At 34.2% G+C, this 72,089-nt stretch overlaps 2 protein-coding genes and 2 long non-coding RNA genes across 6 annotated transcripts; 1 reads left to right on the plus strand and 3 right to left on the minus strand.

Annotated features, from left to right (window-relative positions):
- Positions 1–17,270: 17,270 nt before the first annotated feature.
- Positions 17,271–23,079, minus strand: LOC109120340 (uncharacterized). The gene is made up of 3 exons (XR_002027800.3): positions 22,899–23,079; positions 18,427–18,604; positions 17,271–17,717 (listed from the first exon to the last, which is right to left on the minus strand). It is a non-coding gene; the product is annotated as an uncharacterized lncRNA (long non-coding RNA).
- Positions 23,080–24,844: 1,765 nt separating this feature from the next.
- Positions 24,845–25,974, minus strand: LOC104647416 (uncharacterized). Its single transcript, XR_741562.4, has 2 exons — positions 25,841–25,974; positions 24,845–25,755 (listed from the first exon to the last, which is right to left on the minus strand). It is a non-coding gene; the product is annotated as an uncharacterized lncRNA (long non-coding RNA).
- A 762-nt stretch (positions 25,975–26,736) lies between these two features.
- Positions 26,737–57,005, plus strand: LOC101255297 (delta(3,5)-Delta(2,4)-dienoyl-CoA isomerase, peroxisomal). 3 transcript variants are annotated; one of them, XM_069298027.1, is made up of 3 exons: positions 26,783–27,481; positions 55,950–56,019; positions 56,737–57,005. In XM_069298027.1, exons 1-2 carry the CDS (start codon positions 26,845–26,847, stop codon positions 56,000–56,002), a joined length of 690 nt encoding a protein of 229 aa, XP_069154128.1. In that variant the 5' UTR covers positions 26,783–26,844; the 3' UTR covers positions 56,003–56,019; positions 56,737–57,005. The 3 variants fall into 3 exon arrangements, with proteins under 3 accessions (XP_004239303.2, XP_069154128.1, XP_069154129.1); XM_004239255.5 differs by lacking the exons at positions 55,950–56,019; positions 56,737–57,005 and adding an exon at positions 37,508–38,047 and having other exon boundaries at positions 26,737–27,481; XM_069298028.1 differs by lacking the exons at positions 55,950–56,019; positions 56,737–57,005 and adding an exon at positions 28,839–29,068.
- On the minus strand, positions 46,462–52,049 carry LOC138348417 (cold shock protein 2-like). The gene is made up of 2 exons (XM_069297616.1): positions 51,487–52,049; positions 46,462–46,657 (listed from the first exon to the last, which is right to left on the minus strand). Exons 1-2 carry the CDS (start codon positions 51,944–51,946, stop codon positions 46,626–46,628), a joined length of 492 nt encoding a protein of 163 aa, XP_069153717.1. The 5' UTR covers positions 51,947–52,049; the 3' UTR covers positions 46,462–46,625.
- Positions 57,006–72,089: the final 15,084 nt, after the last annotated feature.

Genomic DNA, 72,089 nt, shown 5'->3' on the forward strand with positions numbered 1-72,089 from the left:
CTCAGTCATGAATGATGGTAGACCAGTACGGACCTTCAGTTGCCTTACAATCTATAAGTCAACCCCGTCGGTGATTTCAGAAGTATTTAAATGAGTGGTCTTTTGGCCATTTCCTATTTCGTTAGACCCCTAAGATACGTCGTTTAGATCCTAAATCATGAGGCTTTGTTCAGTTTAAGCCTAGAAACATAAATAGACTGTACCTTAGTCAAAATCAATACATAGAAAATTAAAAGCAAAAGAGGAGAAAAAGGTCAAGAACCCTAATTCAAGAACCCAGCAAGGTTCCATCAGTTCTAGCCCCTAAACTAAGGATTTCTCTGTGGAATTCATCACTAGAAAGTGTGATTTCACTAGTGGGTTCCTTTCGCCCATTTGGTCCCTACAATTCTATCAGTTTCTTGATTCTCTTATTGTGAATACCTAGGGTTTCTAGAATTACAGTAGATCATCATGAATTACTTATGTTTATGTTCCAGATCAGATTATAATGTTATTACTCAGTTTATCACATGAATTTAAGAACTCTAGCTTTGTATTTCTTTAGTTCTTGAATTACATAGGCTAGATCAAATATATCAGTTATTCAGCTATGCATGGCTCTGTCATTAATGTATATTTACCAAATTAATTGTTGCATTCTCAGTTTGTATGTTCAGTTTTTAGCTATCCGATATTACTGAAAATTAATCATAATGTGTTAACCAATTAATTCATTGGGAGTAGCATAATACCGAGTTGGACTAGGATCCAGTGTACCCAAATAGTCCCAAAACTACTAGTCATATAGGTTGTAATTCCCCTTTGTGGACATAACTTTTGTGATCACGCCAGCATGCCTCTATACCTTGACAGGGTATATTTGATCCTTTCAATGGGGCGTATACATCGATTTCAACATTTAGCTCATGTAATTTAATGTCAGTTATTAGTTGCTCCCATGGTTTAGTCACACTCTATTGCATTGACCATATTTATAGTTCAGTCAATATTCAGTATCAGCATGTTCAAAATTTGGTCATTGAATCAAGTTAGCTCAACATTCAGTATATCATGTTCAGAATATTATGCTTGTTTTTGTGTTTCTTCAGTTTTGTATTATTTCAGAATTATTCTATCATCCATGCTCACTACCTTTCAAATACTGACGCATACATGAGTTACATCTTCTCGTGAGGTAGGTCCAGGTTCTCATCATCCAAATCACGCTTAGATCGATTCTCGATCTCCAGTTTATCAATGACAATGGTGAGTCCTTATTCTCCGAGGACAATAGTCATGTGGTTCTTCTCAGTATTTTTAGTCCTTTCGTTTCGGTTTTTCTAGATCTAGTTGGGGCATGTCCCAACGTTTCTAGTCAGTTAGGAGCTATGTTCATTACATAGTTAGATTCAACTTAGTACTAACTTTATACCTTCTTTGTATAAACTCATCAGTATTTCATTTATCTCAATTATAGTATATGGGTATTCCCAATCCTTTCATTTTATTTATAAATTAGCTTCCGCAATAATTTATTATCTTTAGTATGTTCATGATCATGCCAGCAGGGTTAGCTTGGGATCACTTGTGGTAATAGGTCCCGTCTCCGTGTCTTGCGGGTAGCTCGGGGCTTAACAGCCAAGGTCGATGACCCCTCCGCCACCCCAGGATCATGTTGGGGAAGAGGTTGAGTTTGAGGTTGGGGTAAAATCCCACTGAAAGCTGTATATAAAAGAATTCAGTTATGAAGTTAAATTGTGTTCTAGTTCATTGTAATTAGATGGTAACAATAGTTGATAAATTTCAAATATCAAAATAACACTGTTTACTAATAAATTTCAAAAAATTAAACCTAGACAAGAGTTTAGCAAGCAAGTGGAATAACAATCTAGCAGCGGCGGAAGTGGGTATTGCTTTCAAAAGTTGAGTCAATGTGATTGCTCAATGACCTTATTGTAGGGGGAGGCGCAAAACAACACAAGTAGGATACAAAACCTACAAGGATCGACTTCAAGACAATCAACCAATTATACTTCACCCAATTTATCAAAAGAAATTTACCACTAAATTAACCAAGCTCAAATCAGCAACATATCAAAAAAAAATCACAAGCAAATATGAATAATAAATATGCAAGTGACACACGAGATTTATACGTGGAAAACCCCTTCGGTGTGAAGGATAAAAACCACGGGACTTGAAGGAGTCCACCCTTCTTCTTCTCTTATTATGAAAATTGAGGGTAAAGACACCCAAATCAGTCTACAAGGATGTCACAGCCCACCAACAACAACATACATAAGAGCCAACACAAAAGAGAAGAGAAATTGGGAAATATCACCCAAAAAATGCAGGTTACACCAGCTGCAATAACAGACGATCGAGAGCTCCGATTGACGATCTGAACCATCAAGATGTAGTGCTATATGTTGTGAACCAGCTGTGAAAATTTCAGAACGATCCAACGGTCGGATCTCTGGAAAACTGAAATTTTGTCAAGGCTGTCCAGAAAATCTGCACTCAAACCCTCTCTCAAAAATCTGCTTCTCTCTCTCTATCACACACCCTCTCAATTTCTTCTTTTCTTCACGTCAAAAACCCCCAGAAGAAAACAGCAGCTCCCAAAGACTTCTAGAAGAAGTCAACAAAGCCCAAAACATATGGGCCACACATCAATAAGTGATTGGGCTTTCACTTAAAAAAAATATAACAAATGGGCTGGACCCTTAACAATCTCCCCCTCCAGCCCAGTTCGAGGAGACCAAACATAAAAGGTCATCAAGAAGACATACCTGCAAGCTTGGAACAAAATTCAAGCTTGCTTCCAGGGACCACCTTTGTCAACATATCAGCACCATTCTTGTTGGTGTGAATCTTCTTCAACTTCATTAGTCGCTCTTCAATGACAACACGCAACCAATGATATCTCACATCAATATGCTTTGTGCGAGCATGGTACATGCTGTTTTTGCTCAAGTCCATAGCACTTTGACTATCACAAAATACAACATACTCACTTTACTTCAAACCTAACTCTTGAAGGAAACGCTTTAACCAAAGCATTTCTTTGCTTGCTTCCACTGCTGCTATATATTCTGCCTCGGTTGTAGACAACGCTACACACTTCTGTAGCTTGGATTGCCATGAAATGGCTCCCCCTGCAAATTTGAACAAGTAACCCGAGGTAGACTTCCGGTTATCAAGATCTCCAGCCATGTCAGCATCCATAAATCCCTCAAGAATAGGCTCACCAGCTCCAAAACACAAACTCAGATTTGATGTGCCTCGCAAATATCTTAAGATCCACTTTACAGCTTCCCAATGAACCTTGCTCGGATTTGCCAAGTATCTGCTAACCAATCCAACAACATGTGCTATATCCGGTCTTGTACACACCATGGCATACATCAATGAACCAACAACAGAGGAGTAAGGAATATGAGACATACTTTCCTTTTCTTTCTCGGTTGTAGGACAACAACGCTTGCTCAACTTGAAATGGGCTGCAAGTGGTGTATTAACTGGCTTGGCATTCTTCATATTGAACCTTTCAAGCACCCGTTCAATATACTTTTCTTGTGACAACCAAAGCTTACCAGCTTTTCTATCACGAGCAATTTCCATACCAAGAATTTGCTTCGCAGGACCCAAATCTTTCATATCAAAGGACTTTGACAAATCCTCTTTCAACCTGCAAATCATCTCAACATCTTGTCCCACAATCAACATATCATCAACATACAAGCAAAGGATAATGAAGTTACCTTCAGAGAATTTTCTAAAATACACACAAGGATCTGCAGTAGTTCGCTTGTACTCATTACTACTCATGAAGGAATCAAACTTGTGATACCTTTGCCTTGGTGCTTGCTTGAGTCCATAAAGACTCTTTTTCAACTTGCAAACAAAATTCTCTTTTCCCTTAACTTCAAATCCTTCCGGCTGCTCCATGTAAATCTCCTCATGCAAATCACCATGTAAGAAAGCAGTTTTAACATCAAGTTGTTCAAGTTCAAGATTCAAACAGGCAGCTAGTCCCAAAATCATACGAATGGAAGTCATCTTCACCACCGGTGCAAAAATCTCATCGAAGTCGATGCCCTTTTTCTGATGGCATCCCTTCACCACTAATCTTGCCTTCCGCTTCACTAGCTTGTTGCCATCTTTCTTGTTCTTAAACAACCACCTGTTCTTCAAGACTTTCTTCCCTTTTGGAGGCTTCACCAAGTCATACGTTTCATTCTTCTTCAAAGAATCCATCTCCTCTTGCATAGCCTTGAGCCAATGGTCTTTGTCTGAATGTGACAAGACCTCTTGAAGGCTTTCAGGCTCCCCCTCATCAGTGATTAGGATGTATTCTGAACTTGGATAAAGTCTTGAAGGTTGACGAACTCTGGTCGATTTTCTAAGTGTTGGCTCTTCTACCTGTGGGCTGGATTTCTCCCCCTGATTAGAAGACTCTCCATGTTGAACATCTACAGCTTCATCATCAGGTTATGGTACAACAACATCAGGTTGTACCTCTTCAATATGGTCATGTTCATGAGCAATTTCATGACCATCCTCTGGAGCATCACCTGTTAATTGATCATCTGAAGCAGAAACATGAGGCATGGGAATATCAATAACATCATGAGAGAAATTAGAATAATAAGTCTTATTAGCACCCAAGAGATGAAAACCCATCTCGTGCTCATAAAAGACAACATCTCTACTTCTCACAACTTTTTGCTTTGCTGGATCATAAAGTCTGTAACCAAACTCTTCATCACCATATCCAACAAACACACAAGGAGAAGTCTTGAAATCAAGCTTCAATCTATGTTCCTTCGGCACATGCATAAAAGCCTTGCATCCAAACACCCTCAAGTGAGAATAAGAGGGGTCTTTCCAAACCAAACTCTCTCGGGAATCTCAAACTCCAAAGGAACTGATGGTGCTCTATTTATCAAATACACAGCAGTTCCAACTGTTTCACCCCAAAATGACTTAGAAAGATTGGACATTCTAAGCATGCATCTCACTTTCTCAATAATGGTTCTGTTCATCCTCTCGGCAACGCCATTGTGTTGTGGGGTACCCGGTTCTGTTCTCTCATGTCGAATGCCATATTTTGAGCAATATGCTTTAAACTCATTTGAAGTGTATTCACTTCCATTATCAGTTCGAAGACGCTTCAATTTGCAATCTGTCTCCCTTTCAACCATTGCATGAAACTTCTGGAAGATACCGAACACCTCACTTTTGTGCTTCATCATATAAACCCAAGTTCTCCGAGTAGCATCATCAATAAAAGTAACAAAGTATTTGTTACCACCAAGTGATTCCACCTCTATGGGACCACACACATCAGAGTAAACCAACTCTAACTTCACTTTCTTTCTTGTAGATGTCCTCGGAAAAGAAACTCTGTGTTGCTTTCCTGCTAAACAATGATCACAAGGGTCAAGCGAAATAGTAACATCAGCAGGAATAAGAGATTTACCGGCCAACAGCTTTATACCCTTCTCACTAACATGCCCCAATCTTCGGTGCCATAAGTTAGGAGAAGTTTTCTCCTCAATAGCATTCAAATCACCACTACACACTTTCAAATGTGTCTTATACAAGGTACAACAAAGCTTGCCACGAGCAACAGTCAAGGAACCCTTAGACAATTTCCATTTACCCTCACCAAAAGTGTGCTTGTAACCCTCTTTATCAAGTACATTAGCAGACAATAAATTGAAGCGTAGATCTGGAATGTGGCGAACATCTCTCAACGTCAAATAGCACCCAACATTGGTTTGGACTCGAATATCTCCAATACCAACAATACTTGCTGAGCTCTGGTTCCCCATCTTCACACTACCAAAATCTCCAGCTCGGTAGTCAATAAAGTACTCCTTATTAGGAACACAATGATAGGAAGCTCCTGTATCAATAAGCCATTCAGTGTCAGAACTATCAACATGACAACACTCTCCAATAGCACATATCAAAAAAACATGATCATCAGAACTAGAAGTTGTAGCAGCTGTATTCTTGTCATCACCCTCTTTATGATGGTCATTTTTCTTATTTCGCTGGTCTCTTTTAAACTTGTAGCAAAACTTTTGAATGTGGCATGGCTTGCTACAATAGTGGCATATCATAGGTTCTCTCCTATCCTTGGACTTTGACCTATACTTTGACTTGCCACGCCCTTTGGGACCTCTACTCTTGCTTCTTCCTCTATTCTCTACCACAAGTGCCTGCGAAATATCAACACCCATCTCCTTTCTTCTAAGCTCTTCATTGAACATGCTCTCTTTGATGACATCCAATGAAATCGTACCATCTGGAGCTGAGTTGCTGATGGACACAACCAAAGTTTCCCAACTGTCTGGCAAAGAACTCAAGAGGAATAAAGCCTGCAACTCATCATCAAGGACAATTTTCATAACAGTCAACTTGTTAATAATATCTTGAAAGTCGCTAAGATGCTCAGAAACAGACTTCCCTGGCTTCAACTTGAGATTAACAAGCCTCTTAATCAACGAGGCCTTGTTATGAGCGTTCTTCCTCTCATAAAGACCCTCCAATTTTCTCCATAGTTCAAGCGGCTTAGTCTCCTGGGATACATGATTGAATATGCTAATATCAACCATTGTCTGATTGTCCCCAAGGTCTTTCTCTTCAGCTTTTCCCATTCTTTATCTGTCATCTTCTCTGGCTTAGTGGGCTGGACATCTTTCTTTGTTTTATCCACATCAATTGGGTCAAACAAATCCTTGCAATATAGCAAATCTTCCATCATCGGACACCAAATGGAATAATTGGTTGATGTCAGTTTAACCATAGAGTTATTTCCATGCTCCATGTCTATGGTTTAACACTCCGCTCTGATACCAGATGTAGGGGGAGGCGCAAAACAACACAAGTAGGATACAACACCTACAAGGATCGACTTCAAGACAATCAACCAATTATACTTCACCCAATTTACCAAAAGAAATTCACCACTAAATTAACCAAGCTCAAATCAGCAACATATCAAAAAAAATCACAAGCAAATATGAATAATAAATATGCAAGTGACACACGAGATTTATACGTGGAAAACCCCTTCGGTGTGAAGGATAAAAACCACGGGACTTGTAGGAGTCCACCCTTCTTCTTCTCTTATTATGCAAATTGAGGGTAAAGACACCCAAATCAGTCTACAAGGATGTCACAGCCCACCAACAACAACATACATAAGAGCCAACACAAAAGAGAAGAGAAATTGGGAAATATCACCCAAAAAACGCAGGTTACACCAGCTGCAATAACAGACAATCAAGAGCTCCGATTGATGATCTGAACCATCAAGATGTAGTGCTATATGTTGTGAACCAGCTGTTAAAATTTCAGAACGATCCAACGGTCGGATCTCTGGAAAACTGAAATTTTGTCAAGGTTGTCCAGAAAATCTGCACTCAAACCCTCTCTCAAAAATCTGCTTCTCTCTCTCTATCACACACCCTCTCAATTTCTTCTTTTCTTCACGTCAAAAACCCCCAGAAGAAAACAGCAGCTCCCAAAGACTTCTAGAAGAAGTCAACAAAGCCCAAAACATATGGGCCACACATCAATAAGTGATTGGGCTTTCACTTAAAAAAAATATAACAAATGGGCTGGACTCTTAACACTTATTACCCATAGATAGATAGGCTGGGTCAATCTCCAACACGCATTGTATTTCTCAATCACAGTATGCTTATCCCGAAAATTCCTCTCGGACATTTCTATATATAGTCTACTAAACAACCCAATACCTTGAATTAAATCTTCTCTCTTAAGACTAACATTTAGAGATGAAACTCCAAATTCCTTTCTCAAGCAAATAACGAACTCTAAACTAATATGCTAGCATTAAATCAATTAGCCACTTTACGTACTCTTTCTCAAGAAATATATGAAGATCTAAAGTAGAATTAAGTATGCAACCTCAATTCAAAATTAACTCATGGTAATCAATTTGAATACATGGAAATCAAAGTAAAACAAAATAGTTACTACTCCACTAATCAAAATCAAACTCAATTTCCACACCCCTAGAATATGAGTTTTATCCAATCGTGTGAAAAGTAAAAGAAAAGACACTGTAAACATTCTTGACCATCAGCTTGTTGATTTAGAACTTCAATTTAATATACCCACTTCCGAATTCCCCCAAAACAAGGGTTACACACTTTGTTTTTTCACTCTAGAAAATAGAGAGTTCTATTACATTCTAAAAGTAAGTCTCATATCCAAATATCCAAATTGTATGATCAATTATGTATCTCTCTCTTTCACCTAGTTATATTTTCCTTTAAAAATAGGTAAAACTTAATCAAATGAACAAGTTGGCAATGTTAGTCAAACTCGTCAACTCATTCGTTGAGTCACCGACTTTCTCTTATTTTCGTGTGTCCTTGGATTTAGGCTTCAGGTGATTAACCGTAAAGAACGAGCTTGATGGAGTTGCACATTCACATTCGATGAGTCGTTGATATCACCTAATCTCGCCTTCTTGGCCTCCAATTTAAACAAATTGTTACGTCACTTTCGGTGATTATTTTTCATTCCACTGATTTAGTTTAGAGAATATCCATTTACCCATCATATCGTCGACCTGCCTTGATCATTTTAGTCGAACACCCTGTCATTTTTAGCGAGGTCTGGTACACTCAGTGAGTCACTAAGTGTCTTTTGACGAACATCAATATTATAGTATTGCTATTTTTCTATGTGTTGGCCTCTTTTAGTATGATTTCATACTTGCCTTGTCCTTGAGACTTCATAGCTACAAAAAATAATAAATCAATAGATATGGACATAAAAAGTCATTGACGACATTAATTGTTGAGCTAAAAAGGCCTCAAATAAGTTAAAAACCTCATACTAATAAACTATCAATATCATAAATTATATGTCATTATGAATAAAACAATATCAATATTGCAATAATTGTACTTGGATCCAAAATTGGGTAAAAACGGCATATCAGATCCCACTCCAGGAATCACAAAATTGACTCAACTAATAGCTTCTAACTTGCTCAAAGAAATTGTTTTTCCCCCAAAATTTGCACAATCCAAGCTTTAAAATGCAATAAAATAGATCTAACATAAATTAGCTTACAAGAACCAAAACGAGAAATAATCAAAGATAATAACAAGGACTTAATATAAAAGCGAGAATGCAGACCCGTACAATATCCCAGCTATTCCATCCCAATGTAAAGAAATCCTCAAAAAAATTCTCAAGAAGGTTTCTCAATTCTCATAAATGAAAAAATGAAATAACAATTATGGGTGGCTAAAAACTCAATGCAACTATGGGTTTGAGTGTTGATTTAATTTAGTGGATATTGTGTTTTGCTTTGTTTTATTGCTAATCATCCATAGATTTAGGCTAATTAACACAAGGTTAAAATATGGATTAAGTTTATAAACTTAATTCTATTTTCGATGTCTGATTGATGCTCAAAAGAGATTGATTGGAGTGGGTTTGATACTTGCAATTTAGGTTTGATGTCTATAGTTTGCTTGAAAGAGGAATAATGGTTCATAACTATTTGTCATAAATATTCTCAAAAGAGAGATATCATAAGGTAATGAGTTGTTTAGTTATGCACGTAGATGTGACTGAAAGGAGATTTTATGATCTAATATTATGAGATCGAAAGAATATTAATATCATTGAAGATTACCTAGCCTATCCGGTCCATTAATGTTTAGCACTAGTGAGCAACACAATTACCCTATGTGACATTAATGTTAAATCCCCACACCCTTAGATTACTTATTAATTACTTGAATTTCCGAAGCATTAGTTTAATTGTTGCATTTGGTACTACAAACTCTTTTAGTAAATTTTGTTGAACCATCCACCCAATTGTCCAAAACTTTTACAATGTATATTTTTGATTTCTTAGTTGAATTCTTATCATTATACCATTCCATGTGGTATTCGATCCCGACTCTTTGTTGGGTATTTTATTGACAACGATTGCTTACTCTTTAAAATTATTTTTAAAGTAGTTTGAGTGTTATCACTATGCGCTATTAGCAAATGGTTCACCATGATCGGCTTAAGTCTAAGTTTTGGAATTAGGTGTCAGTTGCACCACTTGAGTTTGGGGCGTTATGGTACATAATCAAGACCACACACAGAGAAATACTTTGTATAATAGTCTGATGTTTCTTTAAGGAATGAATTTTCCTTTTTTGATACTTAATTAGTATATGAAATGTACCATGTGAATATCATTGAAGAAAATGAAAGCAATTAACGAGATTGTGATAATTTTATTAGTATGAGAGGCATACCATATGATTATCATCAATGAAAATGAAGCAATTAAAAAACTAAGGGAAATGGAAGAAATTTGTGATAATCAGTATATGAGATGTATCATGTGAATATGATTGTAGAAAAGAAAGCAATAAATGAGATATGAAAAAAAGAAGAAAAGTGTGATACTCTATAAGTACACGAGACATGCCACATGAATATCATTGAATGAAACAATTAACGAGCTAAGGGAAAAAGAAGAGAATTCACTTTATACATAACTAGTTTCTGCCCCACAGTATTCGCTGAGACACGATCAAATACCCCAATTGAAATGTCTTGTGAAGAAGCTACAAGTATCGAAAATATGCAGTCCAATTTGTCGATTGACATCCCCAAAGAGAACTGTCAAAGGGAAGAGATTCCTGCGGATGAAATCATAACTGATGAAGAGAAGGAAAAATCTAATGGGGAAGAAGAACACGATGAAGGTTAACTACTAGTGGTTAGTGTAAGACAAATTGGTTTCTCAATGAAATTATATAACTCTTACAAGGATTGTCCAACCATAGTTGTGAACGAGTTAAGCAAAACATCAACTTCATGTTCCTAATAGTATTATTGATCAATTTCTTCTAATACAATTTCAACATGATCTTGGTGCAACTACCTTCGTCGTCTCTGTTTGTGAAATCACATCAAATCTTTGTATATGGGATCTCGGAATTAGTTCTGAGTTCTTGATTTTGACAAGTTCTAAGAAAACGTAGAGGCGCATGCATTATTTGAAGAAATTAATAAAAAGAGAAGTTGTTTGTATCAAATTAGTGCAACTTACTTTGTTACTTGTTTACTGCATTGTTTATTGCCTTTACCAGGTCAAAACAATTATCCGAGTGAGGTTGTTCACGTTAGGAAGTGGGCTGAGAGTTGGAAACTTTGGGTGTAAGTTTAGGAGTTTGTTTAGTGGAACAAAAACACTATAAGTAAGGAGTTATATTAGAAGTAGGAGTCAGTTAATATAGAGAATACACACGCTATGTTTTCTCTTGTAGTTCAGCAAATATATTTTCTATTCAAGAATAGCTTTCAGCTATTTTCTTCTCGCTCCTTCTTTATTGTTCCTGCCTTCACTCTTTTGTTATATGGCGTCAAGAGCTAGGTTAAAGGAGTAATTTTTTTGTTTACAGTCTTATTGTCTATCAATTTACTCTGCTGGAGAAGTTTGAAAGTGTGAATGAAAATTTTTGTTGTTTATAGCAATGGAAGCCTCAAACAGAGGAAATACTCAATATGGAATAGAAAACTGATAGGAACTAACTACAAGTATTGGAGAATGCCAAATCCCAAAGGAAATTGAAGATTAAGTGCGGAAAAGCTCTCTTTACTTTGAGGACTTCTATAAACAAGGAGTTTACTGATCATGTTCGTGATGTTTGCTCTCCAAAAGAAGTTTGGGACACGCTCAAAAGATTGTTTACCAAGAAAAATACAGCGAGGCTGCAACTTTTGGATAATGAGTTGGCAATGTTACAATAGGGAGGTATGTCAGTCTTAGATTACTTTTTGCAAGTTAAAAGTATATGTGCTGAAATTTCAGAGATTGATCCAGAAGAGAAGATTAGCGAGTCACGCCTACAACGCTATCTTATTCATGGATTCAAAAAGGTATACGACTTTTTGTCACTTCCATTCAAGGATGGCCGCAACAACCATCTGTTGAGGAATCGGAGAACATGCTTTCTAATCAAGAAGCCTTAGCTTAACAAATGGCTAAGAACGTTAAATCTGATAATGTTCTATTTTCTAAAAGAAAGTCGTACAATAAGAATACATCAACTTGGAACAAAAATAAAGAGAAAGAAACAAGAATGGAAAAAGGTGGAAATCCACACAACACCAAAAAGTGCTACAGATGTGGAAAAATTGGGCACATCAAGAAAAATTGTCGAGTAAAACTTTCCAAAACCAATGTCATGTGCACCAACGAAGGAGATGAGCAAATGAAATGGGAGAAATCTTTTAGCATCGAAGTTGTTGAACAAAAGTTAGAACAAGATTTTGTCAATTATGCCAACAAATAATAAGAGGGAAGAGTGGATCGTTGATTCAGGGTGCTATCATCATGTAACTTGAGATGATTCTCTATTCTCGGAGATGTGAGATAATCATGTAGTTTGATTCATTATCACAGCTGATAACTCGACATATCCAGTAGCAAAAGAAGGTGTTGTGAAGATTGAGGTTGTTGGTGACAAATCCAAAAGTATCAAATTGCAGGATGTTTATCAAGTTCTGAGTTTGATGAAAAATCAAGTCTCAGTTCCTCAAATTATTGATTATGGAAAATATGTATTATTTGGTCCTAGTGATGTGAAGGTGCTTGAAAATGTAAAATAAGTATTTGTTGATGTTATTTTTAGTGGCGAAAAAGAAATGTTCTTTGTTTGTTATGCTAGCAGGTGAAGCCTGTGTGAAAGAAAACAAGTCAAACTTATAAAGTCACAAATTGGCATGCTCGGTTAGGTCATGTAGGCTATCAGATGTTGCAGCAGATCTCTTCTAAACAATTGGTAGACGGCATGCCAACTTTAAATAATGTAGGTGAAGACGTGATTTGTGAAGGTTGCCAATATGGAAAATCTCATCGTCTTCCTTTCAAAAGGTCATCAAATCAGAGAACCATGATGTTTGAATTGGTTCATACAGTTTCGATGGGACCAAAAAGAACACCAAGTTATAGCGGGCATTGATATATATGTTATGGTGTAGGTGGATGATCACTCAAGGTTCACTTGGGTGAAATTTTTGAAAGAAAAGAGTGAAGCGTTATCCAAGTTTATGGAGTTCAAAGATGTTGTTGCAAATGAGTTCGAGAAGGAGATAAAATGTCTACATAGTGATAATGGCAGAGAATATATGTCAGATGACTTCTTATAGTACTATCATGATAATGGAATTGTTCGTCAAATGACTTGTGCAGATACACCTCACCAGAATGGAATAGCGGAAAGAAAGCTTGTCTATCTTTCTTCAGTTTAACTTTCATGGTTGCATGACAATAATCTTCCTCGAGAGACGTTGTCTGTCGCTTTTAGAAAAGCATCGAGCTAAAAAGCGACGGACACATACACAATATTGTATATTGTGTTTTTGTGGACGCTATTACGACATGTATGACAGAAATTTTCATGGATAGATCCATATATATATATATATATATATATGGGTAAAGAAATGACAATGTGACATACATGGGATATAGTGTGAGATATACATACTAAGTCGTCTCCCACCTCGTGTTTTTAATATGAAATTTAGCTTAAACCTTCCTAAAATGTCTCCATATTAAAAACCTTTATGATTAATGTTATTAAAATTCGCCGTGCTGTTTCCAACAACATTTTCACCAATAAACCGACCAACTCTTATTTTGGTAGCTAATAATCTTTAAATACTAATTGTAATCACTTGTGCATCAAGTTTGTTTTTCTTAGGCCTTGGACTGTACTTAATCACTTTATTTTTTGCCACCATATATATTAACTCTCATTTCTAATTAACTAGTGTACTTGTCTGCGCTTCACAGTTATGAAAAAAATAAAATAAAGTTACATGCTAACATCAATAATTACTTTTTTTAAAAAAAGAAATTGTATTAATCATATAATTTCATAGAAGAGAATCTATGAAAAATATTTAGGTTTAATATGAAATTATTAAAAAATCAATATATGTGAACTTCTGGAAGTTAAATATTAAAATTAATTTCATAGAGAAAAAGAGAAGGTAATATTAGAATTACTGGAACGTAAACTTGAGATGTGATCGTTTTTTTTTCATTTGGGATCTTTTTTAGTATATTTATCTATATTTATGTAAACTTGAAATCTAATCGTTTTTTCTACTTCTTTGTAATCTTTATAATTATATTCTTAGAATAAGGTTACGGCAATATGTAAACTCAGATTGCCGTTAATAGTTTTATCCATGATTACATTATTAGCCAACATTATTCTTAATTATTATTCACAATTACTATTACTTGTCGTCGTCGTCATCCAATCATCACATATTTTAATTATTTTTATCGTACAATATTAGATTAATTTAATGTTTGATTAATAAATTTTTAATAATTAAATTGTATATAATTAAGTTTACATATTTAAATGATGAAAAATAAAAATCTTAATTGGTTAGTTTCCATGTCTTAATATATTGTTATTATATTTAGGTTCAGTTATCCAATTATTTCTGGAACAACTTAATTATATTGAAAAAACAAAAGAATGTAAGAAAAATATATTTAAAAATACACATACAAAAGAACAAAAGAGAGAACTAACCGCACAAAAAAAATTCAAAAAAATAACACATAGAAATTCCTATTTCTTTTAATTTTGTTTTGCTTAAACACAAAAATATTATAAAGTATATTTTACGTTTAAATAAATACTATTACATTCAATATAATAAATTCCTAAAATCAAAGAGTCACAATAATTGAGAGGATTAAGAATGTGTCTTTGGTCGTGTTTGTAACATAATAAGAGTAATATTTGTATATTATTACACTAATAAAGAACATTAATTATAGATAATGAAAAGATAATCAAATTAGAGTTATTAAAACAAATATTTTATTAGAAATACATATAAAGCAAGGAAACCAACTGTTTTTTTAAAATTATAAATTAATCGCAATTTTAAAATAACTTAAGTATTCTTGAAAAACAACAAAATTGAAAATATAAAGACTACAACTTGACATATTAATAAATAACTTGAAACCTCCGAGAAAAAAAACAAAATAATAAATTTAAAGACTGCAATTTTATACATGGACAAATAATTTTTTTTTAATAAAGCCAATTATATTTTAAAAATTATAAATTAATTTTAAATTCTCATGTTCTATCAGATTTGTTGATAAAAATTGCTCCACTAGACTATGGAAGTATATATATGTAGTTCTTGAAGTAGCATATTGACATCGATCCATTGATTGACTCATTTCATGCTTCTATGTTTTAAAATACTATAGCCCACAAATAAAATAAACTAATACCATCAACAAAAATGTGAGATGAATTTACATAAACAAAGAATTTTTTTGAAAAATGTTACCAATATAATATAATCAAAATTATCTAAAAATTACATAGAAGTCTTAAAAAGAATAAATTTAATAATTTTATTTTTAAAAAAAATCTGGATTATATCTTCACAAACACAAATAAATAATATTAAATGTATGATTTCAACAAAGAAAGAACCGTAATTATATTAGATATATCAAATTATTTCACCTTGTATTAAATTATGCAATAATGTCTAATTATTTTCATTTTAGATATAACTCCTATAATATGCAAAATATGATCAAATAAGTTAAAAGATATCTAGCAAAACAAGAAAAAGATAAAAAAAAATAAGGAGAAAATTGGATTAATCTAAAATGAATCTCCATTTTTATGTTATAAAGAGAATCGTAAAGATAACAAACCAAAATAATTAGTCAGAAGAACAAAAATAGGCTTGACATATTAGTCTTACTAGCTAATTAAAAGTAATATATGAAATAATAATTGAAAAAGATAATGAACCTCAAAGCTTAATAATATTGTAACATCTGCCACTAATTCTTTAATCGAAGATGGCTACAAAATAACACACAATTTTAGTGTGATTTTCTACTATCAATATAACCTTCTGCATTTAATAATTAGAGGTTATCTTAAGCAAAAATAAAATAAAATTAGAGGTCATGAATGTAAAAAGACTTTACAGATTATGTATATGAAAGGTTAGGGAGTTATGAATATTATCAATACTAATTTAAGAACATAATTTATATAATTAAGAGGTATAAGTTAAGAAGATGATTTTTTAAGAAAAAGAATAATTGAATAAACAGAAAAAATGTCAGAAAATAAAAAAAAATATGAATGGAGGTTATAGAGATGTGTCACATTACCTATGTTCTTTTATATATATATATATATATATATATATATATATATATATATATATATATATATATATATATATATATATATATATAAAAGTTCTCAAACTACCCATATGGGTTAAACTAATTATCCATAGCCTTTGAAATGAGTTTTAATTCAACAAATTAGACAACGAGCTAAATTCTAAAAGTTCCTTTGGTAAGAAAGATAAAAAATAATTAATTTTAAATTAATATTATGATAAATTTAACTCATGTTTGATTTTAATAATATTATAGAATAATTTATTTCAAAATTATAGTTTATTATAATCTCAAACAGAATGGGATAATCAATCTCAAAAAAATTAATTCTGGAAATAAATTAATATTATATATATTATATTAGATCTTGTTTGGTTATAATTTATTTCCAGAATTAATTTTTTTGAGATTGATTATCCCATTCTGTTTGAGATTATAATAAACTATAATTTTGAAATAAATTATTCTATAATATTATTAAAATCAAACATGAGTTAAATTTATCATAATATTAATTTAAAATTAATTATTTTTTATCTTTCTTACCAAAGGAACTTTTAGAATTTAGCTCGTTGTCTAATTTGTTGAATTAAAACTCATTTCAAAGGCTATGGATAATTAGTTTAACCCATATGGGTAGTTTGAGAACTTCTCCTAAAGTGACTCTTACAAAAATGCTCATGCGGTGCAAATTATTTACCTATTGCTTTCTCATATTTTACAATTTTTTAAACTCAATCATGTGCTAATGTAGTCAGTCTAACATATTCTCATTGTCATTGTTATTATATCACCAGACTTTGGTGAACGCTTTAAAGAATATAAATAGTTTATTCTAAACTGAATTTCTCTCTGTTTATTTTTTTAATTCTTTCGCTTCCTATTAAAATTAGGTAGGAATTGTGGTGCAAGCACGAGGCCAGTATTTGTATATTATTTTATATTATATTTATTTTTTCAGAAATGTCAAATAAAAAGGTCTAGATGTTATTGAATTTCATAAAAATTGATCAAATATGTTAATAAGATATAATCGTTAATAATTGTGTTGTATCTTATATTTATGATTGTTCCACATACAAGTAGAGATGCGATACAATTAAGTATAAGCTTTTTAAATTTCTTCTCAACTCCAAAAGAAATTATATAATGTAACAACAAATTAGCTTAATAGGTGATATACTTTCTTTTTACAGTATAATCAATTGAATTCTGGCTTTGTAAAATGCATTCTATAACAATATTTCCATCTGCTACAGGAAAACATTTGTGTCTCTTCTACTTTTGGAGTAGTTGCACATTTTCTGGCCGATCTCTCTTCTTTATGTGATCTCTCCACATCTCCTAGGTAATTGGTCAAGCCTTCTCTATGTTTCACCTTGATTTGTAACTTTGAGGAATCATTTTTCCACTCGATTGGAAGGACTCAACACATGTTTTTCCGTACTATATTCTAGTATTATAAAGTAATAGAGTTTAGCATACTAAACATTAGGAATATCAAATACAACACCAGTTAAGGAATTGTAATAGTACAAAATATGGGCAAGATACAAGTACATTAAAAAAAAATATAAGCAAGGTAAAACAAGATCTTTTTTTTCTCTATGCAACCTATAAAGGAGAGATATTGTTAATTTAATGAAAGAAATAACGATGGAAAGAATAAGTGCGGGTTGGAGACTAACTTTTTTCTACAAATTATATGTAAGGTAAAAGAATTCACATTGTTGATCTCAGTTATCAATAACCAAGTTGCATGTAGCATTTTTAATCAGCCCCCTCTTTGTATATCTATTTCATTTGTTTTTTCCAATGGTAGATACTTGCTAAGATTCCAAGACATTTCAAAATGGCGTGATCGATATTGAAGAACCTAATTGTTACAATTTTACTCTTGCTAAGAAGTCCATACATGTATAAACCAATGTAATAAAATAGAAACTTTTTTTCTATAGAAGAGGAGATCTAAGAGGAAGGTGTCAAACACATTTACATGATTAATATAGATGCATAGGCTTATATTTTACAATACATAGAGAAAATGAACCATCTTTTTTCTCGATGGAAGCATATCTTGTGGTGTATAAATCAAATACTCAGTAAGTAGTATAGTGAAAAGTTGCTCATAAACGTAGAGATTATAGAGGTATAATTTTAACCTTTTCTGGAAATAAAGCAAGAGCCGCGAACAACAACATTCTCCTGAATTCTAGATGTTGGCTGAACCGGATCCATAGAACTTGTGCTCAACGAAGGTGGTTACTAGTTATTTCTTGCATTTTGAGGCGCTTTCAGTCATGTCGCTTTTTATATTTAGCAACTCTTATGCCCAACATTCTACATAGATATTTCACACAATAAGATTCGGAGGACATGTTGGTATATTATACACATCTTTAGTTTATGATCACAAGATTTAAAAATTCGTATCAAGTCAAAACTAAGACGAGCAAATTATAATGTAGACACCATATTTAAGAAATTTAAAAAGAGATGAAAACACTACAAGACTCAGCTACAAGAGTAGAAGGTTGAACTCGTGTATCTGCATAATCATAACAGTCCACTGCAATCCAAGGCAAAACAATAGCCGTTAAGACTATTGTTTCTAATATTGACATCTTTATCTATAAGATTAGAATTACTTTCACATTTTTATCAAAATGATTAGGATTAGGTAAAATGTGTCGCTTCAGAGAATTATCTAACAATAAAACACAAATAGAAATGACATTTTATACTCGTTTTTATGAAATTGTCGAAGAACTCCCTGTTAGTTAGTAGTTGATAAAATTCAGACTATTACAATATATCTTGGCCTGGTAAATTTTTTGCATACCTGATTGTTTTTAGTACAGTTTCCTAATGAGATTTCTTTGGCATCTGCATGAACTGACTTAAGGTTTGGACTGTAAAAGTCACATAAAGTAACTTTCCAATCAATTTTTGATAAGCATTAACATCATATAATAACTCATCTCCTACAATATTAGTTGCCTCATCATACTCCCTAGTAGTGAATGTTGGTTTTAGCAAAACGTGAATGACAAAAAGAGAAAAAAATGGAAATGTGAGGGAACAATATGGAGGGAAAATGAAAAGTCATATGCAAAGTGCAAATGAAAAGTCAGTTTTTTCATATCGGTAAAAAAAGAAAATTGTTGTCTTTATATTTGGAAACACTTCATATACTTCTTAAAGGTTAAGAAGAAGGTGCCCCCTCACGTCGTCGTCGCTTGGCTTCGGATGTGATTGATTGATAAATTTTTTGGACAAAATTTATTTAATCAATTCTGTTATTCAAATTTTTCTCTTATAAATTAATTCAGGATGTTAGTTATAACATAATTAATTTTGGCGCGACGAAATTTATTTAAAATTCACGTGCAGCGTAATAACAATCTAATTTCTAAAAAGTCATTATTTTTTCCAAAAGACACACCTTTTCGAAAAGTTATTATTTTTCTCAAAGACACAACCTTCTTAAAAAAAGGGGTTTGAACAGACAGTGGCAGAGCCACGAATTTCGCCAAGGGTGTTCAAACTATAAAGAATTGATAAATATTTTTTAGCAGAGTGGGTGCACAAAATATATGTTTTTACGGATGAGTAGGTGCACCCAAATTTTAAAATTAAAATATATATCATAATTAGTAAATTATACGGAAATTTTTTTATATGGAAATTTAAAATTATAAAACTATCAATTGTACAAATCAATACTAATTGAAAAGGTCCAAAAAACAATTTTAGCTATTAGTTGAATATACCACCTCTAGTTCATATTAAGTGAATTGTTGAGACTTTTTTCATGATTCAAAATAAGTACATGTTTCAAAGATCAAGAGAAATGTTGAAACTTTTTTCCCATAATTACATTCTTAACTATTTTACATTTTGTAAAACAATAGTTTATAAATAATAAAAAAAACTATAATAATTCACTTAATATAGATAGAAAGTACAAAGAAAACAATAAAATCTTAATTATTAGGTCAATCAAAATTTATGGTTGATAATTAGGTATTTCTTATTTAGAAAAAAGACCTAAATTACCCAAAAAAATATTGTGTTAAAACATAGCATCCTGTGGGATCGAACCAGGGACCTCAAAGCCGTAGACATGCATGCTTACCGCCAGACCACAAACCTATGTTATACATAAGAGTGTTCAATTTATTAAATATACATATATTAGATAGTATTTTACTTCCGTACAACGTATAGTTTTCCGATGAAGGGTGTTTACCTGACCAACCTTACAACACTGTAGCTCCGCCCCTGTGAATAGATGAGTTTGAAGAGATACGTTTTTTTGCTGAAAATGGCTATAAAAAGGAAGTCATTTTTCGTTTTCAAACATTTAAATTTTTTTCCTTCTCTCTGCATACATTTTCTCTCATAAACAAACTTGTCGATCGACTGAGTTAGTGTGTGACTAGTTATTTTTCATACGTTCGTTGAAGTTGTTGAGTTTGAGGTACCGCTACTTCTTTAACAGGTTAATCCATTTTATCTTGGAAGAAATTAATTCATAACCTCGGGTACCATAAGGGGATTAAATTTCTTAAGGAGACACTATAATAGTTAAAATAGAAACAAAAAGAAGATGAAATAGACAGGAAAAAAAATCCGAGTCCTCAAAAAACCTTAGTACAGTTAGTAACATCGAAAAGTTAAAGAGTATGAATATACTCCTCCGTTATGATTCCACTCAAACACTTTTCCCCACTTATAGTAAATTTACTTGCATTCAAGTACTTTAGCTTACATAGAAAAATATAAAATAAAATCAAAACTTGTGCTTTTGAAAGTGTGAGTTACATATATTTCAAATGATATTTAAAAAAAACAATACTTGTCACCAATTCTAGAGTAGGGGGCATGTACTACAACTCTTGCTCCTAAGATTAAAATTAATCATGGATTTATATGTGTATATTCATGGAAATCAAAATTTGTGAACGTTTTCTATATTATCAAAGTTATGTAATCGCGTTTCACAACAGGGCTGGTTCATATAAGTAAATTTGAAGCCTCATCATAAGATTAGAGAAATATATAGTTAAAAACTAAGAGAGATCCTTTCAGTCGAGAAAAGAATCATTTTTATTTAGTTGTTCATCGGGAAAACTCGAGAGTATGAATATGCCCCTGTTTTATGATTCCACTTACATACTTTCACCGTTTTTTGGGTCAATGACAGTTCAAACTCCCTGTTATGATCCTACTTAACCCACTTAAATACTTTCCTCGACTTTCAATCTGCCATATCTTATATTATACTAATTCACTCTTCATTCATTCCATAGTTTTGCTGAATATATTGTAATAGCCATTCTCCAAGTGTTCATGTTGAATTCTACAAACAACATAACAATCATTTGTGCACATAAAGTGATTAGTATGTACTTACTGCACATCACATAATAGCTCAACTCTTGTAGTATTAGTTGCCTCATCATACTCCCTAGTGCTAAAACTTGAGAGTATGAATACTCCATTATGATTCAACTCAAATACTTAATTCCCCGACTTATGGTTAAATTTAATTGCATTCAAGCACTTCAACTTAAATACAATAATATTTTTTTTCAAACAATTTTAAAACTTGCGTGTTTGAAAGTGTGAGCTGTCGATGTTTCAAATGGTATTCCAATAAGACAATAATTTGTCACCTATTCTGGAATAGAGGTCATGTACTACAACTCTTACACCTAAGATCAAAGTCAATGATGGAGTTTATATCTGTATATTCATTGGAATCAAAATTTGAGAAAGCTTTCTATAATATCGAGTTCTGAAATCGCATTTTACAGCAGGGCTGGTCCATATACTTCAATCTTGAAGTGTGAGAGTTTTTTAAGAAGTAAACTTGAAGTCTTATCATAAGATCAAGAACTATATGACTAAAAACTAAGAGAAATCCTTTTAGCCGAGAAGTGACTCATTTTTATTCGTTGTTCATCTGGAAAAGTCAAGAGTACAAATATGCCCCTTAGTTATGATTCCACTTAAATACTTTCCCCGATGTTAGGTCAAGGACAGAGTTCAAACTCCCCGTATGATCCTACTAATCCCACTTAAATACTTTCCTCGACTTTGGATCAATGATAAATTCAAACTCGTGATGTGCACTGTTTTTAGTGTAATTTTTCTATTGATTCTCCAACCAGTAAAATGATTTTTACTCAAACATTAGTGATAATTTAAATTCTAAAGGTTAGTATACTTATTGTAGATCTACTGATAGATCAATAGGTCAATTTCTCTTATTGCGGATGCTTAACTTCACACAACAAGTGAAAATAATTTCAAAATATTAATGCAATAAGGTGAAGAAACTCCAAGCTAAATCTACAATAGCCCAGAAAATTGATTTCGATGGAAAATCCATGTATGAAATTAAAACAGTGAAAGTATAATTACCTAATCAAAATTGAAAGCACAAGCGTTAAAATTATTTGAACTTCCAAAGCACAAGAAAAATCAAACATCAATAACAAATCCAAATGAAAAAGGAGGCAAATGTTGACACAACCAAATCAAATTTGATGAAAGAGAGATAAATTAAAGAGATTTCTGAACTTTAATTTTAGAAAAACTGAATGAAAACACAAAAGAGACTTACCTGGATAGAATGTTGAAGAAAGGAGAAAGAACTGATGTGAACATAAGTGAGGTGTAAATTGAAAACATGGGAGAAAGACACGTTGTAATAATAGGGAATTGAAGAGATGAAAATACCCTTTAGAGCAGTAAAGTAGGCATGCTGAAACAAACTTTTTCTGATATAAGAGAAATAAACATGAAGATTAAAATTAAAATATTACTCTATTTGTATATTCTTTTATCACACTTTGACTTGACACATATTAAAAAAATAGTTATTGATATATGTATTTCACCAAATTATTCCCTATAAATGATGACTTGAAAAAATTATTGAAAAATAAGCATATCATGAGGGTAAAACATGAGGAAATATTATTATATTTTTTTGATATGTCAAAAATATGTTAAATAAAAATAAAGTTTTATTTTATAAATAAATGATAAGTAAAAGTAAATACAAAAAATATATAGTTTGAGAACTTTTCGTGAAAGTGACTTTTACAAAAGTGCTCATGCGGTCCAAATTAGTTACATACTGCTATCTCATGTTTTACCATTTATAATAGTAACTAGATAGAGCATGGCCGTGCAAAGCACGGCCCAACATTAAAGGATCATTATTTCAGAAAAATTAATGCATTATATGAACAATCTGATTTTCGTATTAGTGAATTATAAGTGGTACAATATCATTGCAATAAAGAAACCGATTATATTTTACATATATTTCAGATAGCAAAAGCATCCGCTTTGTGCATTATATAAATCTCTAGAACTGAAAAATAACATCAAATATCTTTTGGGGAAGAAAAATGATGTCTTACATAAACGAGAGGACAATTTGGCTAAAGCTTCACATTTACTGGACTCAGAGGATTTGGTCACTACTAAATTAACTTTTTCTTCTTACCAGTTCTAAAATAATATTCCAAGTGAAAACTTTTACTTGGTAGGGTCAGATATTAAGTCTTAATGTTCTCTCTTTATCATGGATCATGAGATCTAGATACAATTCTAAAATAATTAATAGAACATAGAAATTACTACGCCATAGTTTTTTTTATTCGTAACCCTTCTCATCATTTCAGCCTTCAGGTACCTTTCTTGACAGTCTGTTCACCCCAAGTTAACAACTTCAAAGAAATCTTCAATGTTAGTGATATCCTCGGAAACTCCTAAAGCTCCTCTAATGTACATCTGCAAGTTATAATTAAAACGCAAAAAGAAAAATATTTCTGCAACCACATAAAGAATATTAAGAAAGAAACACCCTAAAAGAATTTTCATTCCCAATCAAAAAGTGCATAGATTCTTTTTCTCGTCATAACCATCTGGTATTTCAAATTAGAGATATATATAAGAACAGTTATGATATGGTTAGTAGACATGTGGCATTATACGTGTGTATACGTGTCATTTTTTTGTGTTTTTGCAAAGAGTATAGTCAATATAAGGTCTATACGTGTCATTCAGTATCAAATTTTTATTTTTTATTGGCTTTTTGGATAGCATTATTTTTGTTCTTTGTGCCTATGTTTACCTTTACCCTTTACATTGTGTTTGAATGGTTGTTTGAAATTAGGTGATAATTGTATTGTATCCTATTATTTTATAAAAGTATTATTATATTATATTATATAAAAATATTATTATATTATATTATATATTTATTTTTGATTTATTTTATAATATATTTGAGTTAATTTTTAATGTATTGGAATTAGTTTTTAATGTATTCGATTTATATATTATGTATCTTGTTAAATTCAAATGTTGAATACACATATGAAATATCTAACAAAACGAATTATAAATTTGAAGGATGAGAATGTGTGTCATTTCTTTCTTTCACCTAATTCTTTTGCTACTAAAGTCACGTGTCCGTACACGTGCATTTATCAGACCCCACCCCACCCCTTCACAATTAAAAAAAAATCAATAATTAATTAGCAATTAAAATAATAATAATTAATAATTGCTAAAGTCGTTTATTGTTATTAACGAAGCACAAAACACCAAAATGGATCAAATGAAGGACAAACAACACAAGATGCAACAACTAAACAAACCGAATCAATCAACATTACAAAATGACAAAATCAAACAATTAGAGATTCACACATACAACATCTAAACACAAACGCACTCAATATCATTCAGAAATTAAGAGAAAAAAAAAAGAGAGAATACAAGAACAATACAGGAAGATCAGGGATATAATCAGTCAAATGAGGAACATCTTCAAGAACATAGCCGTAATCTCCTTTCACCACCTTCATCTGGTAATTACTCTCCAACAAATTTAAACAAAACTGGTAAACTAAACACAAAATTAAATTTTAAAATTACGAATATTAAACCATTTATACTTATCGCCGATTAATCTGCCGATGAAATCAAAGAGGCACAAGCGGATTAGACCCGAATACATCTCCGAAATCCTGAAAAAAGTCCTCTACGGGCCAGGATGAAGATCCGAAACCACAATCAGTAGTACTTGATCCGAATAACATGTTATTGCAGTCGGGTAAAGTATCCGGTTCAAAAAACAAGTCGGATATGGTAACCGGGTTCTCGAACTGAAACAAATCATTGGGGAAGAAACTCTCGAACGGTGGTAAATCGCAGAAGTTCTCCGACATGGAAATGTCATTTTTGTCCCTGATATCGGAGGGTAAATTTGATAATGACTCAGCTTACTCTTCCTCGTTATTCTGAGATTCATCAAATGAAGTTGAAGCACACCGTAGAACGGACTTCGGCGAGCGTTGACCGTTGTGGGATTCTTCGCCAGAGTTGTAGCCGGAGCAGCTGGTTTTCGTTGCCGGAGGAGTGGCGAAGAAGAGGGAATAAATAGAGAATAACGATTACAGCTAGAAGAAGGAAAAAACAACTATCAAAGTTTAGGGAAAAATAAAACATTAGAGAAATCAAAGAAAAAAATTGAAGGAGCCTTACCTGGGATGAATGGTAAAAACATAGAAGAGATTTTCAGCAAGCAAAGTAAAAAAGCAATAAAGGAAGAAAGTTAAAACATGAAGCTAATGATGTGTCATTGACAATATCTCTGCACAAGACACCTAATCTATAATAAAGCATTGAAAGGACAAGATACCAAAGCAAGACACCTAGCTATATTTGAATATTAAAAAGACAAAAATAACCTTAAATGTGATGATACAGGCATGTTGAAATAGCCTTCTTCTAATATAGTAATAATGTAATAAAGGAGATATAAATATATATTGAAGTCAATCATGTTTTAATCCGTCTAATATATTATTATTATTATCACCAGATGTTGGTGATAGGTTAAAGTATATAAATAATTTATTCTAAATTGAATTTCTCTCATTTGTTTCTTTAATTCTTTCACTTCTTATTAAACTATGCACATTAAAGTTAAAATTTTATTTAATTTGAATATTTTTATTTGTCACAATTTAATTTGACTGGTATATTAAAAGAATAATTATTGAAAATATTATACTGAGGTATAATATGAAAAAAATTATTATATTTTTTTGATATGTCAAAATAACAAATAAAAAATGAAGATCTATTTTACAAATAAATGACAATTAAAAATGAATAAAGAAAATATATAATTTCAAGTACATTTATTAATTAAAAGGCTAACTATTAATGTTAACTTGTTTAATTTACAAAATTTTAATGCAACCACTAGTTGCAACTTGCATATCTTTTTTTACCTATGCCATTGTTCGTTCTTGTATTTCTTTCTTGAATTTTTTAGCTCTGTCATATTTAATTGACATGTTTCAAATTATAAAATTAAAAATATATTTTATATAATTTTAATTTAAATTGTAAAATTAAATTAAATTGAGTACGAAATCGACAAAATGTTTATATTGACTCAGTCAACACCAACCATCCTAAACTAGGCGTAGCTCGTAGCTTATCATTTCAATTGCATCTTCCCTGTACGCTAACAAATAATGGAGGAATACAAATCACTGAAAATCATTCAAAAATCTCCAAATTCTCTTGTTTATTACCTGTATCTCAACCGACCCACACACCTCAACGCTCTCTCACAAGATTTCTTCACTGAATTCCCCAAAGCCATCTCCTCACTCGATCAAAACCCCGATGTCGCCGTTATCATCCTCGCTGGCTCCGGCAAGCACTTCTGTTCCGGCATCGACCTCCATACCCTAGGTGATGTCTTCAAAGAAACCGACGCCGTTGATTGTGGCCGTAAAGTTGAGAGACTCCGGCGACATATCAAGTTTCTTCAGGAGGCTATTACTGCCTTAGAGTGTTGCCGTAAACCGGTGATTGCTGCTGTCCATGGCGCATGTATCGGTGGTGCGATTGATATCATTACTGCCTGTGATATTAGGTATTGTTCTACTGATGCTTTTTTCTCAGTGAAAGAGGTGGATTTAGCTATTACGGCTGATCTCGGGACACTTCAGAGGCTTCCCAGTATTGTTGGGTTTGGAAATGCTATGGAGTTGGCTTTAACTGGTCGAAGATTTACAGGTTCTGAAGCTAAAGATTTGGGCTTGGTGTCTAAGCTTTTTACTTCTAAAGAAGCTTTGGAGGAAGGTGTCAAAGTTGTTGCTAAGGGTAAGTGTCTCATCTGCATTAAAGTTTCATTCTTTTTGTTTACCTCTTCACTTCTATGTTACTCGGTTGAAGACAAATAATGTTCTTGTTCTACATTGATGGTTAAATAAGTTACTCCCTCTGTTTTAATTTGTTTTGAAGAAGTTAATTTTTTTAAAATCTTATGGTTTTAAACTAAAAATGGGTTGAAAAGCTAAGTTTTGAAAGGATATTAAGATATCTATATAGTGAAATTCACAGAAAACATTTCTTCGGGAAAGGTAACATATAGTATATATATAATAAGAGTACTAAGTGAGGTAGTACAGCCATATTTACAGAGAAGCCAAGAACCCTTGCAAAATAAGATTTACAGAGAACGTATCAGATCTATGAGGGAATTTTGTCTCCTCTATTCTTCAAAAGTAAAACATCAAAATACAGTTCATCTTAATTTCTGTGTTGAGGTCTGCTTGCCTTAAATTTTTGCCGTCCTCTCTTTCCATACTGACCACTATATATGGCGTGCTGACTTCACCACCCCTTCAGCTTCACTATTGCCCCATTGTAGTTCCATGAATGTAACAACTCAGCAGTAGTCGCTGGCATCACCCAACTAAAGCCCACCATGCTTATGCGCAGCTGCCACAGTTGAGCAGTAATTGGACAGCGAAGGAATTACTGCATTTTTGATTCCACAGTTGGACCACACAAAGAGCGTAGTTGAAACTGTCTTTTTAAAAAATATTCTCGAGTTAGATGTGCTTGTCTTGCCAATAACCATGTGCAACAGACCAATCTGAAAGGAGCCTTGGATTTCCTAATTGACCATCATTGTCAGTTACCAATCTCCTAGCCAGTATTAGAGAGGGAGAAGTAAGCTGATTTGTAGTTTGCCAAATATTGTGACAAGTTCATTCATAGGGATAGAGTGATAGCCTCATCGTTTTAATTTCATCTTCCCTGTACTACACAAATGATGGAGGAGTACAAATCACTGAAAAATCATTTGAAAATCCCCGAATTCTCTGGTTTATTACTTGTACCTGAACCGACAAAGATGCTTCCACGCTCTCTCACATGACTTCTTCACCCCAAAGTCATCTCCTCACTCGATTAAAACCCCAATGTCGCCGACATCATCCTTGCTGGTTCCGGCAAGCACTTCTGTTCCGGTGTCGACCTCCAAACCCTAGCCGATGTCTTCAAACAAACCCACACCGCCGTTTGCACCCGCAACGTCGAGAGGCTCGCGACATATTAAGTTCATGCAGGAGGCTATTACTGCCCTAGAGTTTCGCCGTAAACCCATGATTGCTACTCTCCATGGTGCATGTATTGGTGGGGAGATTGATCTAACTACTGCATGTGATATTAGGTATTGTTCTTCTGATGCTTTTTTCTCCATCAAAGAGGTGGATTTAGCTATGACGGCTGATCTCGGAATACTTCAGAGGCTACCCAGTATAGTTGGTTTTGGAAGTGCCATGGAGTTGGCTTTAACTGGTCAGAGGTTTACAGGTTCTGAAGCTAAAGATTTGGGATTGGTGTCTAAGGTTTTTACTTCTAAAGAAGCTTTGGAGGAAGGTGTCAAAGTTGTTGCTGATGGTACGTGTGTCGTCTGCATACCTTTTTTCTCTAGTAATGCTTCATTCTTTTTATTTACCTCTTCACTTCACTTCTATTTCATTTAAAGGAATCCTTTCCTGGCCTATTCACTATATGCAACAATCCAAGGCTACTGTCAATGAATCCTGAACTAGACAGGTTTGGAATCCATCCTTTAGGAGATTATTGAATGGCTAGGAGGTGGATAGAGGGGCCAACTGTAAACAGAAATAGAGAAGTTCACAGGCACGACCTCTGATCCCGACTGTCTGAGGTGGAAACACGTCAAGGATGGGATTTTCTCTGTAAATAGGGCATATTATATAATGAAAAATACAATAGAAACCAACAATGCTTTTAAGATGTAGATGAAAAACCTTAGTACCAACTAATGTAAAATGTTTTACACGGTCTGTTGCTAGAAGGGACAGTTTGATACATGAAGTATTGAAGTGGAAGGAATTAATTATAGTATCCAGATGCCAACTATGTGGGGCTAGAAAAAAAGGGACCAATAACCATATATTTTTGCACTACAGTTTAACAGCTTAGATATGGATCATTTTCCTTAAGTCTCACAGATACAAAGTAGACCATGCCTAAGCGTATTGCAAATTTTTTGAGCTATTGGATCAGAGAAGGAGGAAGCAAGAGTAAAAGATATGGTGGAGGCTTATCTCTCGTTATATCTAGTTGACTGTCTGGAGAGAGGAATAGTAGAAGTTTTGAAATAGGGTTAATTCAATTTATAAAGTGGAATTGTATTGTATTTTTTTATTTTTGGTATAAAGAGAAAGGTTTAGAGAAAACGGAACAGCTTGTAGACTTTTTAGGATCCTAGTAAATTTTCCTTTGTGTTTTCTCTTTCTTTTCTCTTTTGGAAGTCTCCTGTATATCCATTATGCCAAAAATGACACCATTACTATGTTCAAGAAAGTAAATAATTTCAGTGAATATTTCCTTGAGAGGGTCATGTTCCAACCAATTATCACATCCAGAATAAAGTCTTTCTTCCATTTCCTACCTTTATTAAAGAGTTGGCATGTAAGTAGTTCCAATGGCTTGCAGTAGCTTTCCAGACCCAACTTGAAAATTACAGGATACTTGGTAGACTATGATCCTATTTGGATGGGCTTAAAAGCTGGTCAAACTGACTTAAAATTCAGTTTTTGACTTATTAAAGTGTTTGACAATCATCAAAGTGACATATTTTAAGTCAAAAATGACTTATTTTAAGCCAAAAGCTAAAAGCTAGGTGAGGGGTGCTTTTTTTTTTTCCAACTTAAGTCATTTTATGTTGACCAAGTATATTACCTTTTTGCCCTCAATTTTTTTTATTATTATTATTTATTATTATTTTTTATTATTATTATTTTTATTATAATTATTATTATTATTAATATTATTATCAGTATTAATTTATTTTTATTTTTATTATTATTATTATTTTACCATTATTATTATTATTATTCTTATATTACTTTTATTATTATTATTATTTTTTTATTATTATTATTATTTTTATATTATTATTATTATTATTGTTATTTTTATTATTAATATTTTATCATCATTATTATTTTTATTTCTATTTTTATGATTATTATTATAATTATAATTATAATTATAATTATAAAAAATTTGTGATGATAAAGAAATATGTGAATGATTGGAAATATTATTACTTATGGATATTAAATATAAATTCATTTGTTTTAATTTTTTTAAGTATAAAAACCTTAAATTAATCAACTTTTTATCATGTTAACAGTTTTAAGTGTATTTCAGACATTTTGATAAAAAAAGTGTTTACCAGCACTTATTGCCAAACACATCAACAGTTTTTTTTTCAACTAAAACACTTTTGTCCAAACACATAACTACTAATTTTAAAAATGAGTTTCATCACTTTCACAAGTACTTTTTAAAAGTTGCTTTTTTTAAGCCCATCCACAAACCGTCTCTATATACAATTCAACATCTAGGCATCCTCAATATTAGCTAAGATGTTAATTTATTTTACTTCTGAATAGTGATTTGTGTGTTAATTGATGACTAGTGAGCATGAACTTTGGGTTATCAGCTATTGGGCACCGACACTTGAATCCATCCATAATTTCATTACACCTGGGATTTACTTACCATTTGTCAAAAATAAAAAATTCATTACACCTGAGGCTTTTCAAGGCCATGGTGGAAACTGTACTTTGCCCATCTTATTGCGTTCATGCAGTCATGGTGCTAAATGTCACCTGCCATTCACATTCCCTCCATAGCTTCATTTATAGGCTTTTCTTTGTCTTCCATTCTTTAGAGGAACCTGTTGGATGATGGTGCAAAGCAATAAGGCAAAAAGTATCGCTCATCTGAAGTTCTTTACTCTTTATTTTGGCGTTAAGAAGGGCATAATTGCTTTCCCAATAATTGATAAACTTGGTGACTTGACCATGAATTGGTAATTCTCGATTCTTCAACATTCAGATGTTGTATTAGCAAGAATGCATAACTGGCTTTTATTAGTTTCCCCTACTATATGCACATTGTTGGCATGATATATACAAGCTGCTGACCTGGGACTTTGGAGCAGATATTAATCTAATAAGTACTCCAACTGATGTTGGAATTTTCCTCCCATTAATTGAAGCATTTTTTTTTTGTATTATTTTTAACCTTTTATTAGCTTTATTTAGGCATGGATTTATAGTCACTGGTAGGATTTCAATAAAACATCTCTTAATTCAGACATCTTTTGCCACTTTTCTTCTTGTACTCTTGTCTTTGACTTACATAGTATAAGATACATCTCTTACGTTTGAGGGGTTAAAAGCAGTTTTCACTTACAATTCTTTTCTTGCTAATTTGAATGGTTTAGATCTGTATGATCAGAATTTAATTGTTTGAAGAGAGAGACGGGTAAACTGCAGTCTTTTTCTTCAGTAAAATTAACAAATAAGTGCAAACTTTTTCACTTCACTTTATCTGTGGAGCAAATTGCACTTCATTTTACTAGTATCTCTGAGCGTCTTGCCCATACTTGATCCTCACGAGGACATCACGTTACACTCTGTATTGCTCATACACACGCGTGGGTACCTGATAAAGTTGCATCTAGAATCAGATACTTCATCACATAAATTTTTGTATTCAGGGTTGTGGATCGAGTTTGGATATGAATGTTGGAGGGTGGCCAAATGAGTATATATTTCGATTAGTTAAAGGTATTGAACTTAAAAAATAAAATTTAATTTTTAATATTTTATCCATAAGATATATATAAATCTGTATGTGTTGACACAAATCCAAAAAACCAAACCAAATAGTGAGTCAATCTATACGCTTGATCATAGATGTAGTCAAAGCATTAAAGGTATTGGTGATTTTTGGTAGTGGTGGAAGAAGACATTTTGGTTAAATTGGATGGGGCTAACAGAGGAATCACAGGTTTGACCCACTTTATATCTATATATTGACCGATAGTACATTAAGGGCATATATAGACTGAGTATGTTGTTGTTGTTTGTTATGGACCAATAGTATAACATTGAGGGCATGTATAGACCAATAGTATAACGGACGGCAATATTAAACCTTTCAAATTGTAGGGGCAAATTTGATCCTTTTCTCTAGTTTTAACTAATGAAGCACAATGAAAGTTGGGTGTTTTGCTCCTTTCTAGAGGGAACCTTATTTTTGATAACTTTCAAACAAACTTCATCTATATCCGTGGCTTATTAGCGATAAGTTTGACTTAAATTCACAGCAAAAGAGCAAAAAAAGTATGTACATGCTGATAATTTAGGTTGTATTAATCTATGTACTCCATCTATTCCAATTTGTAAGACCATATTTCCTTTTTGGTCCATCTAACAAAATGACCCTAAATTTGGAAACTAATATTACCCGTAATGACAAACTTTAACCGCCACACAATTGTGATGACATTTTTAAGATCACCACAACAACAAACTCGATCTAATCCCTCAAGGGAGGTCCACAAGTGAGGTATGAGGAGGATAGAGTATCTGTAGATGTTATCCATGTTTCTGATAGACCCTCTGCTTAAAATATAGGTTATCCTAGCTGTTAGGAAAAAGAAATGTAGATATGTAGTAGCGACAACAAAATAATATGAAATCAAAACTACTTCACAAAATAAGAGGTAAGAACAACAATGACGATAAAATAATGTGATTATTGAAGAGTGCGCAACCACACAAGCACATGTGATAAGTGATATCTAAAACGGAAGAACAAGAAATTACAAGGATAGTGCTAATACCACTAGTAAGAAATAAGAATGAAGGTCCAAGTATGACCACTAAGCCTATTCCGTAGAAAAGCGAGAGAATGCTCAACTAACCACTAGCCTTTTACCTTAGTTTGTGACCTCCAAACCTTCTATCTATGATCATGTCTTCGGTAAGCTCAAGATGTGCCATATGCTCATATCTTGTCTAATCACCTCCCCCAAATACTTCTTTGGTCTGCCTCTACCTCTCATGTTGCCCACTGTTGCCAACCTTTCACACCTCCTCAGTAGGGCATATCTACACTTCTCTTTATATGCCCAAACCATCTCAACTTCCACCTCCCCAACTTGTCCACCATAGAAGGCATTACCAACCTTGTCTGTAATATCTTCATTCTTAGTTTGTCTCTCCTAGTATGCCCATACATGTACCTCAACATCCTCATCTCGCAACCTTCATCTGCTGAACATGTGAGTTTTTGACTGGCCAACATTGTCCCATACAACATTGTTGGCCTAACCACCACTCTGTAACTTAACTTTAGTCTTGGCAGTATCTTTTATCACACAAGCCTTTATAGGTGAGCCTCCGTATTGCCATCCCGTACCAATACAATGTGTGATGTCATCATCGATCTCCTTGCTACCTTGAATTGAAGACCCTAGAGACACTTGAAAAATTTCTCTCTTGGGGATGACTTAAGCATCAAACCTCACTTCCACCTTGACCTCATGTGTAGCATCACTAAACTTACACTCCACGTATTTAGTCTTGGTCTTGCTTAGGTTGAACCCTTTGGACTCTAGAGTTTTGTCTCCAAACCACCAGCCTATCTCTAACTCCGCTACAAGTTTTGTCAATCAGTACTATATCATCTTCGAATAACGTACACCATGGCACCTCACCTTGGATACGCTGCATCAGTACATCCATAACCAGAGGGAAAGAAACAAGCTTAGAGCCGATCCCTGGTGTAACCCGTTCATGATTGGAAAGTGCTCCGACATTTCTCCCATTGTATGCACTTTAGTCTTGGCCCCATCGTACATATCCTCAATCGCCCTAGTGTAAGCCACAAGTACACATCTAGCCTTCAAACATCTCCGGAAAACCTCCCTTAGGACTTGGTCATAAGCTTTTTCTAGGTCAATGAATACCATCTGTAAACTTTTTTTCCTATACCTATACTGCCCCACCAGTCTCCTCACAAGGTGGATGACATTTGTGATGGAACACCCCAGCATGACTCTGAACTGGTTCTCAGTAATATATACACCCTTCCTCACTCTCATCTTCCCCACCTTTTCCCACACTTTTATAGTGTGTCTCAACAACTTGATACCCTATAATTGTTGCAGTTCTGAATCTCATTTTTCTTTTTAACAATGGAATCGTGGTACTCTACCTTCATTCTTTGGGCATCTTTGTTGTCCTATTAATGACCTTAGACAACCAAGTCAGTGACTCCTAGCGTGCCCTGCCTGTACTCTTCCAAAACTCCACAAGAATCTCATCTGGCCCAATTGCTCTCCCTCTCACACATAACATCCTTAAGCTCGTCAACCTTTATGGACCTGCAATACCCAAAAATCTTGCGTCTCTCGGTGTACTCCAACTATCCTAACACGAAGTCCCTATCCCTCTTTCGTTCAAGAGCTTGTAAAAGTATTTCTACTACCTCCATCTAATGAGTGCCTCCTCCCCCAATAGTCTGCCTCCCTCGTCTTTGATGCACTTCACTTGGGCCGAATCTCGGGCCCCTCTCTCTCTTGGCTTGACCGCTTGACTAATCTTTAAAACTTTTTATCCCCTCTTTGCCCCTAGCTCCTCATACAATCGTTTGAAAGCTGCTGTGTCAGTCTCCATAACCACGTTGTTTAAGACCACAAGTTTTGTTGCCAATCTGTGTTAAGAAAATCAGAAATTTATTTGTAAAAAATAATTTAATCTGCAAAACTTACCAAAATCTTGAATACTCTTTTTGATAATTTAGGAAGGAAATCAAGTCCACTGAATTCACAGTGTCCCCTTAAGGAAATTATTCCCCTCTAGTATCTGAGGTTTGATTTGGAATATAACCTCCCAGGGTAAAATGATCTTAATCGGTAGAGTATAGATACCAAAAATTCTACTGTCAGCGAATCAATCCACAGCAGGAAAGTACACGAAGAAAAATGTGTTTTTTTTAAGAAGAAGGAAGATCAGAAAAATTCGTTTTTAAATATTCTGAAGACTGAATGGTATTTATAGGCAAGAATAATATATTCTGAAAGGTTGCAACCCTTTCAGAATTGACACAACCATTAATGAAAGGTTGCAAACTTTCAAATGGTATTGACTGTTCCTGAAAGTTGCAACCTTTCAGAACAGTGGCAGGAGTTTTTTAAATATAACGGAATTTAAAACGGGTCACGCGCGCGGATCCGAGTCGGGTCGGGTTAACTAAAAAGTTGAAAACATTTCGGTTAATTTCTGTTATCAACTGATTAATTGAAATAATTTTTGGCCATTTAATTAAATAAATAATTAAAATAAATTTGTCCAAAAAATTATCTCTCGATCGATCATTTGCCGAAGCCGAAGCCGAAGCGAGCGACGACGGCGCGAGGGGGGTCCCTCTTTCCAACCCTTTTAATAATTAATAGGAGTGTTTATTTATTTAAACTCTCCTATTTTCATTTCCATTACCGATGAGGGACTATTGCCTTTTTTATTAAAGCATTAGAGGACTTTTCAAGTTCCCAACCTTTCAAGTTCTAAACTTTTCAAATTCCTCTCCTTCCCTCTATTTCCCATCAATTCTTGCTATATACCCAACAAGTTTCAAAAGCCTTATTGCCACAATTTTTATGACATGTTCAAGGCCAGTGATGTTGAAAGTCTTCTGTTTTGTTTAAGTATGTATCTAGCCGAGTAGGTTCACATTAATTAAAACACACTAAATAATTGTTATTCTGACAAGGCTCACGTTGGAGCAGTTTTAGCTACCCCTTGATTTCATCATCCCCTCTTTCCATGGGAACATTTTACAAGTTCGTGTACAACCTGACAAATCTTATATAATATTAGACTGGAATGGACCAACATAGTTAGTATTGATTCATATATCTATACTCCGCCATAGTTGGTAATGATGCATAGTTTGGGAAATATCGAGTAAAAACTTATGATTCACATTTTTTATTTATGTCATGCTTGAGAGATGAAAGTCAATACTGAGGGGGGTGTCCCGGAGTCAAACATTGAAAAAGGATGTGGGTATTTGTTACCTTAGCAAGGAAAAAAAGGGATGTGGGTATGGCTCGATCCAACATGTCTTTGCTTTATTTAACCAGTGTCAACACAATAACCTTGACTTCTGAATGATCCTTTTTTTTATTATACTAGTGTATCTTTGCCCAAGCAAGGAGTTTGAAACTAGCTTTTGGATCCAGAAGGGTTTTTGTGAGATAAAAATGTAAAACATAGGGAGGCAAACATGCGCGATGTCCTCTTAATGCAAGAAGTTTTTGAAATGGGGATTTGAAGATTAAATATGTTGAAGACAAACAAACTAGAGGTGGCTGTTCAGATCTTCTATCCTACCCTCTTTCCTTCTGCGCGTGCAGTATTAACGTTGGTCCATTATGGTACTCCGTAACATTCATTCCTTTCTCAAATCTTATGTAGCCATGTAGGTGGTCATCGGTTAAAAATTACTGAAGGCTGGAATTACACTCCCTTCTTTCACTTGAATGGAAGGTGTAGGACCCTTATCTTCCATGGTTTGTGGCTGAATTTTGAACTGGTGTCATTAACATATATCTTTTCAACCTGATTTTGCTCCTTGTTGAGCAAATGTATTTACCATCTATATCTCACTCAGATTTTTTTTCCACTTATTGCTTCTACCACGAGGTTTTTGGCAACTTAGCAGGCCTTTTACTAAGCTTGGTTCTTGTTCTTCCTCAGTTCTCTCTTGCATTAGTGAATAAGTTCATCTGTTAGCAAGCTAGTTGTTGCATTCTTGAGGTTTTGGTAACTGCATGCCTTTTACTAGCTTGCTTTTTGTTCCTCCTCACTCTCTCTTGCATTAGTGAATAAGTTCCATCTCTGAGCAAAAGCTTATTTATTGCATTCTTGAATATTGGTATGTTATGTAATTACTTTGACCTGGCTATTAAGTTGATATTTTTTCATTAAAATGTAGAAATAGCAAAAAAGTCTCCACTTGCTGTTATTGGAACAAAAGCTGTGTTGCTGAGAAGTAGGGATTTGACAGTGGAACAAGGCCTGGATTATGTTGCCACATGGAATTCTGGTGCCCTGTTATCAGATGACTTAAAAGAAGCAATTTCAGCACATAGCCAGAAGAGAAAGCCCAAATTTGCTAAACTCTAGTTTGGTAAATCATGGAATTTGAAAGTGTCAATAGATATGCATGTGCGCGAATAAGACTGTCTGTTGGTCGAGTGACTGAGACCGAGGAGACACGGAATGATCCATAAGTGTCTGTCTGAATTTATGAAGAGCTTTTCGTAGAACCTCTATTATGCTTAAGGTCGGCTTGGATATTTCTGTCTTGTGAAATTGTACTAAGTTGTTAGCCTGAGAAAAGATATCGTATGGAAAATCATCTACGTGTTTTTACGTGCTGCCTACATCATACTAATGTTGCAGCATATGTATTGTCATTCTATGACTTGTGTTAACTGACATCTCAACAAAACCAATGTCTAGCTTTAAATTACGTGCATAGTCCTGCTTGCAATTAACGATCAAATGCAGTTGCCTAGTGAGCAAGAATTCTTATGTGGTGTACAAGAGAGTTGTCCTTTCTTCTTTTGTCAATGCTGCTGTGGGTCTCTGTATAGATTATGGTAGAAATGAGAATACCTCTACACTGGCCAATAGAAACACTCCATTTGACTCGTATAGAGTAGTTGTATCGTGTTTAGGTCTGTACTGTTGTATTTTCTTATTGTATGGCGAATTGAGGACGGACCCAAGTATTTTGTCTCTAAGATGTGCATTCTCGTCAAAAGGAAGAATGTACGCGGACGCGTTTTCGAGATAGGAATCGGTATCTAATGAATTCAATGGTTCTAGTATAAATGAAAGAAAAATAAAAAGGAAAGAAATCACAACGAGATCCTAATCTCAAAACAAAAAGAAAGGGGGATATGGCGAAATTGGTAGACGCTACGGACTTAATTGGATTGAGCCTTGGTATGGAAACTTATTAAGTGATTACTTTCAAATTCAGAGAAACCCTGGAACTAACAAAAATGGGCAATCCTGAGCCAAATTTTGTTTTCTGAAAACAAACAAAGGTTCAGAAAAAAAGGATAGGTGCAGAGACTCAATGGAAGCTATTCTAACAAATGGAGTTAAATGCGTTCGTAGAGGATTCTTTACATCGAAACTTCAGAAAGAAAAAGAATTTTCGCCCCTCTGTTTTAGTGGGCATCTCTACACCTAGCTAAACCCTACTATATATCTAGGTGTTTTACATACCCTTTTCTAATGGACTTAATTTGCTGTGTACCTTTCTTATTATCTACTTCTGCCATCTTTCTCCCACATTCTGGAGTGGTGTGTTTGACTTTGTGGTGCTGGATCCTAATTTGAGTTTGATTATCTATCCTGCAAACCTATTCCTACCTCATTGGATCCTAATTTGAAGTTATCTTCCACTTTCAGGTTTCTTCTTCTTTACCCGCGGCTCCTTTAAAAGTTGAATTTTTTAACTAACACAAAACCCCATCTGTCTTATGCCGTCTAAATTTTTAGGACCCATTTGGTTGGCGGTATTAGATTGAATAATCCATGGACCATCTAATACATTGTTTGGTTACTTCATTTAATTTAACCCATGAATTGCTTATCTACCATACGTGGTCTTATCTTATTCCGTGATAACTAATCCAACGTTTGTTAAACCTTGGAGAAGACCCCTAAATGACTAAATTAACCCCTTATTCCTTTTTCTTAATTTCTTTTGTAATTTAATTTTCTTTTTAATTATATTGGAATGGTCATAAATGTTCTTTTTAAATTCTCCAAATTCGTTTAGTGTATATTTAATGAGTTCACTAATATATTTTTTCCCCATTTTTTCTTGAATTTTTTTTATTCAAGATAGTTTGTCGATTACTCTCTTGAACTATTTGTTTTTTTTTTACAAAAAAAAAAAAGCTTTTGGTATTGAACAATTTAAGAAGTCTTAAATCTATGTTAAGTTTAAAATATACTAGACCAACAAAAAATTAGAAATACACAGTGCCATGCCATCTATGACCTTCTTAGTGGTGTACATCACACTTTAAAATAAATAACAATTTTATCTGTTTTTATATATATATATATATATAAATATTTAACTAATTAAATGGAACGGAAAATCCTTAAAAAAATATTTCCAATTCTACGACTATCTACCTTGATTCAATTACATGAGATAAACACTCATAGGAAAGTTTTTTTTTTTTTGTAGAGTTTTAAATCAAATACAAAATTAAGTGGAAAGTAGTGAACCAAACACTTGACAAAAGATAATCCATGCACTACTAATCCCTGCATTACTAATTCTACATTACTAATCCCTACATTATCAATGTTTTTACCAAAGGATTCCTTATTGATTACATGAAATATCTTCGCTCAAGACACTTAGGTGCTACATTTTATATTCTTCGTTACGTGGCCGGTGCTTCTGAGCTTGGGATTTTTACGCGTCCCACTCTTTCTTTTAAAATACTTGATTTTTGCGACTCCAATTGTGCGTCTTGTGCCGATATCAAATGTTCCATTAATGGTTTTATCAGTAGTCTTGGGGGTCGTCCTGTCTCTTGGTTATCCATGAAACAACCAATGCTAGACCTATGTAGGATTTTATCTGCTGAAATTACTTGGATTGTTTGTGTTCTTCATTATCTCAGTGATCCCCCTATTTCTTTCATTCCTTTTCACTTTGACGACAAGTTGTAACCAACATAGCTAAAAATCTCGTCTTTCAATATCATGATGACGCCTACTATATTCCATCACTAGGTAAGCCGGACTCATAGCGTGGAACTATGAATAACAGGCTATCACCTGGAAGAAAAACTTATAAAAGCAAGGAACAAATATCAAAATAAAAGAAAGAGATAAAATCAAACATACGTAGAATACCCCCAATACCAGGTATTAGTATATAGTCGAGTTACTAAACAAATCAAGTGTACAGGGTAAACAACTACTCCACACGAGAGGCGTGTCAACAATGAGAAGTCGTACTAAGATCTAGAGGGTGCGGAAGTCTAGTATGCGTACCAACAAATGGTTACTCAATAGGCGTAGGCTGACTGAGCTGAAAATACAAAACAAGTATAAATAGCAGGTTTATAAGAATTATATATCACAACAACAAAATAAGAGACAAGACATTGTAAAAGTAATAAAAAACAATGAGATATAATAAAATGAAGTAGACATCTAAGGCAAAGGAACTTACTAGGAGGCTCCAGCCTAATAACCTAATTACAATAAGATTCTACTATGTACATCCACTACCCAAAGATAATCCAACAATATCTCCTATGAAACATCATAACAATCCAATCCAAGTCAGTCTAAATGCATCCAATAGAGGTAAACCAAGGCAAATCTAAACAAATCATGCGAGCCAATCAATATACTGAAACATATGAAAGTAAATATTAATGCAATGCATGCCATTGCCTTTATTTAAACAATAGCATCTAGACAATCAAAAGTACATAACCAAAATCACCATACTCTGAAACTAATTTGGAATCGAGTTGGTCCTCGACCAAGGCCTCGAGCCAAATAATATTTCAATATATGCAACAAGTATTGACACCATAACTCAAGAAACAAAGTAAATTATAAAAAGTGCAACAACTGGAAAAGTAATCCAAAGATCTCCGCCTCATCCCAAAAGTACTACTCAAGTGAACACTAGGTACAACTAATACCAACCTACGATTATATAAAAAACCACTATTGACCTACTTAGTGCTTAAGCGGTCCTGAGTTACCTTTGCAACATTAGATTGTCATTTTTCTCTTTCTTTGACTTCTCCTTTTCAACTCTTTTCTCCTCAATTTCATTACTTTCTAGCCACAAATACCATTCAAAGGATAATTAGCCTCAATCTCTACATTAACGACACAAAATCATAAGAAAAGAGATATAAATAAGTCCAAAATATCCGACTCATCAACCACTCAGGTTACGTAGTCAATCTGAGATAGGGATCACAAATCAAGAATAAGAGTCTATTTAAGGTGAATTTCCATTTTATTAAAGAGAACACAAGGTTCCCCACTAACTAAGGGCACTAATCCATAATAACGACTATAAGAAGTTGTGTTATTAACTAAAGAATCATTAAATCTCCTTCTAAGGCATGTAGATCACAACACTATCCTTAGGCCTGAACCAACAACTCAGAAGAGGCTATTAACACTAAACTAAGTTGTAATTAAATAATATATAATCTAGCATGTGCTAAGGATTTCACAATCCAATACTAGCCTGAGGCTCCTACAAGAATCAAGAAAATAGGAATAAGAAAGTAATCCTAAACACGTCAATACATTCCTAACTCAAATGCCATCTTACTAAGCATTATCTCATGAAACACAATCTAAAAGAAAGTAGATCGTAGCCTACCCAAAAGTCAAATTTTCATTTCTAACCGTTGAGGAGTTGACTGCTATTCTTTTCGTCCTACAAAGTCCACAATACTATAAATATTATAAACTATGTGCCAGTATGAGAAGAACAATACTCATATTGCTATAATATACCCCAATTAGCTCATGGTTTAATGGGATTCTAAAATTGAACCCGTCATTACGTCCCTAATAACTCAAGGAAGTTATGCCCTCAAAATGGGCACAAATTGGGCTTAACTAAGCTAAAATAATCCAAAGAATAAACTAGCTCAAGAATACCAAATTTTATATAAAAATAAAGAAGTTAAGAAGGCTTTGAGTTCGGAAACAAGACAATGACCCCAAAATGATCCCACGTTAAACCCAACTCAAACAATAAAATTCTCAAAGGAATAAATCTGAGCTCTAACCACCTCTTCTTTTCAAGAACGAAGTGATAGAGAAGAGTAATATAACTACCAACAATGACCATTAAAGCCGCTAAATGACTGCCTAAGCAGTTCGATGGCCGCAAAATTGGTCGGGCCAATGTGGATAGATACCGCAAAAGTGGTCCAGACGCTGCTAAAGCTACATGAACATAAATGGACAACTACTTCTAAAGCAGCCTAAAGCGGCCCAGAGGTCAGTGAAGCTGTCGCACCAGCAAAAACAAAAATCAACTAATGTATGCAAATGAACTATGCTATCCCACAAAATTTGACGTTTCACATGCAATGAAACCATTGAAACTTTCATCAGTGGTCGTTTCAACAAAAAGTGGGCTCATGCCATAGTCTCATTTTAGCTATAATCCAGAATGAAGCTCGAAATAATCTCTTGAAAGTGTCGGAACCCAACCCAAAGGTCCTCCTAATCTAAAATCAACATTGTGAAAGTAATAGAACCAACAGAATCGATGTGCCACATACATGAAGTTCTGACATAAGTCAAAAGTCTAAATTTCAAAAGTTTTAAAACAGAAAAATATGCATAAAAAACAAACGAATGGCCCGATGAGTGAATCATTAGTCCCAACTAGTCATAAATAACTTGGTGCCCCCTCGTGAAGGATCAAAGTTTGAAAATATTGAAAACAAATAATAATAAAAAATGACGCTGAGGGGCATTTCATTCACCTTGAACGGATCAAGATTCAACCCATTTTTAAGCCCATTTGAGCCCAACCCATTTGAGCCTAAAGTAAACTTGGGCGAGTCAAGACCCAACCCAACTTCTATATCAACCCATTTTAATAATTTCAATTTCAGTTCAACCCACCCATTTGACACGCCTACTTATTCACAATTCGATAAAGTTTCCTAAGTACATTTTAGTTTTTTTTTTAAGATTTTAGACAACGGTAAATATTACTTGTGATTAATTTCTTTTTCTGTTTTGAATATCAAGTTCTTTTATTGCACATGAGTAGAGAAGGGGGCATGATTAGTCACTAATTTTTGTGCTGAATAACAACTTAATTAATTGATCACATGAGGCCAAATATATAATAGCTAATCATGCATAAATATATATCGTATATCCATAAAAAAATTGCGATCTATGTTCAAACGTGATATACGTAATGTGAAATTAGGTCTTAGGCAAAACTCACACCCCAAAAGCTAGCTCAATGGGAGGAGGATTGCCCAAGCCTTATAACGAGTCCACCCATCTCATTAACCACCGATGTGAGACTTTTGTCATTCTTTATTACCCCACCTCACGCCCAGTGCTTAGCATCTGGTGGGCGTGGGCAATTTTTGATTTCGGGGGTCCCAACATCGGGTGAGACGGGCGCTGCTCTGATACCATGTGAAATTAGGCCTAACTCACACCCCAAAAGCTAGCTCAAAGGGAGGAGGATTGCCCAAGCCTTATAACGAGTCCACCCATCTCATTAACCACCGATGTGAGACTTTTGTCATTTTTAACGTAATTTAGAAATATAAAGTATTTGTCTTTATAGCATTTTGTCTTCATTGTAATATATAGAGAGATGCTAAACAATCAAAAAAGTATGATCAGAATTTGTCCAGAATTGAAAAAAAACTAATTTAATCTTCTTTTCTTTTAAAGTAAAGTCAATTCTTTGATATCACTATTTCCTAAACATCTAGAAATACGTGTGAACAATAATATTATGTTTAATGTACTTTATAATATGGAACCCATTACTATCTAACTTTATCTTCTTCTAATTTTTTCTCTAATTCACTCTTCTTCTTTTTCCCCTTTTTCTTCATTTTTTTGTCATCCTTTTTCTTGTCTTTTTCATTACATGTAAAATTAAACTATGCTGATTATAATTTCATAAGATATTTTTAATACAGTTTATCAATGATTTTCTAATTTTGAACTTGAAAAATAACATGTAGTTATTTCTATTATATACAAATCATTTAATTCTAAATTAAGCACACAAAATACATTCATATCTGGCTTTATAACAAAAATTTGTTGGAATAATATTACATTTACTTTCTTTATTTTAATTTCATTATATTAAATTTAATACACTATCATCAACATTTAAAATATATGAAACAAACTCATTTGAATTTTATATTTCATAATTATCTTCTAAAATAGATGAAATATTTTTTATAATAACTATCAAGATTATTTCTTTTCAGATAACAACAAATGTTTTTTTAATAAAGTTTGTACTTTAATGTCATAAATATAGAAAGATAAGTTTTGTGGGATAATTTAATAATTAGATAAATTTATGTATTAAAAAAATAAGAAAGTTAATTTTTTTGATATCTTTAGTTGTTAATTGGGATCATCACTTATGAACCATATGAGTTTAAGTATTTCTAAAATGTGTCGATGTCTACTAATTCTATAGTATTTTGAGTTGTGATTGTCATTATTGAAATAATTCATATTGTATTTTAAATTTTATGTATAACTTAATTTTTTTAACATAAGAATTACTACAATTACCTAATTAATTAGAACTCATATTAAGAACAAATATAAGTAATGATTATCAAATCATCAAATTGGCATAGCACAAGAGCACAAGACTACAATATTAATGCTTCTAGGTTGGAACATATGAACTAGAGTGTTTTGAGTTTTTATGATTATTATTAAACGATTTTACATTATATTAAAAAATTAGGTAAAATGTAATTTAAATTTATTTATATAATAAATATAATAAAATTACTTAATTTTATAAATTCATATTTAATTTCAAAAAAAAAAATAATTTTAGGGGGAAATAATATTATTATTATCACTACAACTCTGTAAACTTAATATTTAATATATCATTTCATAACGAATATTTTTTTGATAAAACAATAAATAATACAAATAAAGAAAAATATATATGTTATGAAACTTTGATAGTTCATGCTTAACAAATTTGTGTTGTCATTATCATCGGAGAACTATGAAGATGTTTTTCTTTTAATTTTTTTATAAAAAGTTATTTTGAAATCATAAAGAACTTTTTATATCTGTTATGTGTTATTATAATTTTTCAATAAAGTTCCATCAATATTTTTATCCAAAAAAATAGTTGTATGCATCTCTAATACTCAATTGAAAAAAATATTAATTTTAAGGAGTCTTTATTTATGTATGATACGACTCATATAAAAACAAGGATATGAAGATAATTACATAATAAGGGAAATATTATTGTAGTTTGAGAAAATGCGCAAGTACCCCCTCAACCTATGTCCGAAATCCAGAGACACACTTATACTATACTAAGGTCCTATTACCCCCCTGAACTTATTTTATAAGTAATTTTCTACTCCTTCTTAGCTTACGTGGCACTAGTTTGAAAAAAAAAAGTCAACCATCGTTGGACCCACAAGATAGTGCCACGTAGGTCGAAAAGGGGTAAAAAATTATTAATAAAATAAGTTCAGGAGGGTTATAGGATCTTAGTATAGTATAAGTGTGTCTCTGAGATTTCAGGCATAGGTTGAGGGGATACTTGGCCATTATCCCTTGTAGTTTCAATTTCTTCATATTTCACTCACAAACATTCTAAATATAGTCATATGAAATATATTTTTATCATTTACCTTCTTTATAAAAATCTGATGTGTAACAACTTATTTAAATACATAGGAGTAATTATTTTGTCAACTCAATTAATTTCAGATTTTTAATTTTGAGTATTATAGACATAAATTTTTAATATTTAAATTTAGATATAATTTATCTTTTTTTTTAAATAGAAATTATAAACTAAAATAGATCATATTGTAATAACCCGTAAGGTCATTTTTGGAAATTTGAAATATTAATTTAACTAGAATGAATTAATTGATGATTAATTTGTCACGACCAAATCTGGGCCGCGACTGGCACCCACACTTACCCTCCTATGTGAGCGAACCAACCAATCTAAACCTTAACATTTCAATATAATATCAACAGAAAGTAATGCGGAAGACTTAAACTCATTAATAAAATCAATAACTATTATTATCCCCAAAATCTGGAAGTCATCACCACAAGAACATCTATGATCAAATGACTAAACTAAGAGTATTCTAAAAGCTAAAAATACATAAAAGCTAGTCCATGCCGAAACTTCAAGGCATCAAGACATGAAGAGGAAGATCCAGTCCAAGCTAGAAACATTAGCTCACCCTGATATCCGGAGTAATGAAGACTGGCTAGAGTTACTGTTGAGTCGAAGATGACGGCACGTTTGCTGCACTCCACAAATAAACAAGAAGAAAACATAAAAGTAGGGGTCAGTACAAAACACGGGTACTGAGTAGATATCATCGGTCAACTCAAAATAGAAATCAATATATACCAAGTAATATCATAAAATCAACTATGATACTCAACATGTAGCAACAACAAGCACTATATCATTAACAATTACCGTCAAGTTCACACATGAGGACTCAAGCCTCAATACCATACTCATTTGGGAATCATGTTCATTAGATTGAGTATATTAACATCTTTCAAGATTCATTATCTTTATTTCTCTTGTGTCGGTACGTGACACTCCGCTCCCTCATATTCATTAATCCTCTTGTGTCGGTACGTGACACTCCGATCCCCTAAATCTACGTGTCGGTTCGTGACACCCGATCCCCTAATTCTACGTGTCGGTTCATGACATCCGATCCCCTAATACTACGTGTCGGTTCGTGACACTCGATCCCCTAATCTCCTTCTATCAATTCATCAAGCCTTCTTTCTTACCAAGGCATCATCAATCCCATTATTTTAGTTCATCACGCCTTCTTTTATACCAAGGCCTCATTATTAACAAAGAGATTAGGATTTTGCAAGATTTGGGATTCAATAACTTTATCATGCTTATATAGTCATAATTATATAATTACATTCATGCAAGCATACAATTAAGCACATAGCAGGGTTTACAATATTATCAATACATATCATTCGCTATTAAGAGTTTACTACGAATATCGTAAGAGAAACCATAACCTACCTCCACCGAAGACTAGTGATCAAGCAAGCAAATTCCCAAAGCTTTGTTCTTCTTTCTTCCTCGTTCGACTCTCCCTCTCTCTCTTGTTCTTTCTATTTTTTTATTCAAACCCTTTTTCTTTTACCCTAATTAGTATATAACTAAGAATAAAAGATGACAATAATAACCCACTAATTAACTTAAGGTTACCTCTTTTAACCCCCAAGTAATTAGACTTATTAACATTAACCCTCTAACTTTATAATTAAAGTAGGAATAGTCCAAAACGTCCCTTAAAACGTGTAAAGAAATCCGACCTAGACTGGGATTTCGCAGTCTGTGACGGCCCGTCGCGCCTGCGACGGTCCGTCCTGCTGCCCATCACAGAGTTCAGAGACTCAATTTCTCTGAAGAGTCTGTGACGGTCCGTCCTGCCTTTCCGTCACGAAGTTCAGAGAGTCGATTTTCAGTACCCAATTTCAGATTTTCTAAGTGTTTTGAAACGAGACCCTGCGACGGTCCGTCGTGCCCATGACGGTCCGTCGTGGGGTCCGTCGCCTCAGCCTGTTTTTCCAGAAATAAAATCTGCTGCTCAAAACGACTAAACAGGTCGTTACAATAGATACCAATTTACCCATCGTTCGTCCCCAAATGATCACAAGAAGGAAAACAAGGGCGAAAAGGAGTACCTGAATCTGTAAACAGATGTGGGTATCTTTCTCGCATATCTGCCTCCTTCTCCCAAGTGGCTTCTTCAACGGGTCGATTCTTCCATTGAACTTTGATGGATGCAATCTCCCTTGATCTCAACTTGCGAATTTCTCTATTTAGAATGGCAACAGGCTTCTCCTCATAAGTCAAATTTTCATCAAGTAGGACTGAATCCCAACGAATAATATAGTTTCCATCCCCATGGTATCTTTTCAACATCGACACATGGAATACCGGATGTACTCCGGACAGCCCTGGAGGCAAGGCTAACTCATAAGCCACCTCCCCTACTCGCTTAAGTACTTCAAAGGGACCAATGTACCTTGGGCTTAGCTTGCCTCTTTTACCAAACCGCATCACCCCTTTCATTGGCGAAACTTTCAACAAGACTTGTTCACCCTCCATGAACTCTAAGTCTCTAACCTTCCGATCTGCATATTCTTTTTGCCTACTTTGCGCCGCTAGAAGCTTTTCTTGAATAGATTTCATTTTCTCTATCGAATCCCGCAAAAGATCAGTACCCCAAGGTCTAACCTCGAATGCATCAAACCAACCAATGGGGGACCTACATCTCCTACCATACAATGCTTCAAATGGAGCCATCTCAATGCTTGAGTGATAGCTATTATTGTATGAAAACTCCGCTAAGGGTAAGAAGCTATCCCAATGGCCACCAAACTCTATCACACATGCGCGAAGCATATCCTCCAACACTTGAATCGTTCTCTCAGACTGACCATCGGTTTGAGGATGGAACGCAGTACTAAGGTCCAACCTAGTACCCAATTCCTCATGCAATGTTTTCCAAAATTTAGAAGTAAACTGCGTACCTCTATCTGATATGATGGATAGTGGAACCCCATGCAACCCAACGATTTCTGAGATATAGATCTTGGCTAACTTCTCGGCATTGTAAGTCACCTTAACCGGAATAAAATGAGCAGAGTTAGTTAACCTATCAACAATCACCCAAATAGAGTCGTACTTACCCATCGTCTTTGGAAGACCAACCACGAAGTCCATTACGATTCTCTCCCATTTCCATTCCGGAATGGGCATCCTCTGAAGTGTTCCTCCGGGCCTTTGGTGTTCATACTTTACTTGTTGACAGTTTGGACATTTGGCAATAAAATCTACAATATCACGCTTCATTCTACTCCACCAAAAGTGTTGCTTTAGGTCACGGTACATCTTGGTTGCTCCCGGATGTATTGAATACCTTGAACTATGAGCCTCTGTTAGAATGGTGTTGATCAAATCATCGACGCGGGGTACACATACCCTTCCCTTAATCCTCAAAACACCTTCCTCATCGATTTGTGCTTCCTTAGCCTCTCCTCACAACACTTTATCTCGGATCCGGATCAATTTTTCATCATTAAACTGCTTTCCCTTAATCTTGTCAAGGAAGGAAGATCTTGCCTCCACACAAGCTAAAAATCCTCCCTTCTCATTTACTTCTAATCTCATAAGGTCGTTAGCCAGAATCTGAACTTCTCTAGCCAATGGGCGTCTAGAAGCTTGCAAGTGAGCTAGACTTCCCATGCTTCCCTCCTTTCTACTTAAAGCATCCGCTACAACATTCGCCTTCCCCGGGTGATACAAAATAGTGATGTCGTAGTCCTTCAGTAGTTCCATCCATCTCCTCTGTCTCAAGTTCAAATCTTTCTGAGTAAAGACATACTGTAGGCTACGATGATCCGTATAGATCTCACACTTAACCCCATATAAATAGTGTCTCCATTTCTTTAATGCAAACACTACCGCGGCCAATTCCAAATCATGAGTTGGATAGTTACGTTCATGCACCTTTAATTGTCTTGAAGCATAAGCAATCACATTCTTCTCTTCCATTAGTACTGCACCCAAACCCGAATAGGATGCATCACAATAGACAATGAAATTCTTACCTTCCACTGGCAAGGTGAGAATTGGTGCCGTAGTCAACAGAGTCTTGAGATTCTGAAAGCTTTCCTCACACTCATCCGACCATACGAATGAGACATTTTGCTTAGTCAAGTTCATCAGTTGGGAAGCAATAGAAGAGAATCCCTTGACAAATCGGCGGTAGTAGCTAGCTAACCCAACAAAGCTCCTTATTTCTGACACATTAGTAGGTCTTACCCAATTCTTCACTGTCTCAATCTTAGAAGGATCAACCATCACCCCATCCTTAGAAACCACATGCCCCAAGAAGGACACTGCATCTAGCCAAAACTCACACTTGGAGAATTTGGCATAAAGTTTTTTCTCCCTCAACATTTCCAATACCATTCTCAAATGCTCCTCATGTTCCTCCTTACTTTTAGAGTATATCAGTATATCATCAATAAATACGATCACAAAGAGATCCAAATATGGCTTTAAAATCCCGTTCATCAAACTCATGAACGCAGCAGGGGCATTCGTAAGACCAAAAGACATCACTACAAATTCGTAATGCCCATACCTGGTTCTAAAAGCAGTCTTTGGCACATCCGTTGCCCGTATTTTCAATTGATGATAACCGGATCTCAAGTCAATCTTAGAGAAGACACAAGCACCTTGTAACTGATCGAACAAGTCATCAATGCGAGGAAGAGGATACTTGTTCTTTATGGTTACCTTGTTCAACTGCCGGTAGTCTATGCACATCCGAAAACTCCCATCCTTCTTCTTTACAAACAAAACCGGAGCACCACAAGGAGATGCACTTGGTCTAATGAAGCCTTTGCTCAACAACTCTTGAAGTTGGGCTTTTAACTCTCTTAACTCCGCGGGAGCCATTCTATAAGGGGGTATAGAAATGGGGCGAGTACCCAGTTCAAGATCAATACAGAAGTCAATATCCCTATCTGGTGGCATACCAGGAAGATCTGCAGGGAACACATCCAGAAACTCGTGGACCACCGAAACCAACTCAATCAAAGGTACTTGGGTAGTGTCATCCTTGAGATGTGCCAAGAAAGCTAAACACCCTTTACTAACCATTTTCTTAGCACAAAGAAAGGAGATGATACGCACCGGATTGGAAGTGTAGTCACCCTCCCACACTAATGGATCTGTCCCAGGCTTGGCTAACGTCACCGTTTTAGCATTACAATCCAAGATCGCAAATTGCGGAGAAAGCCAAGTCATACCCAGAATTACATCAAAATCAACCATTTCTAAGATAACCAAATCTACATAAGTGTTGCTCCCCACAAAGTTCACCAAACAAGACCTATATACCTTTTCAACTATCACAGACTCACCCACCGGAGTAGAAACACGAATAGGCATGTCAAGCAATTCACAATGTAAATTAAGACCATTAGCAAATGAGGAAGATACATAAGAAAATGTGGATCCAGGATCAAACAATATAGAAGCCATGTAATCACAAACCAAAAGATTACCTGTGATGACAGCATCAGATGTCTCCGCCTCCGATCTCCCAGGGAAAGCATAACAATGGGCCCTTTCGTTTGTTTGTCCGTTGCCCCTACCATGTTGTGATGTAGTGTCTCCAGTTTGCCCATCACCCCGGCCGTTTTGGTGACCACCATTACCTCGACCACCACGTCCTCCAGAATAACGGCCTCTACCATGACCACCTCTACCTCTAGCTATTGGGGGTCTATAACTCTGTTTGGGACAATTCCTCCTAATATGTCCAGTCTCCCCACATCCGTAACACTCTCTAGAGTCAAGCATAGGTCTCTCAGAGAAGTGTTGACCGGTCTGAGGTGGACCCCCAACTATAGTCTGTAGTGAAGACTGAATGGGTCGAACTGAGTAACCTCCGGAACCCTGTCCTCTAGAGTAAGAACCATTAAACTCACCTCCCTTTCGAAACCTCTTTGATGTCGATGCCATGGTGAATTCATATGGCTTCACTCCTTCCACCTCTACCACGAAATCTACCACTTCTTGGAAGGATTTTGCCGTAGCCGCTACCTGTAAGGCTGAAATCCGCAACTCTAACCTCAACCCCTTCACAAAACGACGAATCCGCTCTTGTGGACTGAAACAAAGTTGGGTGGCATATCTGGATAGTGCACGAAACTTAGCCTCATATGCATTGACCGACATCCTACCTTGCTCTAGGCTCAAGAACTCATCCCTTTTCCTATCCCTCAAAGTCCGGGGGATATACTTCTCCATAAACAAGCTAGAGAATGAGGCCCAAGTAATAGGTGGTGCCTCCGTTGGTTGACACTCAACATGTGACCGCCACCACATTTTGGCGTTCCCTTGAAACTGATAACTCACGAACTCAACACCAAACCGTTCTACTATACACATCTTGTGTAGTAGCTCATGACAGTCAACCAGAAAATCGTAAGCATCCTCAGATTCAGCACCCTTGAAGACTGGAGGTTTCAATTTCAAGAACTTACTGAAAAGTTCATGCTGATCATTTGTCATTATAGGCCCAGTAGTCAGACCTGGAAACGTGCCTATGTCCAATGAAGCATCCATACGAGGAGCCATAGTGGCTGCATGTTGTACCTCTGAAACCGGAGGTGTTGGTGCAGAAAACATTGGAGGTGCCTGACCTTGATCAGACAACCCACTAAGATAAGCGAGAACCTGATTGATCATCTCTGGGGTAGGTTGGGGTGGCAATCCCTCATTCTGCACTTGTTCATTTTCCCCATCCTCCCCTTCTCTTATTACTTCTTCAGTCGGTCGAGGAGTCACTGCCCTAGTATCATATGGGCTAGGTGCTCGTCCTCTTCCCCTAGAGGACGTGCTCCCACGACCTCTACCACGGCCTCTTGCCGCTGCTCTTCCTCGAGCTACAGCCCCAGTGGCTGGCTCAGACGCACCCTGTCCCGCTGGTGCTGGTGTTGGTGTTGGCGTAGTCGTTGCTCTAGTTCTAACCATCTGCGAAATAGAGTGAAGATGGTCAGATACCAATTTGTATCACCTAGATACCAATTGGACCCAAGTAATAGCACGAAAGAAAGAAAGAAGAATGGAATTTTTCTAAAGTCTTATAGCCTCTCAAAGAAAAGTAAAGGCGTCCCCCTACCGTTCCTTAAGACTCTATTAGACTCGTTCTTGTGTGATGAGACCAACGAACCTAATGCTCTGATACCAAGTTTGTCACGATCCAAATCCGGGCCGCGACTGGCACCCACACTTACCCTCCTATGTGAGCGAACCAACCAATCTAAACCTTAACATTTTAATATAATATCAACAGAAAGTAATGCGGAAGACTTAAACTCATTAATAAAATCAATAACTATTATTATCCCCAAAATCTGGAAGTCATCACCACAAGAACATCTATGATTAAATGACTAAACTAAGAGTATTCTAAAAGCTAAAAATACATAAAAGCTAGTCCATGCCGGAACTTCAAGGCATCAAGACATGAAGAGGAAGATCCAGTCCAAGCTAGAAGCATTAGCTCACCCTGATATCCGGAGTAATGAAGACTGACTAGAGTTACTGTTGAGTCGAAGATGACGGCACGTTTGCTGCACTCCACAAATAAACAAGAAGAAAACATAAAAGTAGGGGTCAGTACAAAACACGGGTACTGAGTAGATATCATCGGCCAACTCAAAATAGAAATCAATATATACCAAGTAATATCATAAAATCAACTATGATACTCAACATGTAGCAACAACAAGCACTATATCATTAACAATTACCGTCAAGTTCACACATGAGGACTCAAGCCTCAATACCATACTCATTTGGGAATCATGTTCATTAGATTGAGTATATTAACATCTTTCAAGATTCATTATCTTTATTTCTCTTGTGTCGGTACGTGACACTCCGCTCCCTCATATTCATTAATCCTCTTGTGTCGGTACGTGACACTCTGATCCCCTAAATCTATGTGTCGGTTCGTGACACCCGATCCCCTAATTCTACGTGTTGGTTCGTGACACCCGATCCCCTAATACTACGTGTCGGTTCGTGACACTCGATCCCCTAATCTCCTTCTATCAATTCATCAAGCCTTCTTTCTTACCAAGGCATCATCAATCCCATTATTTTAGTTCATCACGCCTTCTTTTATACCAAGGCCTCATTATTAACAAAGAGATTAGGATTTTGCAAGATTTGGGATTCAATAACTTTATCATGCTTATATAGTCATAATTATATAATTACATTCATGCAAGCATACAATTAAGCACATAGCAGGGTTTACAATATTATCAATACATATCATTCACTATTAAGAGTTTACTACGAATATCGTAAGAGAAACCATAACCTACCTCCACCGAAGACTAGTGATCAAGCAAGCAAATTCCCAAAGCTTTGTTCTTCTTTCTTCCTCGTTCGACTCTCCCTCTCTCTCTTGTTCTTTCTATTTTCTTTATTCAAACCCTCTTTATTTTACCCTAATTAGTATATAATTAAGAATAAAAGATGACAATAATAGCCCACTAATTAACTTAAGGTTACCTCTTTTAACCCCCAAGTAATTAGACTTATTAACATTAACCCTCTAACTTTATAATTAAAGTAGGAATAGTCCAAAACGTCCCTTAAAACGTGTAAAGAAATCCGACCTAGACTGGGATTTCGCAGTCTGTGACGGCCCGTCGCGCCTGCGACGGTCCGTCCTGCTGCCCGTCACAGAGTTCAGAGACTCAATTTCTCTGAAGAGTCTGTGACGGTCCGTCCTGCCTTTCCGTCACGAAGTTCAGAGAGTCGATTTTCAGTACCCAATTTCAGATTTTCTAAGTGTTTTGAAACGAGACCCTGCGACGGTCCGTCGTGCCCATGACGGTCCGTCGTGGGGTCCGTCGCCTCAGCCTGTTTTTCCAGAAATAAAATCTGCTGCTCAAAACGACTAAACAGGTCGTTACATAATTATTAAATAACTAACTTTAGTTAATACTTAGTGGGTTGAAGTGAATTAAGTTATTTGAGGTTTAATGTATAAATCACAACTGAAAAAAAAATTAAATTAAGAAAAGAGAAGGAGAGGAAATACTCATTACTAGGGTTTATTTTAGAAAAGAGGAGGAGGGGAAATACTCTTGGCACCGTTCGTGTGGAAAGACACTATTAAGGTAAGCATTTTCGATTTGGTATGTGTCATAGATGATTAGATATATATAGATGTATATATATATTTTTGTTTTAGTTAATGGAGAGTCACATTATTATCATTACGGGAGGTGTAAAGCGTAGCCACAATATTAAGTGTAAAAAAATGTTCTGGGTTAAAAAAAGTGTATTTTATTGATTGGGTTACAAGTGATTGAGCAGTAGTTATTTAGTAATTTTATATAATAGCTGGAGATATGTTATTGGTTATATTTATTTATGTTATTTGATTGTTGAATGGAAATAACTTATTGTTATTAGTATTAAATAAATTTTTGATAGGCATAAATATAACTGCAATATAAAATGGCAAGTGGAATATATTTGTTGCATTGTACACAATTTATGAGTAAATTTATCATGGAACATTAATGATTCTATGGAAATAATGTATTATTATATTGGGTGGTTGAAAGTAATTGGAAGGGAAAATATATGTAAACATTTGCATTCTGCAAGGTTGAGAATTTAACAGGAAAGTGACAATTACTAATTATGCCATTGACTAGATAGGTAAGTATTCAAGTTTTTGCTAACTAAGATAGGAAATTAATTAATGGTATATTATATCATACATGAATTAATAGTGTTGGTATTGAAAAAAAAATGAGACTTAACCTTAGACTTGAAACTTGAAAAATATGATAGTTGAAATGTTTGTTGGCATCAAGAATTATGAACTTGATTATAAATCTGGGAGAATTTTTTTGGTCAAGGTTAAACACATAGTAATGTGGGTGTTGTTAATTCCGAAACCTTATTGTAAATATATATACTTGAATAGATTCCATTGGTTCGGAAGCTCAACGGAAAGGGAAGGCTCAAGTCCAAGAGTAACTATTCGATTGACTAAGGCAAGTGAATTTCTAAACTCTTGTTAAGCGTATGAAATTTGTGTATTTTCCTTGTGTGATGTTGAGAATGATTTGGAGACTTGTTGCTTATTTGTTGGTGTTGTATTCCTTGTAGTAAATTGCGCTTGTTATCAAAACGGTTATCTCGTCATTTTCATTTGAGCATGTCATTTGCATTGTATCTGAGACATGGTTGTGGTAAGAGGATGTACCATTTCGAGGGTCGTATCGCGTGCTGCGATGGATATTATATTTCGAGGGACGTATCACGCGCCGGGAAGGTTACTATTATCGAGGGACGTGTCATGCGCCGCGACAGATGCATGGACAGATATGTCCCCCATGGGTCCCGGACTGAGAGACAGCGGGTGTGTATCATTAAGAAAGGCATGCATCACTATATTTGACATTGCATCTCATGGCATTGCACATTTTATTATTGATGAACTTGAACACATGTTTTGTTGATCTTGTGAGTGTTTCTTTGTGAAGCTTGTGACTGTTGAATATTGATTTGTTATTGAGAATGTGTAAACTGATGGAGTGTGGTTATTAAGTTGTGTGTTTGGTAAACTGTAAACTTTTAGGCTGTAGCGTGGAGGTTTAGATAGGGTGTATGGAGTACCCGTATTTTGTTCACTTATCTTGCGTTTAGAGGTTTGCTTGTTGGTACCGCGTGGTTTGGTACTCACCCCTTGTTTCTATAAAATTTTGTAGGTTACGAGCCCTGATTTTCGTGATACCTTCCATTCTCTTCGTTTCCGAGGCATCTTGTGGAGGGTTGTGAGGTAGCTGATTCTCATCTCAGCGAACTTTCCTACTCCAGTTTATGACTTTGTTTTTATTTGAAAGACAACTGCATTTTAGACTTCTATTTTATTTCAATTCTAATATTTACATTAGAGGCTCGTGCACGCGACAACCTGGTTTTGGGCATTGAATTAATATGACTTGGTTTCATAATAGAAATTGTTGTTGGATTGTCATTTACTTCCGCACTTTGTTAAATATTGTATTTTAGGCTGACTTGTCTTGGTGGGATAAGACGAGTGTCATCACACCCATTTTTTTTGGATCGTGACACATATACACTTTACTCTTCTTTTATACTTTTGATTTTTTTTCTCTTTGTCATTAAGGAATAGAAAATAAATAAACAAAAAAAGAATAAGTAAAAAGGAGAATTTATGTACTAAAAAAGCGATGTAGTTTTTTTACTAGTTTTTTTTAGGGAAAATGCTCAAGTACCCCCTCAACCTATGTCTAAAAATCCAGAGACACACTTATACTATACTAAGGTCCTATTACCCCCCCTGAACTTATTTTATAAGTAATTTTCTACCCCTTTTTAGCCTACGTGGCACTAGTTTGAAAAAAAAGTCAACCATCGTTGGACCCACAAGATAGTGCCACGTAGGTCGAAAAGGGGTAAAAAGTTATTAATAAAATAAGTTCAGGGGGGTAATAGGACCTTAATATAGTATAAGTGTGTCTCTGAGATTTCAGGCATAGGTTGAGGGGGTACTTGGGCATTATCCCTTGTAGTTTCAATTTCTTCATATTTCACTCACAAACATTCTAAATATAATCATATGAAATATATTTTTATCATTTACCTTCTTTATAAAAATCTGATGTGTAACAACTTATTTAAATACACATGAGTAATTATTTTTTCAACTCAATTAATTTCAGATTTTTAATTTTGAGTATTATAGACATAAATTTTTAATATTTAAATTTATATATAATTTATCTTTTTTTAAATTAGAAATTATAAACTAAAATAGATCATATACACTTTACTCTTCTTTTATACTTTTGAATTTTTTTCTCTTTGTCCTTAAGGAATAGAAAATAAATAAACAAAAAAAGAAAAAGTAAAAAGGAGAATTTATGTAAACTAAAAAAGCGATGTAGTTTTTTGACTAGTTTTTTTTATAGGGAAAATGCACAAGTACCCCCTCAACCTATGTCCGAAATTCCAGAGACACACTTATACTATACTAAGGTCCTATTACCCCCCTGAACTTATTTTATAAGTAATTTTCTACCCCTTTTTAGCCTACGTGGCACTAGTTTGAAAAAAAAGTCAGCTATCGTTGGACCCACAAGATAGTGCCACGTAGGTCGAAAAGGGGTAAAAAATTATTAATAAAATAAGTTCAGGGGGGTAATAGGACCTTAGTATAGTATAAGTGTGTCTCTGAGATTTCAGGCATAGGTTGAGGGTTTTTTTTGGCATTATTCCTTTTTTTTATTATATAGTTTTTTTATATTTCTTTTGTTATATATTTTTTTACTACTATGTTTACATTTTCTTTTTATAAAATAATATTTTTTCTTAGATCTTGAAAATATCAAGAGAAAAGAGTGGGTGAAAGTTATGTTTTCTTTGATAGATTTTTTGATTTATTTTTAATGTTTAATTATGGAATCATAAATAATTAGTGTCATCAATCATTTTCAATGCATTGAAAAACTAAGTTGAGAATATATTTAATATTTGAGTTAAGTTCAAAAACGGACTAGTTTATAGTGTGAACATGCCTTTTTACCATTTTAGCCATATTACTAGAGCTGCTAAACAGCCAGAAAAATATGGCCAGTAACGTACAAAGATTGTACTAACCTTTAAATTTAAAATAAAGAAAAAAATATGTTAAAGTGTTTGTCATTTCCTAAAATTACAGTTTAATTAGAACACTGATTCATATGTTTAGTATATGAAGAGTCCCATTGGGACAATATTTTCCTTGAATTGCAGCAACTATTTTTATTAAGGAAAAATTATATACAATAACAAACTAATAATCTAAAATAAATGGAGTAGGTAGGGTTTGATTTAATTGTGCTCTATAGCAAACGTTTGCAAAAAATTGTCAGGCGCCTCTCTCCCAAATATCTCGCTCGCCACTCTCCTCCAATCTCTCCCTCGCTTCCTCACTTTTTATACAAACACAAGTGTATAAAAATTATTTCTAATTGTATAAAGCAGAGAAAATTGTATAAATACATATATTTTTGTTCCCCTCTCTCCCCTCTTCCAGATCTCGCTCGCCACTCTCCCAAATTTCGCTCGCTACCCTCACCTTTCTCACTTATACAAACAGAAGCGAAATGTATAAATTGCGTTTCTGTTTGTATAAAGCGTGAGAAAATTGTATATATACATGCAAGTACATATATTTTCATCATATACACTTATAATTATACAATAAAAATACTTCCCTGCCCATTTTCTTTTGCCTTTCTCTCTTTCTCGTTTTATACAATTTTCAAATTATATCTAATTTGTCTCTTTCTCGTTTTATACAATTCGATTCAATTGTATATTCCTTGTCAAATCTCTTTTGTCTTTCTCTCTTTCTCATTTTATACAAATTCAAATTTTATATAATCGTTCTATACACTTATAATAATACAATTTGTTTTATACACTTCGTTTTTATACAATTATCTGCCCAAGTGTCTTTCTCTTTCTTGTTTTATACACTTTGTTTTATACAATTTGCTTCAACTGTATATGTATAGCGAATTATACAGTTTCTATGTTTGCTATGGAGCGCAATTATGCAAACTTTGCTATAACATATAAATATAAATTTTTTTATTTGCTATATGTGAAAATTGCCCTTTTAATAATCCATCCTACAAATCGAGGAAAAAAATTGAAAGAAGAAAAAAAAAGAACATTATTGTCAAAGAAATAAAAAGGCGACATGCCAATTCTTACTCATCCCATTCATGATTTGACTGTTGTGAGATCAGTCATTCGCTAAATAACAACATTCACAATAGGAACTAGGATGTGGTGAATTCATATATTAGGAAGGAACATGTATATACTATTCTACAAATTACAAGATTATATCTTCTATATTTACAAAAAAGAAAAAGAAAAAAAAATCAAAATGGCTCTTCAATCAATCTTTATATGGATATGTTGAGATCAATGCGTGGCTTTTACATTGCTGCAGGTAATAGAACGATGGTATGGCAACAAGGGCATTTAGGATCGTGAAGCTAAAATTAATCCTTTTTAATAAAACTAATCAACTTGCAAAAATTTAAAAAATAAAAGAACAACCAGAGTGCAACAATGTATAAATAATGACCTTAACTTCATTAATAGAAAAAAAGCTTAAACATAAGATAGATTAAAAATAAAACATAGCAAGAAAAGACGGTCAAAACACAAACAAATGAACTTAATTATATGTTTAAATTATTTTTTCAATATAATTTGTAAAATATTGTGACAGCGATAACTCAAAATACATTAAATCTGATGAATATATGTACTTGAGTACCTAACTAAAGTAACCAATATATAATGATAACTATAATTTAAAAATGAATGAATAAATAATTTTCTACGAACAGTGGCTCAAAGCGTAGAAATTGAAAACTGAAGTAATGTGGGTATGCCTCGAATTTATATTGGGTGAGCCGATCAAAAAAAATACTACTAAGATTTTAATTTTGGGAACAAATTTATATGGTAAAGAAATATTTATATTTAAAATTTTGGTTATTTGTCATGAGGTCCATATTTACATGGCATATAAAATAATTTATTTTGTCATGTCAAATTTATTTTAATTTTGAGTAATTTAAGCTAAAAAAAGCTTTAAAATTAAGTGATTTTATTGATATAAAATAAAGTTCAATGATTTTGTTAGATAATTTCTCATAAGATATTAACTCGTATTAAAGCTACTGTGATATAATTATTCATCTTTAAGGATAATTTATTTTTCCGGTTGTTAAAGATGGTCCTCTTGTTATTTTGAGTTCTCATTAATTTTAACCTATTAAGTCTGATCGATTAACTATTTTTAGATGTATGTTCAAAAGTATTTTGCCTTTTTACTTTTTACTCATATTCTTGATATTATCATATGATTTCATACTGTATATTGAGAACACTTATGTGAAGAATTAAAGCGTTTGATCACTTCTTATCCTCTATATTACGTTGATTTGATAAATTGTGAATAATTACTTACACTTTTTACTAAAATGACCTTCAGTTAAGTATTTTTTAAAATCATTATGTATAAATAAAAATTAAACTATATATTTAAATAATTTAAAACTAGTTTGTAATATGGAGGTGAAGACATCTCAAAATACATTAAACATGGTAAATGTAGATAATTATAGAAATCATGCATAAAGTTTATTTGTGTTGAACCAAAGAGAGTCAGACATTGATAGTATCAATCATACAACTCTTTCCTCCTATATTACGTCGATTTGATTAAGCTGTGAATCATCACTTATATTGGTTACTAAAATGATCTCCAATTAAGTAATTTTTTTAAATTATTATGTTTAACTAAAATTAAGCTTTATAATTTAATCATTTAAAAATGTAATTTATAAAATATTTAGACAAGGACAACTCAAAACACATTACACTTGGTAAATATCGATAGTTATAGAAATCATGCATGTAGTTGATATGTGTCGAACCAAAGAGAGTCAAACATTGATATTATTTTTGAATCATATAAGTTTTATCTCATATATTATGTCGATTTGATAAATTATGAATCATTATTTATGCTTGTTGCTAAACTTACCTCTAATTATGTAATTTGTTTAATTAACTAAGTTTCAATAAAATTAATCTGCATAAATAAATAATTTTTAAATGTAATTTGTAAAATATTGGAATAATGACAACTCAAAACACATTAGAACTGATAATTGTCAATAGTTATATAAATCATGCGTATAGCTCATGCATGTCAAACCAAAGAGAGTCAGATATTAATAGTATTATTCATTAATAGTATTGATCAAACAAGACTTATCTCCTATATTACATAGATTTGGTCAATTATAAATCATTACTGATATTTATTACTAAAATGACCTCCAATTAAGTAATTTTTTTAATTATGATATTTAAATAAAATATATTTAAATATTTTTTAAATTTAATTATAAAAGATAATGACAACTCAAGACGCATTAGACTCGATAAATATCGACAATTGTAGAAATCATTGTATAGTTCATATATGTCGAATAAAAGAGATCAAGATATTAATATTACTAATCATACATGTTTTATCCCTATATTACGTCGATTTGATGAATTATGAATCATTACTTATATTTGTTACTAAAATGACCTTCAAGTTCTAATTAAGTATGTTTTTTTAATTATTATGTTTGAATAAAATAAATTAGTGTTAATTAAATCCAGTTAACACAAATATTTTGGCCATAATCTGTTGTAATATCAGTTAACTATTTTTTTTATTATAATACAACCAACAAAATTATAATGTGATTCAAAAAAATTTTTTCTTACTATTGATTCCATAATTATTATTTTAAAAACATAATTGAAAACAATTTTTTTTTTTACAAATTAGATCATCCAATATACTTTTTGATCTGTGCACTTTGGTAGAATTTGTAGTACATATGATTCCATTTCGTAGAACATATATTACATATATTGTAAACATGATAGGAGAATGGATTCCTCCAAGAATTTTCTTTAATTTATAAGCTAAAACGATAAAAATATCCAAATAGAAAGTACTTTATAATATGAATGAATCTTTTTATTATTCTGATCAAATTATGACCAATTTTTTTTGGCCAAAAAAATTTATCTTTATGACAAAACTTTTTTGACGAAAAGAATTTTTCCTAATATATATAACAGATATGTAATTAATATTTTACACGTCCTTTATCAAAGTCATAAATCTAAAATAGAGGTAGAAAATCTACGGAAACACTAGGAGAAATTAGCGAAATTCAGAGGCAAATAATTGTGTGGCAACGAATCAATGAACATGCCCAGCTATATATTATATTATATTGTATAATTAAGTGCACGCATAAGAAGAAAGTGACCAGATTTAATGCCCTGGCAGCGCAGCCTTTCATTGTGGACTCATTAGTGCTCACCAATTTTAGATCTTTTTTCGCGTCAAAAATAATTAAATTGTTTAAAATTTAGCTCTTTTTTCTTTAATAAGGTTTGATATTTTTAAAAGATAAATTATATTATTTATTAAGTTATATTTATAATTTCATAAAAGATTAAAATAGAAAGTTGACACTAGTTAGTAAGTTATATTAATAATTTCACAAAAGATAAAAATAGAAAGTGCATTTTAAATTATATCTTTAAATATTTTTTATTAATAAGTGTGCATTACCTCGTAAATTCACTTAATATGAAATGAAGAGAATAAAAAATAATACTCTATTATTTCATATATATATATATATATATATATATATATATATATTTATTATAATAAGGAAAAATGTACAACTCTCAACCTATGTCCGAAATTTCAGAGACACACTATACTATACTAAGTTCCTATTACCCTGAACTTATTTTATAAGTAATTTTCTATCCCTTTTCGGCCTACGTGGTACTAGCTTGAAAAAAAGTCAATTAGCGTTGGGCCCACAAGATAGTGCCACGTAGGCCGAAAAGGAATTTGAAAATTATTAATAAAATAAGTTCAGGGGGTAATAGGACCTTAGTATATCATAAGTGTGTCTCTGAGATTTCGGACATAAGTTCAAAGAATACTTGTGCATTATCTCTTATAATAATTTATAAATGTATTTTTCAAGGCACTGAATTTATTAGTATATGTTATCATATAATCATTTTATTTATTAGTTTGAAGAGATATGTCAACTTAATACTGAATAAGTAAAAATAAATTCAAATAGTGATTAACTCAGTTTTGTACGTGACAAAATCAATCTAATAATCTTCCTAAATCAGCTGCTCAACTTATTGTATATTAAGTCCATCAAGTTGCACTTTTTGAAATGATGTAAAAATTAACTCTACTACTTATCTTATCTACTAACATATATTTATTAATAAATGGAGATACTAGTATTCAGATCTTGAAATCTCTATACGCTAGCTCGCTAGTTTATGATCAGTCATATGAATTAATTGATAATTTTCTAAACATTTTGGGTAACAATTTAAGGGAAACTCGTTATGATAGGGAAAAAAGTTTTTCTGAAAAGAATGTTATATTAAATAATGACTTATTTGCCCGTCTTCAGCATAAAAATACGAAAACAATATAAGCATGGTATTATTTTTACGAAATATTATCTGAATGCATAACTTATTTTATAATATTTTTTGAATTTTTTTGTCATTTAAAAAAACTCAAAATTCCTACTTTATGTGACGTATGCATCAGATATATCACTTTATGCAATGTATAGAGACGCTAAGTAATGTATTCAAATTGATATATCTGATATCACAACGTGATGAATGTATGTTAATATAAAAGGTTTTTTGAAAAAATATAACTAAAAATTTTCACATCTCTCTCTCTCTCTCTCTCTCTCTCTCTCTCTCTCTCTCTCTCTCTATATATATATATATATATATATATATATATATATATATATATATATATATATATATATATATATATATATATATATATATATATATAAAAGTAAAATCTTTCAGATTAATTAATAGGATGGAGTACTAGCAGTTACAGTTAACTAGAATAGTCATTAAATTATAATAAAGTAGATCATTCAAATAAAAATTGATTTTGTACTTTATTTGATTTTAAATATTTAAACTAGTGGAAGTTTGATTTATTTTGAAGTTGTTGGGATTTTTTTTCTTTTTTTGGTAAAACTAATGAATATTTTTAGTTCAATTTACGTATATTTTTAATATAATATTTTTACTTTAATTAAATAAATAAATAATTAATAATTATAGTAGATTACTTATTTTATTTTCAAATTATCATTAATACTTAATATCATTGTTTTTTTTTTTTGTCTAAATAAGAACGAAAATGTAATTTCATATTAGCAAGTTATCTCCTTTATCATCATATTAATAAATCTCATGAAAATATTATATTCAGAGAATTTGAGATTTCACACTATCATTCTGTATCAATAAAGAAGAGATCCATCAAGCTTATGATGACAACTCTATAAACTATGATGCAGCCTCGGGATAACTTATTAATCTAACACCACCTAATATTATTTCAAGTACATATATGTATTTATGTATCACTTGCTGTGGTAACTCTCAATATCTTTAGTGACATTGATACACAATTCCATGAAAGTGTGTTGGTCTAGCACATTTGCATTCTTCTTTTCATATTTCAAAATCCATGTAACTAAGTTGTTTTCACCCTTTGTCTCAATTTGAACCTAAAACAAACAGGAAGAGAAAAAACTAATATTGCTTTTAACAAAGATTGAAAGCGAACAAGAATCTGACGGATGAATATCCTCGACATTACTTATTCTCTCCATTTCCCCAAGTACACACTTGGATGAAAGTCATGTGTCATAGTTAAAAACTAAAGGTGAAAATTATTTGTTATTTTAAATCTCCACCTTTAGTTTTTAATTATGACACATGTTAAGAATGCATCACCAACTTAATTATATACTTAAGAAAAGTCAAGAAAACTCTAGAATATTCCGGGGTTAGAGAGAATTGAAGGAAGATCTCTAGAATGAGTATTCTACAGAGAATAGTCTAGAAATGTTCTAGATAGGGTAGTTCTAGAATTAAGTAGTTGAAGGAATATTCTAGAATATAATAGAAAAATATGATTAGCTAGATTGTTCTATCACCTCCTATAAATAGAGGTGGTTCATTTGAGTAGTAATCAACCAAGCAAGAAACAAGGAAAGTGACCAAGTAAGTAAGAAAACAAGATAGCAAACAAAAGTGAGTGCTCAAGTAAGGAGTGCTGCTGAAGCAATCAACAAGTGCGATCAAGATTGTAAGACCGAAGTGGTCCTTACTTTGATATAATAAAATTCAAGTTGTGAGAAATTGATAGTGCCTGTCGTCTCCACACCCAAAAATATTCAGCAACACATGGCTTCCATCCAAGTGTGTACTTTGGAAATGGAAAGAATAAGTAATGGAGAAGAGTTAAATCCACCTCCTCCTCCGAAGCACGAAGAAACAGAAGGAAGATGAAGATCATGTAGACACTAGTTGTGAAGTAAGTTTTCTAGAAACTCTATTATCTAGATCAAGAGAACCAAATATAAATTTCGTTACACAAGGTTTAGATAATATAAATTTCCATGATGAGAAAGACAACCCCCATAATCATCCAAATTTTATCCCGATTACATCAAGCGATAAACAAAGATTTTATGCATCTTGGAAACAATCCTTGATTGTTAAGCTGATTGAGAGAAAGATGGGGTATCAAAAATTACAATATCTCCTCCAACCCCTATGGCAAGCTACGGAAAAGATAAGCCTCATTGATCTTAGTCAAAGATCGTAACGACCTGTTTAGTCGATTCGAGCAGTAGAGTTTAGTTTTGAAAATAACTGACTGTGTCGACGGACCACACGACGGAATATCGTGGTCACGACGGATCGTCGAGGGTCTCCGTCCCAAAACACTTAAACTTTGAAAAATTGGGTACGGGGATCAACTCTCTGAACTTCACGACGGAACTGCAGCACGGACCGTCGTAGGCACGACGGACCGTCACAAGACCCCTTACTGTCTTGACTCTCTGAATTCTGTGACGACCCTGCAGGACGGACCGTCGCAGGCACGACGAGCCGTCACGAGTGGCGTAATTCCACCTGGGTCAGATTTCTGCTAAAGTTTTTAAGGGGCATTGTCACGACCCAAAACGTGTCGTGAGTGGCACCCACACTCATCCTACTATGTGAGCGAACCAACCAATCTGAACCCCAACATTTCAAACATAATAAATAGAACACATGCGGAAGACTTAAAACTCATTAACAAAATCAATAATCAACTTCTAAATCTCAAAACTTATCATTATCCCCAAAATCTGGAAGTCATCACCACAAGAACATCTATCCTCAACTTACTAAATCTAAGAGTATCTAAGAAGCAAAATAATTAAAAAGCTAGTACATGCCGAAACTTCAAGGCATCAAGACATGAAGAAGAAGATCCAGTCCAAGCTAGAAGCATTAGCTCACCCTGAAATCTGACGTGATGAAAGCTGGCTAGAGTTGCGGTTGAGTTGAAGACGACGGTACGTTTGCTGCACTCCACAATTAACAAAAAGAAAACATACAAGTAGGGGTCAGTACAAAACACAAGTACTGAGTAGATATCATCGGCCAACTCAAAATAGAAAGCAATATATATCAGATAATATCATAAAATCAACTACAATACTCAACAGGTAGCAACAACACGTACAAGGATCATTGATAATAACGCCAAGTACACCCATGAGGACTCAAGCCTCCATACCATACTCATTTGGGAAATAGGTTCATTAAATTTTGAGTATATTAAGATAATTCAAGATTCATTCTCTTTATTCCTCTTGTGTCGGAACGTGACACTCCGATCCCCTAATACTACGTGTCGGTTCGTGACACCCGATCCCCTAATACTACGTGTCGGTTCGTGACACCCGATCCCCTAATACTACGTGTCGGTTCGTGACACCCGATCCCCTAATACTACGTGTCGGTTCGTGACACCCGATCCCCTAATACTACGTGTCGGTTCGTGACACCTGATCCCCTAATACTATGTGTCGGTTCGTGACACCCGATCCAATAACCTCATTCTTTTAGTTCATCAAGCCTTCTTTTATACCAAGGCATCATCATTAACAAAGAGGTTTTAAGATTTAAGATTCAACAGTCTCATCATGCTTATTTTATCACAATTATATAATCACATCATGCAAGCACACAATTAAGCATATAGAAGGGTTTACAATACTACCCATACATATCATTTGCTATTAAGAGTTTACTATGAAATAGCATAAAAACCATAACCTACCTCCACCGAAGAATTCGTGATCAAGAATCTACTTTTCAATGCTTTGCTTTCCTCTTTGTTCTCTCCTCTTGATCGATCGTTTCTCCCTCTCTCCGTTCTTTCTATTTTTCTTATTCAAACCCTTTTTCTTTTACCCTAATTAACATATAATTAAGTATAAAAGATGACAAAAATAACCCACTAATTAATTCAAGGTTATCTCCTTTAACCTTCAAGTAATTTAATTATTAATATTACCTACTAACTTTATAATTATGAGCAGGAATAGTCCAAAACTCCCCTTAAAACATTAAACAGAAATTTGACCCAGGCAGGGTTACGCAGACTGTGACGGGCCGTCTTGCCTGCGACGGTCCGTCGTGCTGCTTTTGTCACGAAGTTCGGAGACTAACTTTTCACTAAAGGGCCCATAAAGGTCCGTCCTTCCATGTCGTTGCGAAGTTCAGAGAGTTGTTCTCAGTACCCAACTTTTCATAATTCTAAGTGGTTTGGAACGAGACACCCTCGGTGGTCCGTCGTGCCCATGACGGTTCGTCGTGGGATCCGTCGACTCAAACAGTTATTACCAGAAATAAACTCCATTGCTCAAAACGACTAAACAGGTCGTTACAGGCATTTTGGACTATTCATGCGTATAACTAGGAAGTTAGTAGGTTAATGTCAATAATTTAATTACTTGGGAGTTAAATGAGATAACCTTGAAAGAAAAATGGTTACTTTTATCATAATGAATTATATGATAATTAGGGTAAAAGAAAGAGAATTAGAAAGAAAAGAAGAGAGAACGAGCGAGCGAGAGAAGAACGAAGAGACAGCAAGGGCCTTGGAGAAGTAGATTGCTTGATCATGATTCTTCGGTGGAGGTAGTTTATGGTTTATGCTATTTCATAGTAAACTCTAAATAGCGATTGATATGTGTTGGGTGGTATTGTAAAGTCTTCTATATGCTTAATTGTGTTGTTGCATGTTGTGATTGTGTAATTGGTGATGGATTATATTGATGATACTGTGCAATCTTAAAAACCTTAAATCCACTCTATTAATGATGATGCTTGATATAAAAGAAGGCTTGATGAACTAAAAAAATGAGGTTAATGGATCGGGTGTCACGAACCGACACGTGTTATTAGGGGATTGGGTGTCACGAACCGACACGTAGAATTAGGGGATCGGGTCTCACGAACTGACATGTAGTATTAGGGGATCGGGTGTCACGAACCGACACGTAGAATCAGGGGATCGGGTGTCACGAACCGACACGTAGTATTAGGGGATCGGGTGTCACGAACCGACACGTAGTATTAGGGGATCGGGTGTCACGAACCGACACGTAGTATTAGGGGATCGGAGTGTCACGTTCCGACACAAGAGGAATAAAGGGATTGAATCTGGAATTATGTAAATGTAATTAAATTCAAAGAACCTATTTCCCAAATGAGTATGGTGTGGAGGCTTGAGTCCTCATAGATGTACTTGGTGTTGTTGTCAATGGTTCTTATACTTGTTGTTGCCACCTGTTAAGTATTATGGTCGATTTTATACTATTGTTTAATATATATTGATTTCTATTTTGAGTTGGCCGATGATATCTACTCAGTACTTGTGCCTTGTACTGACCCCTACTTGTATGTTTCTCTTTGTTATTTGTGGAGTGCAGTAAACGTACCATCGACTTCGACTCATCCGCAACTCTAGCCAGTCTTCTGTATATCAGAATTCAGGGTAAGCTACTATTTCTAGCTCGTACTGGACTCTCTCCTTCACGTCCTAATGTCTTGAAGTTCGAACATGGACCATCTCTTTTACTTGTTTTAGTTTCTTGAATACTCTTAGAATTAGAAATTTGAGGATAGATGTTCTTGGTGTGATGACTTCCAGATTTTGGGGATAATAATAAGTATTGAGTTTTAGAAGTTATTTGATCGATGTTCATTAATGAGTTTTAAGTCTTCCGCATTATATTCTGTTTATATTGTATTGAAATGTTGGGGTTTAGATTGGTTGGTTCGCTCACATAGTAGGATAAGTGTGGGTGCCACTCGCGACTCGTTTTGGGTCGTGACAAACTTGTTATCAGAGCATTGGGTTCGTTGGTCTCATCACACAAGAGCGAGTCTAGTAGAGTCGTGAGGAACGACAGGGGGACGCCTTTACTTTTCTTTGAGAGGCTATAAGACTTTAGGAGAATTCTATTCTTTCTTTCTTTCGTGCTATTACTTGGATCCAATTGGTATCTAGGTGATACAAATTGGTATCTGACCATCTTCACTCTATTTTGCAGATGGTTAGAACTAGAGCAACAACTGCGCCAACACCAACACCGGCAAGACAAGATGCGTTTGAACCAGCCACTGAGGCTGTAGCTCGAAGAGGAGCAGTGGCAAGAGGCCGTGGTAGAGGTCGCGGGAGGACTTCCTCTAGAGGAAGAGGGCAAGCACCTGGCCTAGCTAGTACTAGGGCGGTGACTCCTCCACCGACTGAGGAAGTAGTAAGAGAGGGTGAGGAAGGGGAGAATGAGCAAGTGCAGAATGAGGAACTTCCACCCCAACCTATCCCAGAGATGATTAACCAGGTTCTTGCTTATCTTAGCGGGTTATCTGATCAGGGTCAGACACCTCCAGTGTTTTCCGCACTAGCACCTTAGGTTCCGGGAGTACAACAGGCGGCTGCTGTGGCTCCTCGCATGGATGCCTCATTAGAAATAGGCACGTTCCCTCGGTTGACTACAGGACCTATAATGACAAGTGATCAGCATGAACTTTTCACTAAGTTCTTGAAGTTGAAACATCCAGTCTTCAAGGGTGCTGAATCTGAGGATGGTTATGATTTCCTGGTTGATCGTCATGAGCTGCTACATAAGATGGACATAGTAGAACGGTTCGGCGTTGAGTTTGTGACCTATCAATTTCAGGGAAATGCCAAAATGTGGTGGCGATCTTATGTTGAGTGTCAACCAGGACAGGCACCACCTATGACCTGGGCCTCATTCTCTAGCTTGTTTATGGAGAAGTATATACCCCGGACTTTGAGGGATAGGAAGAGAGATGAGTTCCTGAGCCTAGAGAAAGGCAGGATGTCGGTTACTGCTTATGAGGCTAAGTTTCGTGCATTATCCCGGTATGCCACCCAGCTTTGCTTCAGTCCACAAGAGCGGATTCGCCGTTTTGTGAAGGGATTGAGGTCAGATTTGCAGATTCCAGCCTTACAGGTAGCTACTGCAGCAAAATCCTTTCAGGAAGTGGTAGACTTTGTGATAGAGGTGGAGGGAGTGAAGCCAAACGACTTTACCATGACATCAACACCTAAGAAGCTTCGTAAGGGAGGCAAGTTTAGTGGTTCTTACTCCAGAGGGCAGAGTTCAGGAGGTTACCCAGCCCAACCCATTCAGTCTTCACTGCAGGCTGTAGCTGGGGGTCCACCGCAGACCGATCAACATTTCTCTGAGTTTGGAGGTTATCCCCAGACTTCGTCGTTCTCACTGAGACCTATGCTTGACCCTAGAGAGTGTTATGGATGCGGAGAGACTGGACATATTCGGAGGTTTTGTCCAAAACAGAGTTACAGACCCCCAATAGTCAGAGGTAGAGGTGGTCATGGGAGAGGCCACCATTCTGGAGGACGTGATGGTCAAGGTAATGGTGGTCACCAAATCAGCCGGGGTGGCGGGCAAGCCGGAGCGAGTGCAGCACAACATGGTAGGGGCAACGGACAGACAGGTGATAGGGCCCATTGTTATGCTTTCCCTGGGAGGTCTGAAGCAGAGACATCTGATGCTGTTATCACAGGTAATCTTTTGGTTTGTGATTGCATGGCTTCTGTATTATTTTATCCTGGATCCACATTTTCATATGTATCTTCCTCATTTGCTACTGGTTTTGATTTACATTGTGATTTGCTTGACATGCCTATCGTGTTTCTACTCCGGTGGGTGAGTCTGTGATAGTTGAAAAGGTGTATAGGTCTTGTCTTGTGACTTTTGTGGGGAGCAATACTCATGTAGACTTGGTTATCCTAGAAATGGTTGACTTCGATGTAATTCTGGGTATGACTTGGATTTCTCCAAATTTTGCAATCTTAAATTGTAATGCTAAAACTGTAACGTTGGCCAAGCGTGGGACAAATCTGCTAGTATGGGAGGGTGACTATACTTCCACCCCAGTTCGTATTATCTCCTTTCTTCGTGCTAAGAGAATGGTTAGTAAGGGTTGTTTAGCTTTCTTGGCACACCTT

The sequence above is a fragment of the Solanum lycopersicum genome, chromosome 5, assembly GCF_036512215.1.
Source record: "Solanum lycopersicum chromosome 5, SLM_r2.1".
Taxonomy (NCBI): Eukaryota; Viridiplantae; Streptophyta; class Magnoliopsida; order Solanales; family Solanaceae; genus Solanum; species Solanum lycopersicum.

Bases quoted from the DNA above. Each gene is read 5' to 3' on its own strand.
- LOC138348417 (XM_069297616.1), bottom strand. From the start codon at position 51,946: ATGGCATCGACATCAAAGAGGTTTCGAAAGGGAGGTGAGTTTAATGGT. The intron at 46,658-51,486 runs GTAATCTTTTGG...TGTGGAGTGCAG, and splicing joins ATCTGATGCTGTCATCACAG to CAAACGTGCCGTCATCTTCG.
- LOC101255297 (XM_004239255.5), top strand. From the start codon at position 26,845: ATGGAGGAATACAAATCACTGAAAATCATTCAAAAATCTCCAAATTCT. The intron at 27,482-37,507 runs GTAAGTGTCTCA...ATTAAAATGTAG, and splicing joins TGTCAAAGTTGTTGCTAAGG to AAATAGCAAAAAAGTCTCCA.